The 63,710-nt window shown below is 46.7% G+C and overlaps 1 long non-coding RNA gene across 1 annotated transcript; it reads left to right on the top strand.

The window, feature by feature from the left end:
* The first annotated feature begins 2,984 nt into the window (after positions 1-2,984).
* LOC138667296 (uncharacterized) lies at positions 2,985-16,543 on the top strand. The gene is made up of 3 exons (XR_011318695.1): positions 2,985-3,199; positions 4,424-4,542; positions 16,163-16,543. It is a non-coding gene; the product is annotated as an uncharacterized lncRNA (long non-coding RNA).
* Positions 16,544-63,710: the final 47,167 nt, after the last annotated feature.

Genomic DNA, 63,710 nt, shown 5'->3' with positions numbered 1-63,710 from the left:
CAGGGTCTGCCTATGGGGGTGCTCACTTATACTACAGGGTCTGCCTATGGGGGTGCTGCTTTATACTACAGGGTCTGCCTATGGGCTGCTGCCTTATACTACAGAGTCTGCCTATGAATGCTGCCTTGTGCTATAGAGTCTGCCTATGGGAGCTGCCTTGTGCTATTGACTCTGCCTATGGGAGGTGCATTATACAATATACAGTCCGCCTATGGGGAGTGCATTATACTATATGGAGGCTTACGGGGTGTGCATTATGCTACATTTAGGATGATCTGGTGCAGATGGTGATTGCTGAAATATGAGAAGTTAAATGTGTCTTTGTTGTATTCTCTGCAGACGAGTCCTGACTGGAGAAGTTGTTATGTCGGTCTGGGCCAGATGGAAAAGACGGGAAAAGTGAACAATTCCATCAGAAAGAACGTCAGAGGTAAGTCATTATCTGTAACTGTGCTGTGATCACTTATATGTTCTGCAGGGCTGGTATCTACCACTGACCATATGGTGGTAATATCCATGTTGGTCTTTATATAGAGATTATTTTCAGTAATAGCGGGGTCCTCTGCTGAGGTTCTCCTCCACTATTAAGATGAGTCACCCAGTTGTAATCAAGGTTGCCTGGTTAGGGGCCCACTCAGAAGCTTCGCCCCCTCTGAACCAAAACCCTAGCTACGCCCCTGATATAATCACAGTTCAAAATAGATACCAAGAGGAATGAGGGCCCTGCTCGCAAGCTTACAAACTATGAGGAAAAAGGGAGACACGAGAGGTGGATGGTAACAATTGATTTCGTTGTTTGGACCAGCCACCTGAGCGTGCTCAGGAAAACCCGAGCAACGACTATACTCGCTCATCACTAATAGTTAGGTTAATGCGTTGAGGCGGTAGGCCAGTCTGAACAAATGAGTTTTTGGGGCACGCTTAAAACTGTGGGTATTGGGGATTAATCGTATTAACCTGGGTAGTGCATTCCAAAGAATTGGCGCAGCACGTGAAAAGTCTTGGAGACGGGAATGGGAGGTTCTGATTATTGAGGATGCTAACCTCAGGTCATTAGCAGAAAGGAGGGCACGGGTAGGGTGGTAGACTGAGACCAGAGAAGAGATGTAGGGCGGTGCTGAGCCATGGAGTGCTTTGTGGATGAGGGTAGTAGTTTTGTACTGGATTCAGAAGTGGATGGGTAACCAGTGTAATGACTGGCACAAGGTAGAGGCATCGGTGTAACGGTTGGTGAGGAATATGATCCTGACAGCAGCATTCAGGACAGATTGGAGCGGGGAGAGTTTGGTAAGAGGGAGGCCGATTAATTGAGAGTTACAATAGTCCAGACGAGAATGAATAAGAGAAACAGTGAGATGTTTTGCAGAGTCGAAAGTAAGAAAAGGGCGAATTCTAGAAATGTTTTTGAGGTGCAGATAACAAGAGTGAGCCAGTGATCGGATGTGGGGGGTGAAAGAAAGCTCAGAATCAAGTATGACCCCAAGGCAGCGGGCTTGTTTCTTGGGGGTAATGGTGGAACCACACACGGAGATGGCACCATTAAGGTACCGTCACATTAAGCGACGCTGCAGCGATCTAGACAATGCAGTGTCGCTGTGTGGTCGCTGGAGAACTGTCACACAGACAGCTCTCCAGCGACCAACGATGCCGAAGTCCCCGGGTAACCAGGGTAAACATCGGGTTACTAAGCGCAGGGCCGCGCTTAGTAACCCGATGTTTACCCTGGTTACCAGTGTAAATGTAAGAAAAAAAAACACTACATACTTACATTCCAGTGTCTGTCGCATCCCCCGGCGTCCGCTTCCCTGCACTGTGTAAGCGCCGGCCGTAAAGCAGAAAGGTGACGTCACCGCTGTGCTCTGCTTTACGACCAGCCGGCGCTGACACAGTGCAGGGAAGCAGAACGCCGGGGGAAGCGACAGACACCGGAATGTAAGTATGTAGTGTTTGTTTTTTTTTACATTTACACTGGTAACCAGGGTAAACATCGGGTTACTAAGCACGGCCCTGCGCTTAGTAACCCGATGTTTACCCTGGTTACCAGTGAAGACATCGCTGAATCGGCGTCACACGCCGATTCAGCGATATCAGCGGGTGATTCAGCGACGAAATAAAGTTCTGGACTTCTAGCTCCGACCAACGATGTCACAGCAGGATCCTGATCGCTGCTGCGTGTCAAACACAACGATATTACTATCCAGGACGCTGCAATGTCATGGATCGCTATCGTTATCGTTGTTAAGTTGTTCAGTGTGAAGGTACCTTAAGTCTAAGTTCACACTGGGCATTTTTGCTGCCTTTTTTTAATACTAATTTTCAGCTGCTTTTTACAATACCAGCAAAGCCTATGAGATTTCAGAAATCTCATGCAGACACATTGTTTTTGTTTTTTTCATCAGTATTATGTGCTTTGCATGGTTTTTTGGACATAGAGCATGTCACTTCCAGTGGTTTGCACCCATTGACTTGAATGGGTGGTGAAAAAACGCACCAAAAACACAAGTATCATGTTTTGCTGCATTTTTTTGCGCAAAACCTGATTCTATGGTATAGGACTTTTTTTTCAACACTAAACTTTATCAGCATGCACAAGAGACAAATCTAGCATGCCAAACCTGCCGCAAAAAAAAAAAAGCATAAGGAACGCCGCAAGAAAAACCCATTTTTTTCTGCAGCTTTTTTCCTGCCAAGAGATCAGGTTTTGCTGCAGAAAAAAAAAATGCTGATAAAAACACCTTGTGTGAACTTACCCTTAATAGTGACATTAAAAAATGAAAAAAAAAAAAAAAAATCGCCAATTCTTCAAAAATACGTTAAACATATAAAATTAATTTACACCATTGGTCATTTTCTTATGACACATTCTCTTTAAGACCCCATGTTATATGTATTTTTTCTGCCAGTTACATTAAGGAAAAAAAAACCACTTCTCTTTATCATTTGCAACAGTGTAGCACCCAGCACTTTCTCTTTTGCACACAGGTGACATTGTGTCCAATTATTGAAAAACAAAGAAGCCGCAGTCAGGACTGACTCATACTACAGTGGGCCTGACAGTGTCACACAGAACGCTGCCAGCACCGGGCTCCGTCACACATAATTATTACACTTATGTGAAAATCTAAAGCAAATCCAACATTTTACATCAAGATGAATAGTTCTGTCAGGGAGCGGGGGAACTGCACAACCGAAACAGCAGGTAAATGCTTAAAGGGGTCGTCCCCTGTGGATAATGTGGATAACTAGATCCCTAAAGGGGGATATTCTGCTGATCAGCTGATTGCCGGAGGTTCTGTAGCTGAATTTGCATCAAGAGGAATGTCGTATTATATATTATTATCTGATGGCGGGCATTTATGACGATCCCTTTATGGCCACTATCGCTGTTGCTGCTGCATGTTTATATATGATTTTTAATGTCGGTGTGAGTGTATCTGGACTAGTTCAGGACCACCAGGGTTGCCAACCAGCTTTTGTCTTTTCTGGACTCCAGAGCCAAAAATAACATTAACCCCAAATTTTTCAGCATGTTTTCCTCAATATCTGATATGAAATCAGAATATGGTAAACCTTTCCAGTTTTAGGTCAGTTAGGATTACCATAATTATTAATATTTGCCAAATGCCAGGATAATAATAGAGGGGAAAATATTTTAAGGCATTTTTATTACTTACTGCAAAGTCAAAAGTTTATACACATTTCATTAGTATTTGGTACCATTGCCGCTAAAAAGAATGACTTGGGTCAGATGTTTGGGATGTCCTTCCACAAGCTTCTCACAAATGTTGGTCGGAATTTGGGCCCATTCCTCCTGACAAAACTGGTGTAACTGATCCAGGTTTGTAGGTCGCCTTGCTCGCACCGGCCTTTTCAGCTTTGCCCATACATTTCCAATAGGATTGAGATCAGGGCTTTGTGATGGCCGATCCAAAACATTGACTTTCTTATCCTTAAGCCACTTTATTACCAGTTTGGCAGTATCAGAGGCGTAGCTAGTTTTTCAGCTCGGGGGGGGGGGGGGGGGGGGGGGGCGGTATGGGGTTTATGGGGGAGGAAACATCTGAGTGGGCCCCAACCCCTGATTACAACTACGGTGGCACACTCTAATCGTGGATATAGAAGAATAATCTCTGTAAATGATCCTGCTGTAACTAAAAAAATCTCCACAAAGACCAACATGGATATTACAGCCAGCACATATAATCCTTTTCTGGTATGCACTGACTTTCCCCAGCTTTCCCTGGCTCCTGAATGTCTCTGTATATTGCATTGATTTTCTATAGTATGCACTGACTTTCCCCAGCTCTCCTGAATATATTGCATTGATTTCTATGACTTAATTCTAGAATGCATTTGGCTACTCATCACTGCTACAATATTATCATCTGTACCATCTAATCAAGCTGTTCTTCTCTTCCCACAGGTATGCACTGACTTTCCCCAGCTCTTCCTGGCTCCTGAATGTCTCTGTATATTGCATTGATTTTCTATGCTTTCCCTGGCATCTGAGTGTCTTGGAGCAGCACATATAATCCTTTTCTGGTATGCTTTCTCACCTATCATCTTGTTTCCATCACCTGTTTCATGTCTCTCATTATTCTGGCATCTCTTTGAGTGGTCAGTCCAACCCCTCTCTCTCTTTATGACCTTTGCATAATCTCTAAATCTGGTCTCCCATACCCAGCCACCTCCTCATTCCCACCTGATTGCCCTTAGCTAGGGATATATTCACATGCAGGTGTCTGCTCCATTCATCTTTTTTTTAAATTACATATTTTTAATTACTTTGAATTAGACTGAATTGGACTGGAGTTGACTGGAAGGTAACAGAATACCAAACCACTACAATGTTTCGGTTTCTTTTCTCTTTCACCCCCATACTACTTTCCTTCTTACAATCTCCTGCAATCCCTCCACCCAGCAAAGAACTAGTCATTTCTTCCTCCATCCTCCCCAGCCATCTCACCTTCTCCTCAGAACTGTTCCTCCACATACAATCCTTTTTCTCCAGACACACACAGCCGCATCATGTCCTATCCTGCTCCTACCTTCTAACGCTCTGTCTGCTACTCCTCATCACTGGTGATGTATCCCCAAATCCTGGCCCTCCTCAACACATCCCCACACTCATTTTTAACCCCTGGCCACAATCCTCTGCACGTTTCCCAACCATGATAACCTCATACCCATTCATCCAGCCCCAGGCCCCCTACCTGGAGCACTATGGAACGCACGCTCTGTCTGCAACAAACTGCCATTTATCCATGACCTCTTCATCACCAACAAACTCTCCATCCTTGGCATCACGGAAACCTGGCTCATCCCCTCTCATTCAGCCTCTCCAGCCACACTTTCCTCTAAGGTGGTTTCCACCTCTCTCACACCCCTCGCCCCAGCACCAAACGTGGTGGAGGAGTTGGCTTGCTCCTGTCCGACACCTGCTCCTTTACTCCAATCCTGCTACCACCCTCTGCGAATCTTCCCTCGTTTGAGGCCTCACTCAATAGTCCTGAGGCCACTCACAAAGATGGCCACATGCTGGACTTCATCTTCACCCACCTCTGCTCTCTACCCTTACTAATCTCACTAACTCACCCCTCCCCCTTCTGACTCACCCTCGCAGAAATCTCAAACACCTCAATTTACAATCACTCTCTGAGTCCCTTCTCCCTCTTACAGACATAGCCTCCCTTCACAACACAGATGCTACTGCCACGCTTTATAACACCACAATAACAGCTACACTTGATTCGGCCGCCCCGCTCATGCATAGCAAAACTTGTACACCCAACAGGCAGCCCTGTCCAACCAGCCTGACCAAAGAACTGAAACAGGCTTCCAGGATCGCTGAGCGGAGATGGAAGCGATCCCGATCTGCCGACCACTTCACTGCATAAAAGCAGTCCCTCGCCATCTTCAAGTCCAAGCTCACTGCCGCAAAACAAACTTCTCATCTCTCATATCCTCCCTGTCTCACAACCCTAAACAGCTTTTCAACACTTTCAATTCTCTACTCTGTCCCCCCGCACCCCCTCCCTCCCCTCTCATTTCTGCTGAAGACTTTGCCTCTTTCTTTAAACAGATCGATACAATCAGACAAAGCTTTGGCCCACAGCGCCCATTGTCCCTCTTAGCTGCTCAACCCTGTTCCTCCAAAACCAGCTTCTCCACCACGGCAGAAGATCAGCTCTCCACCCTCCTGTCAAGATCACATCTCACCACTTGCACGCTTGACCAGCTTCCATCCCACCTCATCCCTAACCTTGCCGCGGTCTTCATCCCAACCCTAACACACCTCTTCAACCTCTCTCTCACAACAGGTGTCATCCTTCAAACATGCCAAGATCACACCCATCCTCAAAAAGCCCTCCCTCGACCCATCCTCTGTGTCTAGCTATCACCCAATTTCTTCTCCCGTATGCCTCAAAATTACTGGAACAATATGTCCATCTTGAACTGTCCTCCCACCTCACCTTCTGCTCCCTCTTTGACCGGTTACAATCAGGCTTCTGACCCCATCACTCAACTGAAACTGCCCTAACTAAAGTCACCAATGACCTACTAACTGCCAAGAGCAAGCGACACTACTCTGTCCTCCTTCTTCCTGGTCCTGTCTTCTGCCTTTGACACTGTGGACCACTCCCTTCTGCTACAGATCCTCTCATCTCTTGGCATCACAGACTTGGCCCTATCCTGGATATCGTTATATCTGACAGACCGAACATTCAGTGTCTCCCTCCTCCACACCACCTCCTCACTCCGCCCCTTGTCTGTCGGTGTTCCTCAAGGCTCTGTTCTAGGACCCCTACTCTTCTCCATCTACAACTTCGGCCTAGGACAGCTCATAGAATCCCACAGTATGCAGTATCATCTCTACGCCGATGACACGCTGATCTACCTATACGGACCTGACCTCACCTCCTTACCAAAATCCCACACTGTCTGTCTGCTATCTCAGCCTTCTTTTCTGCTCACTTTCTAAAACTGAACATGGACAAAACAGAATTCATCATCTTTCCCCATCTCACTCTACCCCTCCACCAGACCTATCTATCAATGTCAATGGCTGCTCACTTTCCCCAGTCCCATACGCCCGGTGCCTCGGGGTGATCCTCGACTCTGCCCTCTCTTTCAAGACACATATCCAAGCCATTGCCTCCTCCTGTCGTCTCAAACTCAAAAATATCTCCCAGATCCGCGCATTCCTTGATTGCGACACCACAAAAACACTAGTGCATGCCATCATCATCTCACGCCTTGACTACTGCAACCTCCTACTCTCTGACCTCCCCTCTGGCACCATGCCAATCCATCCTACACTCTGCTGTCCGACTAATCTACCTGTCTCCCCGCTATTCCCAAGCCTCTCCCCTATGCCAGGCCCTTCACTGGCTTCCTATCACCCAGAGACTCCAATTCAAAACCCTGGCAGTGACATATAAAGCCATCCACAACCTGTTTCCTCCATACATCTGTGACATGGTCTCCCAATACTTACCTACACGCAAACTCCAATCCTCTCAAGACCTCCTTCTCTACTCCCCTCTCATCTCTTCTTCCCACAACAGCATCCAAGACTTCTCCCGTGCTTCCCCCATACTCTGGAACTCTCTACCACAACACATCAGACTCTTGCCTACCATAGAAACCTTCAAAAAGAACATGAAGACCCACCTCTTCTGACAAGCCTACAGCTTGCAGTGATCCTCAACCTACTGAACCGCTGCACAACCAGCTCTACCCTCTCCTAGTGTATCCTCACTCATCCCCTGCAGACTGTGAGCCCTCGCGGGCAGGGTCCTCCCTCCTTATGTACTCTGTGTGCCTTGTTTTTTGCTCATGTTTAGTTGTATTTGCCTATATTTGCCCCCTTTTCACATGTACAGTCATGGCCAAAAGTATTGACACCCCTGCAATTCTGTCAGATAATACTCATTTTCTTCCTGAAAATGATTGCAAACACAAATTATTTGGTATTATCTTCATTTAATTTCTTAAATGAAAAAACACAAAAAGAATTGTCCTAAAGCCAAACTGGATATAATTCCACACCAAACATAAAAAAGGGGGTGGACAAAAGTATTGGCACTGTGCGAAAAATCATGTGATGCTTCTCTAATTTGTGTAATTAACAGCACCTGTAACTTACCTGTGGCACCTAACAGGTGTTGGCAATAACTAAATCACACTTGCAGCCAGTTGACATGGATTAAAGTTGACTCAACCTCTCTCCTGTGTCCTTGTGTGTACCACATTGAGCATGGAGAAAAGAAAGAAGACCAAAGAACTGTCTGAGGACTTGAGAAACCAAATTGTGAGGAAGCATGAGCAATCTCAAGGCTACAAGTCCATCTCCAAAGACCTGAATGTTCCTGTGTCTACCGTGCGCAGTGTCATCAAGAAGTTTAAAGCCCATGGCACTGTGGCTAACCTCCCTAGATGTGGATGGAAAAGAAAAATTAACAAGAGATTCCAACGCAAGATTGTGCGGATGTTGGATAAAGAACCTCGACTAACATCCAAACAAGTTCAAGCTGCCCTGCAGTCCGAGGGTACAACAGTGTCAACCTGTACTATCCGTCGGCGTCTGAATGAAAAGGGACTGTATGGTAGGAGACCCAGGAAGACCCCACTTCTTACCCCGAGACATAAAAAAGCCAGGCTGGAGTTTGCCAAAACTTACCTGAAAAAGCCTAAAGCGTTTTGGAAGAATGTTCTCTGGTCAGATGAGACAAAAGTAGAGCTTTTTGGGCAAAGGCATCAACATAGAGTTTACAGGAGAAAAAAAGAGGCTTTGTTTTGGGGTTGCTTTGCTGCCTCTGGCACTGGACTGCTTGACCGTGTGCATGGCATTATGAAGTCTGAAGACTACCAACAAATTTTGCAGCATAATGTAGGGCCCAGTGTGAGAAAGCTGGATCTCCCTCAGAGGTCATGGGTCTTCCAGCAGGACAATGACCCAAAACACACATCAAAAAGCACTAGAAAATGGTTTGCGAGAAAACACTGTAGACTTCTAAGGTGGCCAGCAATCAGTCCAGACCTGAATCCCATAGAACACCTGTGGAGAGATGTAAAAATGGCAGTTTGGAGAAGGCACCCTTCAAATATCAGGGACCTGGAGCAGTTTGCCAAAGAAGAATGGTCTAAAATTCCAGCAGAGCATTGTAAGAAACTCATTGATGGTTACTGTGAGCGGTTGGTCGCAGTTATTTTGGCTAAAGGTTGTGCAACCAAGTATTAGGCTGAGGGTGCCAATACTTTTGTCTGGCCCTTTTTTGGAGTTTTGTGTGAAATAATCAATGTTTTGCTTTTTGCTTCATTCTCTTTTGTGTTTTTTCATTTAAGACAAATTAAATGAAGATAATAATACCAAATAATACGTGTTTGCAATCATTTTCAGGAAGAAAATGAGTATTATCTGACAGAATTGTAGGGGTGTCAATATTTTTGGCCATGGAATAAATGGTGCTATAAAAATGTACAATAATAATAATAATAATAGTAATAATAATAAATACCGCCATATGGTCTTCGGTAGATACCAGTCCTACAGAACATATAACAGATCACAGTACAGTTATAGATGGTGACTTACCGCTGATGTTCTTTCTGATGGAGTCGTCACTTTTCCCATTTTTTCTATCTGGCCCAGACCGACACAACTTTTCCAGCCACGACTCGTCTGCAGAGAATACAACAAAGACACGTTTCACTTCTCACATCTCCTGCACCTTCTCCATTTATCCACAAACTCCTCATCCTGCTGATACCCCAATACTGAGCGCTGCTGCCGTATGTGTCCCTATTACTACACCTGATACCCCAATACTGAGCGCTGCTGCCGTAAGTGTCCCTATTACTACACCTGATACCCCAATACTGAGCCGCTGGTGCCGTATGTGTCCCTATTACTGCACCTGATACCCCAATACTGAGCCGCTGCTGCCGTAAGTGTCCCTATTACTACACCTGATACCCCAATACTGAGCCGCTGGTGCCGTAAGTGTCCCTATTACTACACCTGATACCCCAATACTGGGCCGCTGCTGCCATATGTGTCCTTATTACTGCACATGATACCCCAATACTGAGCCGCTGCTGCTGTATGTGTCCCTATTACTGCCGCTGATACACCAATACTGAGCCGCTGCTGCCATATGTGTCCTTATTACTGCACCTAATACCCCAATACTGAGCCGCCGCTGTCGTATGTGTCCCTATTACTGAACCTGATACCCCAATACTGAGCCACTGCCGCAATATGTGACCCTATTACAACACCTGATACCCCAATACTGAGCCACTGCTGCCATATGTGTCCCTATTACTGCCCCTGATACCCCAATACTGAGCGCTGCTGCCGTATGTGTCCCTATTACTGCCCCGATAACCCAATACTGAGCCGCTGCTGCCGTATGTGTCACTATTACTGCACCTGATACCCCAATACTGAGCAGCTGCTGCCGTATGTGTCCCTATTACTGCCCCTGATACCCCAATACTGAGCCGCTGCTGCCGTATGTGTCCCTATTACTGCACCTGATACCCCAATACTTAGCCACTGCTGCCGTATGTGTCCCTATTACTGCCGCTGATACCCCAATACTGAGCCGCTGCTGCCGTATGTGTCCTTATTACTGCACCTAATACCCCAATACTGAGCCGCTGCTGCCGTATGTGTCCCTATTACTGCCCCTGATACCCCAATACTGAGCCGCTGCTGCCGTATGTGACCCTATTACTGCTCCTGATACCCCAATACTGAGCCGCTGCTGCTGTATGTGACCCTAATACTGCACCTGATACTCCAATACTTAGCCGCTGCTGCCGTATGTGTCCCTATTACTGCCGCTGATACCCCAATACTGAGCCGCTGCTGCCGTATGTGTCCTTATTACTGCACCTAATACCCCAATACTGAGCCGCTGCTGCCATATGTGTCCTTATTACTGCACCTAATACCCCAATACTGAGCCGCTGCTGCCGTATGTGACCCTATTACTGCCGCTGATACCCCAATAGTGAGCCGCTGCTGCCGTATGTGTCCCTATTACTGCCGCTGATACCCCAATACTGAGCCGCTGCTGCCGTATGTGACCCTATTACTGCCCCTGATACCCCAATACTGAGCAGCTGCTGCCGTATGTGTCCCTATTACTGCACCTGGTACCCCAATACGGAGCCGCTGCTGCCGTATGTGTCCCTATTACTGCATCTGCTGTGTGGAACACAAGCAATGCTCCTCATACAGCATCACTGTGCCCCTACATTGTAAGGCTATATTCACACTTTGCGGTTTTTACCACGGAACCGCCGCGATTTTGATGCTGCGGGTCCGCAGCAGTTTCCATAGCGTTTACAGTAACATGTAAACCCTATGGAAACCGCAAACAGCTGTGCACATGCTGCGGGAAAAACCGCGCGGGAACGCAGCGGTTTACAACCCGCAGCATGTCACTTCTTTGTGCAGAATCGCTGCGAATCTGCACCCATAGGAATACATTGAACCGCTTACTTCCCGCATGGGGCTGTGCCCACGTTGCGGGAAGTAAGCGGATAATGTGCGGTTCCTACCCGGGGTGGAGGAGAGGAGACTCTCCTCCAGGCCCTGGGAACCATATTTGGGGTTAAAAAATAAAAAATCATGTTATACTCACCCTCTGAAGTCTTCAGCGCTGCACGCGGCCGTCCGGTCAGAGTTGCTGTGCGACCAGGACCTGCGGTGACGTCGCGGTCACATGACCGTGACGTCACGAAGGGTCCTTCTCGCACAGCATCTTTGGAACCGGACCGCCGGGTGCAGCGTCGAGGAGATCGGGACGTCAGAGGGTGAGTATAACCAATTTTTATTATTTTTAACATTACTATTGATACTGCATATTGCTGCATATGCAGCATCAATAGTATAGGCGGAAACTCGCAGCGGAAAACGCGGAACAAACCGCGATAAATCTGCAGGGATAACCGCAGTTGTTTTGCCCTGCAGATTTATCAAATCCGCTGCGGGAGAACCCGCAGAAGGACAACGCAAAGTGTGAACATAGCCTAAAATGTCTCCTTTGTGTCCTCACGGCCCTTGCATTATCTCCCATACTGTATATTGAACCCCGCATTAGCTCCCACACTGTATAATGACCCCCCCACAATAGCTCCTACTCCTTAGATTTGGGCCTCTGTCTGTCCCTTTCTGTGGGCTGCTATTTGCACAGCTCTGATATGTATGACAAAGAGCTAAATAGAAGAAAATAGAAACATATAGTGTGGTGTGTATAGAGGCCAGTGTATGGGTATAGCTCCCTGAATGGACAAGACACCAAAGAGGGAAACAGAATGGAGGGAACCAGAAGTAAGAGAGGGAGGTAGAATATTACCAATCTAAAGAAAAAAGTGTGCCCTTTGGCTTGTCTGTTCATCTTTTTCCCTTCTCGCCTTTGGGGGTCTTTTTGTCTACACTCAGTATATTTTCAGGGGTCTGCACCCATATGTAACTTTCTATATGCACATACTGGCTGTTTCTATTTTCTTCTGTCTGGCTATTTATCATATACATTCAGCCTCAACTTTTTTTTTTTAATAAAAGGTTTCATAATGGGGTTTACATGTTTACCATCTTAGATTTACTGATATGAGATCATAGAAACACTGCTCTGATAGGACGCTGACCACGGCTATAGGACTGCATCACATTATATATATACATATATAATGTGATGCAGTCCTATTAGATATATATATATATATATATATATATATATATATATACAGCGCCCCAGAGTCCTGGCCGTTGCAGTAATGTCGTTCTTCCACCAGGGGGAGTGATGTTACGTCTGATGGCACCAAAGGAGTTCGCCTTGCCAGGTATCACAGCCACACACACACTTCACACGCCAGCCACCAGGGGGAGCTAAGGGTTCTATCTATTAGGCCACTCCTCACATAGGGTAAAACTGGTGGGTTGGTTAGGAAGTCAGTCAGAGTAAGAGTCAGTTCAGGAGAGGAGAGTTCCTGGCTGGGGACTGACGAGGAAAGGTCTCCCGGTCGAGCTGGCTGGGGTGATCCCTGGTCAGATCCAGACTGAATTCTGAGGAGGAGGGAAAGAAGGACAAGGAGCTGCGGCAGCATCCTAAGAAAGGACGAGAAAGGAAATGTGCTGTAGTGAGTGAGCACAGAAGTCACAGCAACAGGAGTGAAACATCAGTGGGAGACCAGCTAGAAGCAGGCTGCCTCCATCTGAAGAGCAGGCTGTCCGACCTAAACACCTAAGCAGACACAGTGGCAATTGTGGAGGAGGTGCGTCTCTAGGGTCCCTATGAAATAGCCTCATGCCACCACCGTCATACGGGTTTGTCCTATCCATCTGGGGAACAGAGACAAGTAACAACAGTGAGGACCTTATGGTAGCTTATGCAAGTAGGGACCTACTACGTTACTGTGCGCAAGGGGAAGGCTACTGATTTCCACCTGGATAAGAGGACTCTGGAATTGCCATCAGACCGACCGAACCCTGCCTACCCTGTCATCCGGCACTCTGGACTGTGGATGCTGAAGCCTTCAGTAAAGGTAAAGAGACTGCACACATTGTGTCCTCGTTATTCGCCGCGCCTTACATCCTCCACCATCATCATCTACACTTCTGGGAAGCCCTGGGGATACACTTCACCTGTGGGAAGGTATACCATCTAGCTGCCATAACATCACCCCAGCGGACCCCTAAGCAGCGTTGGTCACTCCGACCAAATACCAGAGCTGGCGTCACGAACACTACCATTATCTACGAACTCTGCCTTTTATTGGGCGCCCCTCATAGGGCCACGGTCCAGGTCGGGCCACCGTGACATCCTCGCTGAGGGAACTGAAGGACCCGGTACCGAGTACACCATTGCCCTTACGTGGGGGCGATCCATATATATATATATACATACAGTACAGACCAAAAGTTTGGACACACCTTCTCATTTAAAGATTTTTCTGTATTTTCATGACTATGAAAATTGTACATTCACACTGAAGGCATCAAAACTATGAATTAACACATGTGGAATTATATACTTAACAAAAAAAGTGTGAAACAACTGAAAATATGTCATATTCTAGGTTCTTAAAAGTAGCCACCTTTTGCTTTGATGACTGCTTTGCACACTCTTGGCATTCTCTTGATGAGCTTCAAGAGGTAGTCTCCGGGTATGGTTTTCCCTTCACAGGTGTGCCCTGTCAGGTTTATTAAGTGGGATTTCTTGCCTTATAAATGGGGTTGGGACCATCAGTTGTGTTGAGCAGAAGTCTGGCGGATACACAGCTGATAGTCCTACTGAATAGACTGTTAGAATTTGTATTATGGCAAGAATAAAACAGCTAAGTAAAGAAAAACGAGTGGCCACCATTACTTTAAGAAATGAAGGTCAGTCAGTCCGAAAAATTTGGAAAACTTTGAAAGTGTCCCCAAGTGCAGTTGCAAAAACCATCAAGCGCTACAAAGAAACTGGCTCACATGAGGACCGCCCCAGGAAAGGAAGACCAAGAGTCACCTCTGCTTCTGAGGATAAGTTTATCCGAGTCACCAGTCTCAGAAATCGCAGGTTAACAGCAGCTCAGATTAGAGACAAGGTCAATGCCACACAGAGTTCTAGCAGCAGACACATCTCTACAACAACTGTTAAGAGGAGACTTTGTGCAGCAGGGCTTCATGGTAAAATAGCTGCTAGGAAACCACTGCTAAGGACAGGCAACAAGCAGAATAGACTTGTTTGGGCTAAAGAACATAAGGAATGGACATTAGACTAGTGGAAATCTGTGCTTTGGTCTGATGAGTCCAAATTTGAGATCTTTGGTTCCAACCACCGTGTCTTTGTGCGGTGCAGAAAGGTGAACGGATGGACTCTACATGCCTGGTTCCCACCGTGAAGCATGGAGGAGGAGGTGTGATGGTGTGGGGGTGCTTTGCTGGTGACACTGTTGGGGATTTATTCAAAGTTGAAGGCATACTGAACCAGCATGGCTACCACAGCATCTTGCAGCGGAATGCTATTCCATCCAGTTTGCGTTTATTTGGTCAATCATTTCTTTTTCAACAGGACAATGACCCCAAACACACCTCCAGGGTGTGTAAGGGCTATTTGACCAAGAAGGAGAGTGATGGGGTGCTACGCCAGATGACCTCATCTCCACAGTCACCAGACCTGAACCCAGATGGTTTGGGGTGAGCTGGACCGCAGAGTGAAGGCAAAAGGGCCAACAAGTGCTAAGCATCTCTGGGAACTCCTTCAAGATTGTTGAAAGACCATTTCCGGTGACTACCTCTTGAAGCTCATCAAGAGAATGCTTTAACTTCCTGGCTGATGTCTTGAGATGTTGCCTCAGTATTGCCACATAATCTTATTTTCTCAAGTGCACCAGTCCATCCTGCAGCAAAACAAACCCACAACATGATGCTGCCTCCCCCGCGTTTCACAGTTGGGATGATGTTCTTAGGCTTCCAAGCTTCTCCCTGTCATGGTGTTACCACAACAGAGAGGAGTCAGAAGACCGCCATGCCTGATTGCTCGTACTCCTGCACTGAAAAGAAGCACTTCACCTTCTTTTTAAATGGTGTTAATTTCTTTTGGCAGAACATGGGTTAATCCACCATGTTGGTGGCTCTGGGAGTCTGAGCTCTCAGCTGAGCTTGGTTAGCCATTCCTATCCCCTTTATAATCTGGGTCCTGATTGAAACACATTGTCAGTGCTAGCATATGCTGCATGGCTTGGAGGAGAGGTGTTTTGGTGGTTATATGCAAAGGTTGATGTGTTACACCCGTTCCGGTTCCTGTACCTTCGCAGAGTCCCCGTCAGGACTCTCGGTCTGTGCTGGCTCCACGCTGTCCGGACAAAGCCTCTGCTTCCCCACCCTCCTCTGCTTTCTGGCATGCAGCGAGCAGGACCTCGGGCTGTGTGCTTAGGTCGCGCGCGTGCTCGCTCCCGGTCTCTTAAAGAGTCAGCGTGCATTTTCCAAAAGGTGCTACTGACCAATGGCGTGTTGATGATTACTATTTCTAGCTCCTCCACATAGGGAGGGTGCCGGAGCAACAAGTATCCTCAGTTGCTAACTTCCAGTTCCTGCTAGCATGTGCTTCTGTTCCTGAAGTCTCTGTCAGTGCTCTGCTTACACTGTTTGTCTCCACAGACTATCTGCTACCCGTTACCTGGTTTTCCTGGATGATCTCCAATCTACTTACTCCAGTTCCATCTCGTCCTGCCATTCAGTCACCTGAACTTTAGGACAACGTCAGTACCACTGGAACCAGCTTCTACCCATACCCTTGGTACCCACCGGTTAGCTCTAAGTCACCCGCTAACTCTGTTTGTCCATCTGTTCCGCTGGGTCAGCTACCACAAGTCCAGGGTCTATCTGGAGGTAGCACCCATGTCCCCCAGGTATCCCATTCTGACCCTGTTTGAGGGATCTTACCTCAGGGGTCTGGGGCTCACGTAGTCACGCCCCCTTCAGAGCCCCTTGGACCGTGGTGCAGAAGTTCCACTTTAAACTTCAATAAACGAATGAGAACTTTACCATCTGTGCCTCCGTTTCCATTCGTTACGTGGTGTATTACTGTGCATGGCAGGTCCCCTCTTACCTGGGTGGGGGAACAGAACACACAGAAGGGCTTATTCAGGAGAAAAGGTAAGGATGGAAGCCCCGACATCTTCACCTTCAGAAGTATCCAGGGGAATAGTGCGAGATAGGGAACCCCCAAGTGTTAGAGACAGGGAAGAAGCACCTGGTCCCGGTCACCTGACAGTTTTGTCCTCCAAACGTAACGATAGTTATTATGTAGTGATGAGCGAGTGAACTCGTTGCTCGAGTTGTCCCAAGCACGCTCGGGTGACCTCTGAGCAGCGTCGGACTGGAGTACCTTGGGCCCACCAGAGAAAAATCATTCTTGGGGCCCACCACGCAGTTTAAAAATACCACCCAGGATAGATCCTATATACCACACCACACGGGAGGGGGGGCAGATCCTCTGTATACTACATCACACTGGAGAGCTGACAGATCCTCTATATACTACATCACACTGGAGAGCTGACATCCTCTATATACTACACCACACGGGAGAGCTGACAGATCCTCTATATACACCACACAGGAGAGCTGACAGATCCTCTATACACTACACCACACATGAGAGCTGACAGATCCTCTATATACTACATCACACTGGAGAGCTGACAGATCCTCTATATACTACACCACACAGGAGAGCTGACAGATCCTCTATATACTACACCACACAGGAGAGCTGACAGATCCTCTATACACTACACCACACAGGAGAGCTGACAGATCCTCTATATACTACATCACACCGGAGAGCTGACAGATCCTCTATATACTACACCACACAGGAGAGCTGACAGATCCTCTATATACTACACCACACAGGAGAGCTGACAGATCCTCTATATACTACACCACACGGGAGAGCTGACAGATCCTCTATATACTACACCACACGGGAGAGCTGACCGATCCTCTATATACTACACCACACAGGAGAGCTGACAGATCCTCTATACACTACACCACACATGAGAGCTGACAGATCCTCTATATACTACACCACACCGGAGAGCTGACAGATCCTCTATACACTACACCACACATGAGAGCTGACAGATCCTCTATATACTACACCACACCGGAGAGCTGACAGATCCTCTATATACTACACCACACCGGAGAGCTGACAGATCCTCTATATACTACACCACACAGGAGAGCTGACAGATCCTCTATATACTACACCACACAGGAGAGCTGACAGATCCTCTATATACTACACCACACGGGAGAGCTGACCGATCCTCTATATACTACACCACACAGGAGAGCTGACAGATCCTCTATACACTACACCACACATGAGAGCTGACAGATCCTCTATATACTACACCACACCGGAGAGCTGACAGATCCTCTATATACTACACCACACAGGAGAGCTGACAGATCCCCTATATACTACACCACACAGGAGAGCTGACAGATCCTCTATATACTACACCACACAGGAGAGCTGACAGATCCTCTATATACTACACCACACCGGAGAGCTGACAGATCCTCTATATACTACACCACACAGGAGAGCTGACAGATCCTCTATATACTACACCACACAGGAGAGCTGACAGATCCTCTATATACTACACCACACAGGCGAGCTGACAGATCCTCTATATACTACACCACACAGGAGAGCTGACATATCCTCTATATACTACACCACACGGGAGAGCTGACAGATCCTCTATATACTACACCACACCGGAGAGCTGACAGATCCTCTATATACTACACCACACGGGAGAGCTGACAGATCCTCTATATACTACACCACACAGGAGAGCTGACAGATCCTCTATATACTACACCACACAGGAGAGCTGACATATCCTCTATATACTACACCACACGGGAGAGCTGACAGATCCTCTATATACTACACCACACCGGAGAGCTGAGAGATCCTCTATATACTACACCACACAGGAGAGCTGACAGATCCTCTATATACTACACCACACAGGAGAGCTGACATATCCTCTATATACTACACCACACGGGAGAGCTGACAGATCCTCTATATACTACACCACACCGGAGAGCTGACAGATCCTCTATATACTACACCACACGGGAGAGCTGACAGATCCTCTATATACTACACCACACAGGAGAGCTGACAGATCCTCTATATACTACACCACACGGGAGAGCTGACAGATCCTCTATATACTACACCACACAGGAGAGCTGACAGATCCTCTATATACTACACCACACAGGAGAGGGGACAGATCCTCTATATACTACACCACACAGGAGAGCTGACAGGTCCTCTGTATACTACACCACACGGGAGAGCTGACAGATCCTCTATATACTACACCACACAGGAGAGCTGACAGATCCTCTATATACTACACCACACGGGAGAGCTGACAGATCCTCTATATACTACACCACACAGGAGACCTGACATATCCTCTATATACTACACCACATAGAACAGCTGACGGATCCTCTATATACTACACTACACTACACAGGAGAGCTGACAGATCCTCTATATAGTACACCACACGGGAGAGCTAACAGATCCTCTATATACTACACCACACAGAACAAATCCTCTATATACTACACCACACAGGAGAGCTGACAGATCCTTTATATACTACATCACACGGGAGAGCTGACAGATCCTCTATATACTACACCACACGGGAGAGCTGACAGATCCTCTATATACTACACCACACAGGAGAGCTGACAGATCCTCTATATACTACACCACACGGGAGAGCTGACAGATCCTCTATATACTACACCACACAGGAGAGCTGACATATCCTCTATATACTACACCACACGGGAGAGCTGACAGATCCTCTATATACTACACCACACCGGAGAGCTGACAGATCCTCTATATACTACACCACACGGGAGAGCTGACAGATCCTCTATATACTACACCACACAGGAGAGCTGACAGATCCTCTATATACTACACCACACAGGAGAGCTGACATATCCTCTATATACTACACCACACGGGAGAGCTGACAGATCCTCTATATACTACACCACACCGGAGAGCTGAGAGATCCTCTATATACTACACCACACGGGAGAGCTGACAGATCCTCTATATACTACACCACACAGGAGAGCTGACATATCCTCTATATACTACACCACACGGGAGAGCTGACAGATCCTCTATATACTACACCACACCGGAGAGCTGACAGATCCTCTATATACTACACCACACGGGAGAGCTGACAGATCCTCTATATACTACACCACACAGGAGAGCTGACAGATCCTCTATATACTACACCACACGGGAGAGCTGACAGATCCTCTATATAATACACCACACAGGAGAGCTGACAGATCCTCTATATACTACACCACACAGGAGAGGGGACAGATCCTCTATATACTACACCACACAGGAGAGCTGACAGGTCCTCTGTATACTACACCACACGGGAGAGCTGACAGATCCTCTATATACTACACCACACAGGAGAGCTGACAGATCCTCTATATACTACACCACACGGGAGAGCTGACAGATCCTCTATATACTACACCACACAGGAGACCTGACATATCCTCTATATACTACACCACATAGAACAGCTGTCGGATCTTCTATATACTACACTACACTACACAGGAGAGCTGACAGATCCTCTATATAGTACACCACACGGGAGAGCTAACAGATCCTCTATATACTACACCACACAGAACAAATCCTCTATATACTACACCACACAGGAGAGCTGACAGATCCTTTATATACTACATCACACGGGAGAGCTGACAGATCCTCTATATACTACACCACACAGGAGAGCTGACAGATGCTCTATATACTACACCACACGGGAGAGCTGACAGATCCTCTATATACTACACCACACAGGAGAGCTGACAGATCCTCTATATACTACACCACACGGGAGAGCTGACAGATCCTCTATATACTACACCACACAGGAGAGCTGACATATCCTCTATATACTACACCACACGGGAGAGCTGACAGATCCTCTATATACTACACCACACCGGAGAGCTGACAGATCCTCTATATACTACACCACACGGGAGAGCTGACAGATCCTCTATATACTACACCACACAGGAGAGCTGACAGATCCTCTATATACTACACCACACGGGAGAGCTGACAGATCCTCTATATAATACACCACACAGGAGAGCTGACAGATCCTCTATATACTACACCACACAGGAGAGGGGACAGATCCTCTATATACTACACCACACGGGAGAGCTGAGAGATCCTCTATATACTACACCACACAGGAGAGCTGACAGATCCTCTATATACTACACCACACGGGAGAGCTGACAGATCCTCTATATACTACACCACACAGGAGAGCTGACAGATCCTCTATATACTACACCACACAGGAGAGCTGACATATCCTCTATATACTACACCACACGGGAGAGCTGACAGATCCTCTATATACTACACCACACCGGAGAGCTGACAGATCCTCTATATACTACACCACACGGGAGAGCTGACAGATCCTCTATATACTACACCACAGGAGAGCTGACAGATCCTCTATATACTACACCACACGGGAGAGCTGACAGATCCTCTATATACTACACCACACAGGAGAGCTGACAGATCCTCTATATACTACACCACACAGGAGAGCTGACAGATATATATATACTACACCACACAGGAGAGCTGACAGATCCTCTGTATACTACACCACACGGGAGAGCTGACAGATCCTCTATATACTACACCACACAGGAGAGCTGACAGATCCTCTATATACTACACCACATGGGAGAGCTGACAGATCCTCTATATACTACACCACACAGGAGACCTGATATATCCTCTATATACTACACCACACAGGAGAGCTGACAGATCCTCTATATACTACATCACATTGGAGAGCTGACAGATCCTCTATATACTACACCACACGGGAGAGCTGACAGATCCTCTATATACTACACCACACAGGAGAGCTGACAGATCCTCTATATACTACACCACACAGGAGAGCTGACAGATATATATATACTACACCACACAGGAGAGCTGACAGATCCTCTGTATACTACACCACACGGGAGAGCTGACAGATCCTCTATATGCTACACCACACAGGAGAGCTGACAGATCCTCTATATACTACACCACATGGGAGAGCTGACAGATCCTCTATATACTACACCACACAGGAGACCTGATATATCCTCTATATACTACACCACACAGGAGAGCTGACAGATCCTCTATATACTACATCACACTGGAGAGCTGACAGATCCTCTATATACTACACCACATAGAACAGCTGACGGATCCTCTATATACTACACTACACTACACAGGAGAGCTGACAGATCCTCTATATAGTACACCACACGGGAGAGCTAACAGATCCTCTATATACTACACCACACAGAACAAATCCTCTATATACTACACCACACAGGAGAGCTGACAGATCCTTTATATACTACATCACACGGGAGAGCTGACAGATCCTCTATATACTACACCACACGGGAGAGCTGACAGATCCTCTATATACTACACCACACAGGAGAGCTGACAGATCCTCTATATATTACACCACACAGGAGAGCTGACAGATCCTCTATATACTACACCACACAGGAGAACTGACAGATCCTCTATATACTACACCACACAGGAGAGCTGACAGATCCTCTATATACTACACCACACAGGAGAGCTGACAGATCCTCTATATACTACACCACACAGGAGAGCTGACAGATCCTCTATATACTACACCACACAGGAGAACTGACAGATCCTCTATATACTACACCACACAGGAGAGCTGACAGATCCTCTATATATTACACCACACAGGAGAGCTGACAGATCCTCTATATACTACACCACACGGGAGAGCTGACGGATCCTCTATATACTACACCACACAGGAGAGCTGACAGATCCTCTATATACTACACCACAGAGGAGAGCTGACCGATCCTCTATATTCTACACCACACGGGAGAGCTGACAGATCCTCTACATACTACACCACACAGGAGAGCTGACAGATCCTCTATATACTACACCACACGGGAGAGCTGACAGATCCTCTATATACTACACCACACGGGAGAGCTGACAGATCCTCTATATACTACACCACAGAGGAGAGCTGACCGATCCTCTATATACTACACCACACAGGAGAGCTGACAGATCCTCTATATACTACACCACACAGGAGAGCTGACAGATCCTCTATATACTACACCACACAGGAGAACTGACAGATCCTCTATATACTACACCACACAGGAGAGCTGACAGATCCTCTATATATTACACCACACAGGAGAGCTGACAGATCCTCTATATACTACACCACACGGGAGAGCTGACGGATCCTCTATATACTACACCACACAGGAGAGCTGACAGATCCTCTATATACTACACCACAGAGGAGAGCTGACCGATCCTCTATATATTACACCACACGGGAGAGCTGACAGATCCTCTATATACTACACCACAGAGGAGAGCTGATCGATCCTCTATATACTACACCACACAGGAGAGCTGACAGATCCTCTATATACTACACCACACAGGAGAGCTGACAGATCCTCTATATACTACACCACACGGGAGAGCTGACAGATTCTTTACATACTACACCACACAGGAGAGCTGACAGATCCTCTATATACTACACCACACAGGAGAGCTGACAGATCCTCTCTATACTACACCACACGGGAGAGCTGACAGATTCTCTACATACTACACCACACAGGAGAGCTGACAGATCCTCTATATACTACACCACACAGGAGAGCTGACAGATCCTCTATATACTACACCACACCGGAGAGCTGACAGATCCTCTATATACTACACCACACAGGAGAGCTGACAGATCCTCTATATACTACACCACACAGGAGAACTGACAGATCCTCTATATACTACACCACACAGGAGAGCTGACAGATCCTCTATATATTACACCACACAGGAGAGCTGACAAATCCTCTATATACTACACCACACGAGAGAGCTGACGGATCCTCTATATACTACACCACACAGGAGAGCTGACAGATCCTCTATATACTACACCACAGAGGAGAGCTGACCGATCCTCTATATTCTACACCACACGGGAGAGCTGACAGATCCTCTACATACTACACCACACAGGAGAGCTGACAGATCCTCTATATACTACACCACACGGGAGAGCTGACAGATCCTCTATATACTACACCACACGGGAGAGCTGACAGATCCTCTATATACTACACCACAGAGGAGAGCTGACCGATCCTCTATATACTACACCACACAGGAGAGCTGACATATCCTCTATATACTACACCACACGGGAGAGCTGACAGATCCTCTATATACTACACCACACAGGAGAGCTGACAGATCCTCTATATACTACACCACACGGGAGAGCTGACAGATTCTCTACATACTACACCACACAGGAGAGCTGACAGATCCTCTATATACTACACCACACAGGAGAGCTGACAGATCCTCTATATACTACACCACACCGGAGAGCTGACAGATCCTCTATATACTACACCACACAGGAGAGGGGACAGATCCTCTATATACTACACCACACAGGAGAGCTGACAGATCCTCTATATACTACACCACACAGGAGAGGGGACAGATCCTCTATATACTACACCACACAGGAGAGCTGACAGATCCTCTATATACTACACCACACAGGAGAGGGGACAGATCCTCTATATACTACACCACACAGGAGAGCTGACAGATCCTCTATATACTACACTACACACAGTAATGTAGGTCCACTGTGTGTAGTAAAATACTTACCGGTGGCCATATTCCACTGCAATGAAGACACAAGCAATGACACAGCGGCAGAAGACGGCGACTGCTGCGTATTTTATTACACACGGAAGCTTTCTGTTGGGGGCGAGACATTGTTTTTGTTAGTACGATTTTGGGATGGATGTTATGTTTTCATCATTTGTTATAGCTTTTTTTGTGGAATTGTGGTGAACAGAAAAAAGGACATTTGGCATTTGTTTCTTTTTACGGTGTTTTCTGATCAAGTTAATTGTTTTTATAGTTTTATCGATCGGACTTTTCTAAACCCAGCAATACCAAATATTTGTTGTTTTTTATTTTTAAAATATATTTATTTTCAATGGGATAAAAAGGGTGATTTGAACTTTTAAGAATTTTTTTATTTTCTTTTTACCTTTCACTGGTACAGTTAGCCCCCTTAGGCTATGTGCACACGTTGCGGATTCTCTGCGGATCTGCAGCATTTTTTGAGGTGCAGAAACGCTGCAGATCCGCAATTGATTTACAGTACAATGTAAATCAATGAGAAAAAAAATGCTGTGTGGAAAATCCGCTGCGGAAACGCTGCAGTTTAAAAGAAGTAGCATGTCAGCTCTTTTTTGTGAAACTGCAGCGTTTTTGTACCCATTCCATTATAGAAAACCGCAGGGGTAAAAAGCACAGCAAATCCGGAAGAAAACCGCAGCAAAAACGCACAAAAACCGCTGCGGAATTGCACAAAAAAATGCGACAAATCCGCAGGTGCGTTTTCTGCCAGGAGAGGCTGAATACGTACCATATATTCCTAAGCCTAATCCGCAACGTGTGCACATAGCCTTCGAGGACATGAAGATGCGATCATCCGATCACATGTGCTATTATATACAGTGATGCCACAGCATCCCTGCATATAGAAGAAATTATGGTCTCCTTTAAAGCTCGGCTACAGGAAGAAGACCCCTGGCTGTCATTAAAACCCATCGGCGACCCACGATCACCTCATGGGCACCAATGGGTGAGAGAATGATACGCACGCATGCTGGCACGTGTTATATGCTGCAGTCAGAGATTGACACTGGCATTTAACACGCTCCATACATGTAAGGCTGATGTCGTAAGGGTGTTAATCACCTGAGGACCCCCTTCACCACTGTGTCACCCAATATCCTATGGGCCCCCTCCCCCACTGTGTCACCCAGTATCCTATGGGCCCCCTCCCCCACTGTTTCACCTCTAATTTCCTATGGACCCCCTCCCCCACTGTGTCACCCAATATCCTCCTCCCCCACTGTTTCACCTCTATTTTCCTGTGGGCCTGCTCAGAGAGTGAAAGGGAAGCCACAGTAAGACGATGCAGATTTTGCTGCGGATCCGCAGCGCTTCCGCAGCTGCGGGTCAGCAGCAGTTTCCCATGCGTTTACAGTACAATGTACACCTATGGGAAACAGAAAACGCTGTGCCCATGCTGTGGAAAAAAACGCAGCGGTTTACATTCCGCAGCATGTCACTTCTTTCTGCGTTTTCCGCAGCGGTTTTACAACTGCTCTTACGGAAAACCGCAGTTGTAAAACTGCAGTGGAAAATGCAGAAAAACCGCAGTGAATCCGCAGCGGTTTTCCACTGCGGATTTATCAAATCCGCTGCAGAAAAATCCGCAGTGGACCCAGAATACGTGTGCACATACCCTAAAATAGAGGTAGGGGAGGGGGCCCACAAGAAAATTAGAATATCACTGTGGGCCCCCTCCCCTGTGTCACCTATAGGATGCATGGGGCCCCCTCCCCTAACGGCCTCTGTGGCCGGAGATCTACTCAGGGTGCAGGCATCATATAGTTATGTGCTTACAGTCACACTGACTGCAGCCATCAGACTCCCTCTGCTCCACTGCTGCTTGGGTAGGACTGCTGACCAATCACAGCACAGCTCCTTGCCTGAGCTGTGCTGTGAGCTCACACAAAGAAAACTAACGCTGATTGGCTGAATTGCAGCCAATCAGAGTTTACACTGCTGCCCAGGGAATTTTTGAAGAGGAGCCGTGGAGCACAGGAAACAGGTGACTGCGGGTCAGCTGTGTGTGTGCTGTCTGCTCTCACCCTCACAGTCAGCTGTTCCTCTGACTGCTGGCTGTATTGAGGGTCAGCACTCTGCACACACCGCTCTCCTGGCAGAGGAATGGCAGCGGCAGCAGGTGATGTGAAGGAGCTGCTCCTGCACTTCCCATCACCTGTGCAGTCTGCCAGCTGCTGCGGTGCCGTCTATACAATGCGGTGCCGGCTGGGTTTACACTATGAGCATGATGCAGGGGCCGAGCAGGCACAAATGAAGGAGGCAGGAGCTGGGGGCGGGGCCCACCGGAGGATTGTCCGGTGTCCCGGTGCCCCAGTCCGACCCTGCCTCTGAGTATTTGTTAGTGTTCGGAGATTTAGTTTCCATCACGGCAGCTGAATGATTTACAGCTACTAGCCGGCCTAAGTACATGTGGGGGTTGCCTGGTTGCTAGGGAATCCCCACATGTAATCAAGCTGTCTAGTAGCTGTAAATCATTCAGCTGCCGTGATGAAAACGAAATCTCTGAACACTACAAATACTCGGAGGTCACCCGAGCGTGCTCAGGAAAACCCGAGCAACGTGTACACTCGCTCATCACTATTATTATGCCCAAAAAGTTCAATTTTAGTTTATTGAAAAGTAAGATCTTTGTTCCTGTGTGCATCTGCCAACATTAATATGGCTTTTTATGTTTCTTTTGGAGCAATGGCTTATTCATGGCAGAGTAGCCTTTCAGCCCATGTTGATACAGTAGTAGTTTCACTGTGGATATTGACACAATCTTACCAGTTTCCACTAACATCTTCACAAGGTCTTTTGCTTTTGTACTTGGGTTGATATGCACATGTATGACTAAAGCGCGTTCATCTCTGGGACACAGAACCTGTCTCCTTCCTGAGCGGTTTGAAGTGTCCCTCCTTCCTGCTGCTGAATCTCCACCCGTCTGCTTGAGTGACAGCTCCTCAGTATCCCTCCCACATCTGAATCTCTACCCAACAGTCTGATTGACAGCTCCTCAGTGTCCCTCCTCCCTGCTGCTGAGATCTGACAACGCTCAGTGCAAGCTGCATCTGTCAGACTGAATATATGTGGGTGCACAAGCTTTCTCTATAGTTCTAGCAGCTAGCTCCACAGCTGCTGGAGCATCCCAGGTTCCTCACATTAGCAGATATAACAGATTTGTGCAGGGTAATCCCTTCTTTGTGTAAGACACTTCTACGGCACTCTATTACCTACCGTGCTGTGACACCTTCATAAATAAATCAGCATTTAGCATATTCTTTACATGTACTTGCAATCTTCAGATGTTGGCACCCAACACATTATCACATGATAAAGTGAGAAGATTGTTATTAGTGTAAATGTGCTAGTCTGGTGCTTTCTACAGTATTAACTGATATCAGTGGTACATTGTCCTTGTTTGATCTGTACAGTATATGCTGTCTTGTCTTTCCTATTCGTATGAACTAATTTAAAGTCATCTTTTTATTTGTTTTATTGAATTCTCATTCATGAATTCATGGTGGATTATGGATTCATTGTTCCTATTGTTGTAAAGTCAACATATACAGGACACGTGTATTCAATCGAAAACCATAAATTAACATAAATAACATCTATACTATTTCAAAATAAATATTCTAATATTTATATATCCCCAACTCGGGACCCAACTTCTTGTCAGCATCAGGGATCAGAACTTTGGAAACATATCGGCTCGGATCATTCTACGAAGATCATAAGGCAGGTGGGACCTGAGGGTGTTAGAAGAATAGTAGGTCCTAGGAGATGCTCAACATCCCTTCCAACACTTTGGTACATTTTTGAGCAAATCCTCTACTTTTGTACACAAAATGTCACAATATAGCAGTAGCACTGTAGCCTAGATTACCCCTGAAAGTGGAGGTGTTGGGGTCTCGTGCCTTGCTATCCTACTATATGAATGCCTATCTGTTTCCTCCCCCACCCAGGGAGGAATGTGACAGAAGTGTACATAATACCACAAACCAGACAGACAGGGGAAAACAGACAGGGATATAGGAAAGTCACAATCATACAAATACACTCACCAAACAACACCGTGGGAAACAAGGAAAGAGTACGTGGGACAAACCAAATTGGAAGAGGATAACACACACATGTCAAATCCACGCAGAAATCTCCTGAAAACTATTCCAAGCACCTGTCCCTGACTCTGTACTCTCCTTCAACCCCAAACCAGGAAGTGGAAAGCTATCACTGGCAAAGAAAGAAGCAAAGAGGAGTGTTCTTAAACCTGAGGAACCTAAGCAACCAAGAACAGCTGTGCTCTGCTTTACGGTCAGCCGGCGCTGACACAGTGCAGGGAAGCTGACGCTGGGGGACAGACACCGGAATGTAAATAAGTACTGTTTGTATTTTTTTACTTTTACAACGGTAACCAGGGTAAACATCGGGTTACTAAGCGCGGCCCTGCGCTTAGTAACCCGATGTTTACCCTGGTTACCAGTGAACATATCGCTGGATCGGCGTCACACACGCCAATTCAGCGATGACAGCGGGTGATCAGCGACCAAATAAAGGTCCTGATCATTCCCCAATGACCAACGATCTCCCAGCAGGGGCCTGATCGTTGGTCGCGGTCACGCCTAACGATTTCGTTAACGATATCGTTGCTACGTCACAAAAAGCAATGATATCGTTAATGAAATCGTTATGTGTGAAGGTACCTTAAGAATATCTGAGGTGGCTTTACTACCAGGATATCCAGCCAGGACCGAATTGTGATGTTCACTCAAAATTCTAAGACCGAGGTTCACGCAGACAAACAATTTACCTGAAGGACAGGCAGCAGGGGCGTCACCGTGAACCTCTAAGACCTCCTTCTTCAGATCAGAACATATAGTAGTAATAGCTATTCCTTCCTATAATATGGGAACCTGCTCGCAATTACTTCCCCCCACCAGAAAACAACGAAACTGTGCATCCGCCTTAATGTTCTTATCCCCCAGCCTATAAGTCACAAGAAAGTTGAATCTGGTGAAAAACAATGGCCATCTTGCTTGTCTAAGTACAATGACCGGATAAACTACCCCCTCCAAAAAATGATGCTATTCCTCAGAGGCCAACTTTTTTTATTGCCAAGAGTTCCCTATTAGCAATGCCATAGTTCTGCTCAATGAACGACAATTTATTGGAGAAGTATGCACATGGGCAACATTTACTAAGAGATGAACCCTGTAACAATGCAGCCTCAACTCCCACCTCCAATACATCAAACTCCACAATCAACAGCTGTGTGACGTCAGGCTGTATAAGGATTGGAGCAGAAGCTAAACATCTCTTTACAGTAGCAAATGCCTCATACACTTTCCTGGTCATATCCATCAGTAGTTTGGCCAGTACTGAAAAGTCCTTGATGAACTTACTGTAGTAATTAGTGAAACCCAAAAACCGTTGAAAAGCTTTTAAGTTTTCAGGATGATCCCGAACCACTACAGCCTGGACTTTTGCAGAATGTGTGTGAAAACTGATGGACGATAATAAATACCCCAGAAAAGGGATCTCCTGAAACAAAAACATACATTTCTCCAATTTGACATATAATTTATTTTCCCGGAGTATTTGTAAAACATGCCTGACATGTAGTTAATGTGACTTGAGGTTCGGCGAATAAATCAATACATCATCCAAACTATCACAAATCTACCTACCAGAGGACGGAAAATGTTGTTAACAAAGTGCTGAACAACAGCGGGAGCTATTGCTTAGCCCAAAAGGCATAACAAGGTTTTCGTAGTGTCCCTCTGGTGTATTAAAAGCAGTCTTAAACTCATCCCCGTCCTTAATATGGAGGAGATTATAGGGTCCCCTAAGGTCCAGTTTGCGAAACCACTTAAGGTACCGTTACACTAAACGACTTACCAACGATCACGACCAGCGATACGACCTGGCCGTGATCGTTGGTAAGTCGTTGTGTGGTCGCTGGGGAGCTGTCACACAGACAGCTCTCTCCAGCGACCAACGATCCGGGGAAAGACTTCGGCATCGTTGAAACTGTCTTCAACGATGCCGAAGTCCCCGGGTAACCAGGGTAAACATCGGGTTACTAAGTGCAGGGCCGCGCTTAGTAACCCGATATTTACCCTGGTTACCATTGTAAAAGTAAAAAAACAAACACTACATACTTACATTCCGGTGTCTGTCGCGTCCCCCGGCGTCAGCTTCCCTGCACTGTGTAAGCGCCGGCCGTAAAGCAGAGTGGTGACGTCACCGCTGTGCTCTGCTTTACGGCCGGCGCTGACACAGTACAGGAAAGCTGACGGCGGGGGATGTGACAGACATCGGAATGTAAGTATGTAGTGTTTTATTTGTTGAACTTTTACAATGGTAACCAGGGTAAATATCGGGTTACTAAGCGCAGCCCTGCACTTAGTAACCCGATGTTTACCCTGGTTACAAGTGAACACATCGCTGGATCGGCGTCACACACACCGATCCAGCAATGACAGCGGGTGATCAGCGACCAAAAAAAGGTCCTGATCATTCCCCACGACCAACGATCTCCCAGCAGGGGCCTGATCGTTGGTCGCTGTCACACATAAGGAGATCGTTAGCGACATCGTTGCTACGTCACAAAAAAGCATGACGTTGCAATGATAACGTTAACGATATCGTTATGTGTGAAGGTACCTTTATAAAGGCACAGATGATTGGCCTCGGGGAGACCAAAACATCCAACACCGCGGAGACACCATCACGTGTTTCTCAACGCAGTGATTCCAGACTGCGTTGAGAAACGTGATGGTGTCTCCGCGGTGTTGGATGTTTTGGTCTCCCCGAGGCCAATCATCTGTGCCTTTATAGCCTTTTACTAGGCACTGCTCCTAATAGCCAGATTCCTACTCCACACTGAGGAGGGGCAAAAGCCCCGAAACAGCTGTCTGTGGATGGATACCATGCTTGGCATAGGTGGCTTTCCTTCATAGGATGCTGCCCTTCCCGTGGTTGTTCCTTCCCGGGGAAAGGCCTGGCTATTCAATTGTTGCGTCGAGAAACACGTGATGGTGTCTCCGCAGCTTCTTTACATGCATCTGAAGGTACCTTTAGTCCTGACGATTGGATTAAAGTGATATGGAATGAAAGGGAGAAGGTGCTGCTGTTGAACAGTGATCCGATTTAGTTCCCAGAAATCCAAGCAAGGGCGTAACCCCTAATCTTTTTTCCTAACAAAAAAAACTCTGCTGCAACAGGAGATAAGGAGCAGGGCTGCCATCAGGGCATTACTGCCCTGACTGGCGTATGGGGCCCGATGACCAGAGGGGACCTTGTTATGACCTGGTGGTCAGGACAATAATGGACCTGGTGGTTAAGAGCACACGGAATGACCTGATAGTTTCTGATAATAAGGGACGAGCTCTGGGACGTGGGAACTCTGCTGACCGCAATCCCTAATCCTATCAAACACACTAGAAATAGCCGTGGATTGCGCTTAACGCTCCCTATGCAACTCGGCACAGCCTAAGGAACTAGCTAGCCCTGAAGATAGGAAAATAAAGCCTACCTTGCCTCAGAGAAATTCCCCAAAGGAAAAGGCAGCCCCCCACATATAATGACTGTGAGTAAAGATGAAAATACAAACACAGAGATTAAATAGATTTAGCAAAGTGAGGCCCGACTTACTGAACAGACCGAGGATAGGAAAGGTTACTTTGCGGTCAGCACAAAAACCTACAAAAAGACCACGCAGAGGGCGCGAAAAGACCCTCCGCACCGACTCACGGTGCGGAGGCGCTCCCTCTGCGTCCCAGAGCTTCCAGCAAGCAAGACAACAATAAAAATAGCGAGCTGAACAGAAAAATAGCAAACCAAAGAAATACAAGCTGGAACTTAGCTTCTGCTGGGAAGACAGGTCACAAGAACGATCCAGGAGTGAACTAGACCAATACTGGAACATTGACAGGTGGCATGGAGCAAAGATCTAAGTGGAGTTAAATAGAGCAGCCAGCTAACGAATTAACCTCGTCACCTGAGGAAGGAAACTCAGAAACACCCACCAGAGGAAGTCCATGGACAGAACCAGCCGAAGTACCATTCATGACCACAGGAGGGAGCCCGACAACAGAATTCACAACAGTACCCCCCCCCTTGAGGAGGGGTCACCGAACCCTCACCAGAGCCCCCAGGCCGACCAGGATGAGCCAAATGAAAGGCATGAACCAGATCGGCAGCATGAACATCAGAGGCAAAAACCCAGGAATTATCTTCCTGACCATAACCCTTCCACTTGACCAGGTACTGGAGTTTCCGTCTCGAAACACGAGAATCTAAAATCTTCTCCACCACATACTCCAACTCCCCCTCAACCAACACCGGGGCAGGAGGATCAACGGATGGAACCACGGGCGCCACGTATCTCCGCAACAACGACCTATGGAACACATTATGGATGGCAAAAGAAGCAGGAAGGGCCAAACGAAATGACACAGGATTGATAACCTCAGAAATCTTGTACGGACCAATGAAACGAGGCTTAAACTTAGGAGAGGAAACCTTCATAGGAACATAACGAGACGACAACCAAACCAAATCCCCAACACGAAGTCGGGGACCCACACAGCCCCGGCGGTTAGCGAAACGTTGAGCCTTCTCCTGGGACAATGTCAAATTGTCCACCACATGAGTCCAAATCTGCTGCAACCTGTCCACCACAGTATCTACACCAGGACAGTCCGAAGACTCAACCTGCCCTGAAGAGAAACGAGGATGGAAACCAGAATTGCAGAAAAACGGCGAAACCAAAGTAGCCGAGCTGGCCCGATTATTAAGGGCGAACTCAGCCAACGGCAAAAAGGACACCCAATCATCCTGATCAGCAGAAACAAAGCATCTCAGATATGTTTCCAAAGTTTGATTAGTTCGTTCGGTTTGGCCATTTGTCTGAGGATGGAAAGCCGAGGAGAAAGACAAATCAATGCCCATCCTAGCACAAAAGGATCGCCAAAACCTCGAAACAAACTGGGAACCTCTGTCAGAAACGATGTTCTCCGGGATACCATGTAAACGAACCACATGCTGGAAAAATAATGGCACCAAATCAGAGGAGGAAGGCAATTTAGACAAAGGTACCAAATGGACCATCTTAGAAAAGCGATCACAAACCACCCAAATGACCGACATCTTTTGAGAGACGGGGAGATCCGAAATAAAATCCATAGAAATATGCGTCCAGGGCCTCTTCGGGACCGGCAAGGGCAAAAGCAACCCACTGGCACGAGAACAGCAGGGCTTAGCCCGAGCACAAGTCCCACAGGACTGCACAAAAGAACGCACATCCCGTGACAAAGACGGCCACCAGAAGGATCTAGCCACCAAATCTCTGGTACCAAAGATTCCAGGATGCCCAGCCAACACTGAACAATGAATCTCAGAGATAACTCTACTAGTCCATCTATCAGGGACAAACAGTTTCTCCGCTGGGCAACGGTCAGGTCTATCAGCCTGAAATTTTTGCAGCACCCGCCGCAAATCAGGGGAGATGGCAGACAAAATTACCCCCTCTTTGAGAATACCTGCCGGCTCAGGAACACCTGGAGAGTCAGGCACAAAACTCCTTGACAGGGCATCAGCCTTCACATTCTTAGAGCCCGGAAGGTACGAAACCACAAAATCAAAACGGGAGAAAAATAACGACCATCGAGCCTGTCTCGGATTCAACCGTTTGGCAGACTCAAGATAAGTCAAATTCTTGTGATCTGTCAAGACCACCACGCGATGCTTGGCTCCTTCCAGCCAATGACGCCACTCCTCGAATGCCCACTTCATGGCCAACAACTCACGATTACCAACATCATAGTTACGCTCAGCAGGCGAAAACTTTCTAGAAAAGAAAGCACATGGCTTCATCACCGAGCCATCAGAACTTTTTTGCGACAAAACAGCCCCTGCTCCAATCTCAGAAGCATCAACCTCAAGCTGAAAAGGAAGCGAAATATCTGGCTGGCACAACACAGGGGCAGAAGAAAAACGACGCTTCAACTCCTGAAAAGCCTCTACAGCTGCAGAAGACCAATTGACCACATCAGCACCCTTCTTGGTCAAATCAGTCAACGGTTTAGCAACAGTAGAAAAATTAGCGATGAAGCGCCGATAAAAATTAGCAAAGCCCAGGAACTTTTGCAGGCTCTTCACAGATGTCGGCTGAGTCCAATCGTAAATGGCCTGGACTTTAACAGGGTCCATCTCGATAGTAGAAGGGGAAAAAATGAACCCCAAAAATGAAACCTTCTGAACTCCAAAGAGACACTTTGACCCCTTCACAAACAAGGAATTCGCACGAAGGACCTGGAACACCATTCTGACCTGCTTCACATGAGACTCCCAATCATCCAAAAAGACCAAAATATCATCCAAATACACAATCAAGAATTTATCCAGGTACTCTCGGAAGATATCATGCATAAAGGACTGAAATACTGATGGAGCATTGGAAAGCCCGAATGGCATAACCAGGTACTCAAAATGGCCCTCGGGCGTATTAAATGCTGTTTTCCATTCATCGCCTTGTTTAATACGCACAAGATTATACGCCCCTCGAAGATCTATCTTGGTGAACCAACTAGCCCCTTTAATACGAGCAAATAAATCAGACAACAACGGCAAAGGATACTGAAATTTGACTGTAATTTTATTAAGAAGGCGGTAATCAATACAAGGTCTCAAAGAACCATCCTTCTTGGCCACAAAAAAGAACCCTGCTCCTAACGGTGATGACGACGGGCGAATATGGCCTTTCTCCAAGGATTCCTTTATATAACTCCGCATAGCGGCGTGTTCTGGCACAGATAAATTGAACAATCGGCCCTTAGGAAACTTACTACCAGGAATCAAATTAATTGCACAATCGCAATCCCTATGAGGAGGTAGGGCACTGGCTTTGGGCTCATCAAATACATCCCGATAATCCGACAAAAACTCTGGAACTTCAGAAGGAGTGGAAGACGAAATAGACAAAAATGGAACATCACCATGTACCCCCTGGCAACCCCAGCTGGACACAGACATAGATTTCCAGTCCAATACTGGATTATGAACCTGTAGCCATGGCAACCCCAAAACGACCACATCATGCAGATTATGCAACACCAGAAAGCAGATATCCTCCTGATGTGCAGGAGCCATGCACATGGTCAATTGGGTCCAGTAGTGAGGCTTATTCTTGGCCAAAGGCGTAGCATCAATTCCTCTCAATGGAATAGGATACATCAAATTCAGGGCAGCGCCTGAATCCACAAATGCCATAACAGAATAGGATGACAAAGAGCAAATCAGAGTAACAGACAATAGAAATTTAGACTGTACCGTACCAATGGTGGCAGACCTAGCGAATCGCTTAGTTCGCTTAGGACAATCGGAGATAGCATGAGTGGAATCACCACAGTAAAAACATAGCCCATTCCGACGTCTGTGTTCTTGCCGTTCAGCTCTGGTCAAAGTCCTATCACATTGCATAGGCTCAGGCTCATGCTCAGATAGTACCGCCAAATGGTGCACAGCTTTACGCTCACGCAAGCGTCGATCGATCTGAATGGCCAAGGACATAGACTCATTCAGACCAGCAGGCATGGGAAACCCCACCATGACATCCTTAAGGGCTTCAGAGAGACCCTTTCTGAAGATTGCTGCCAGGGCACATTCATTCCACTGTATGAGCACAGACCACTTTCTAAACTTCTGACAATATATCTCCGCTTCATCCTGACCCTGACACAGAGCCAGCAAGATTTTCTCTGCCTGATCCAGTGAATTAGGTTCATCATAAAGCAATCCATGCGCCAGGAAAAACGCATCAACATCACGCTATGCCGGATCTCCTGGCGCAAGGGAAAATGCCCAGTCTTGAGGGTCACCACGTAACAAAGAAATAATGATTTTTACTTGTTGAACAGGGTCACCTGAGGAGCGAGGTTTCAAGGCAAGAAACAATTTACAATTATTTTTGAAATTCAAGAACTTAGATCTATCACCAAAAAACAAATCAGGAATTGGAATCCTAGGCTCTGACATCGGATTCTGAACCACAAAATCTTGAATGTTTTGTACCCTTGTAGTGAGATTATCCATCCAAGAGGACAGACCTTGAATGTCCATGTTTACACCAGTGTCCTGAACCACCCAGAGGTAAAGGGGAAGAGAGAGACAAAACACACTGCAAAGAAAAAAAAATGGTCTCAGAACTTCTCTTATCCCTCTATTGAGATGCATTAGTACTTTGGGCCACCTGTACTGTTATGACCTGGTGGTCAGGACAATAATGGACCTGGTGGTTAAGAGCACACGGAATGACCTGATAGTTTCTGATAATAAGGGACGAGCTCTGGGATGTGGGAACTCTGCTGACCGCAATCCCTAATCCTATCAAACACACTAGAAATAGCCGTGGATTGCGCCTAACGCTCCCTATGCAACTCGGCACAGCCTAAGGAACTAGCTAGCCCTGAAGATAGAAAAATAAAGCCTACCTTGCCTCAGAGAAATTCCCCAAAGGAAAAGGCAGCCCCCCACATAAAATGACTGTGAGTAAAGATGAAAATACAATCACAGAGATGAAATAGATTTAGCAAAGTGAGGCCCGACTTACTGAACAGACCGAGGATAGGAAAGGTTACTTTGCGGTCAGCACAAAAACCTACAAAAAGACCACGCAGAGGGCGCAAAAAGACCCTCCGCACCGACTCACGGTGCGGAGGCGCTCCCTCTGCGTCCCAGAGCTTCCAGCAAGCAAGACAACAATAAAAATAGCGAGCTGAACAGAAAAATAGCAAACCAAAGAAATACAAGCTGGAACTTAGCTTCTGCTGGGAAGACAGGTCACAAGAACGATCCAGGAGTGAACTAGACCAATACTGGAACATTGACAGGTGGCATGGAGCAAAGATCTAAGTGGAGTTAAATAGAGCAGCCAGCTAACGAATTAACCTCGTCATCTGAGGAAGGAAACTCAGAAACACCCACCAGAGGAAGTCCATGGACAGAACCAGCCGAAGTACCATTCATGACCACAGGAGGGAGCCCGACAACAGAATTCACAACAGTACCCCCCCCCCTTGAGGAGGGGTCACCGAACCCTCACCAGAGCCCCCAGGCCGACCAGGATGAGCCAAATGAAAGGCATGAACCAGATCGGCAGCATGAACATCAGAGGCAAAAACCCAGGAATTATCTTCCTGACCATAACCCTTCCACTTGACCAGGTACTGGAGTTTCCGTCTCGAAACACGAGAATCTAAAATCTTCTCCACCACATACTCCAACTCCCCCTCAACCAACACCGGGGCAGGAGGATCAACGGATGGAACCACGGGCGCCACGTATCTCCGCAACAACGACCTATGGAACACATTATGGATGGCAAAAGAAGCAGGAAGGGCCAAACGAAATGACACAGGATTGATAACCTCAGAAATCTTGTACGGACCAATGAAACGAGGCTTAAACTTAGGAGAGGAAACCTTCATAGGAACATAACGAGACGACAACCAAACCAAATCCCCAACACGAAGTCGGGGACCCACACAGCCCCGGCGGTTAGCGAAACGTTGAGCCTTCTCCTGGGACAATGTCAAATTGTCCACCACATGAGTCCAAATCTGCTGCAACCTGTCCACCACAGTATCTACACCAGGACAGTCCGAAGACTCAACCTGCCCTGAAGAGAAACGAGGATGGAAACCAGAATTGCAGAAAAACGGCGAAACCAAAGTAGCCGAGCTGGCCCGATTATTAAGGGCGAACTCAGCCAACGGCAAAAAGGACACCCAATCATCCTGATCAGCAGAAACAAAGCATCTCAGATATGTTTCCAAAGTTTGATTAGTTCGTTCGGTTTGGCCATTTGTCTGAGGATGGAAAGCCGAGGAGAAAGACAAATCAATGCCCATCCTAGCACAAAAGGATCGCCAAAACCTCGAAACAAACTGGGAACCTCTGTCAGAAACGATGTTCTCCGGGATACCATGTAAACGAACCACATGCTGGAAAAATAATGGCACCAAATCAGAGGAGGAAGGCAATTTAGACAAAGGTACCAAATGGACCATCTTAGAAAAGCGATCACAAACCACCCAAATGACCGACATCTTTTGAGAGACGGGGAGATCCGAAATAAAATCCATAGAAATATGCGTCCAGGGCCTCTTCGGGACCGGCAAGGGCAAAAGCAACCCACTGGCACGAGAACAGCAGGGCTTAGCCCGAGCACAAGTCCCACAGGACTGCACAAAAGAACGCACATCCCGTGACAAAGACGGCCACCAGAAGGATCTAGCCACCAAATCTCTGGTACCAAAGATTCCAGGATGCCCAGCCAACACTGAACAATGAATCTCAGAGATAACTCTACTAGTCCATCTATCAGGGACAAACAGTTTCTCCGCTGGGCAACGGTCAGGTCTATCAGCCTGAAATTTTTGCAGCACCCGCCGCAAATCAGGGGAGATGGCAGACAAAATTACCCCCTCTTTGAGAATACCTGCCGGCTCAGGAACACCTGGAGAGTCAGGCACAAAACTCCTTGACAGGGCATCAGCCTTCACATTCTTAGAGCCCGGAAGGTACGAAACCACAAAATCAAAACGGGAGAAAAATAACGACCATCGAGCCTGTCTCGGATTCAACCGTTTGGCAGACTCAAGATAAGTCAAATTCTTGTGATCTGTCAAGACCACCACGCGATGCTTGGCTCCTTCCAGCCAATGACGCCACTCCTCGAATGCCCACTTCATGGCCAACAACTCACGATTACCAACATCATAGTTACGCTCAGCAGGCGAAAACTTTCTAGAAAAGAAAGCACATGGCTTCATCACCGAGCCATCAGAACTTTTTTGCGACAAAACAGCCCCTGCTCCAATCTCAGAAGCATCAACCTCAAGCTGAAAAGGAAGCGAAATATCTGGCTGGCACAACACAGGGGCAGAAGAAAAACGACGCTTCAACTCCTGAAAAGCCTCTACAGCTGCAGAAGACCAATTGACCACATCAGCACCCTTCTTGGTCAAATCAGTCAACGGTTTAGCAACAGTAGAAAAATTAGCGATGAAGCGCCGATAAAAATTAGCAAAGCCCAGGAACTTTTGCAGGCTCTTCACAGATGTCGGCTGAGTCCAATCGTAAATGGCCTGGACTTTAACAGGGTCCATCTCGATAGTAGAAGGGGAAAAAATGAACCCCAAAAATGAAACCTTCTGAACTCCAAAGAGACACTTTGACCCCTTCACAAACAAGGAATTCGCACGAAGGACCTGGAACACCATTCTGACCTGCTTCACATGAGACTCCCAATCATCCAAAAAGACCAAAATATCATCCAAATACACAATCAAGAATTTATCCAGGTACTCTCGGAAGATATCATGCATAAAGGACTGAAATACTGATGGAGCATTGGAAAGCCCGAATGGCATAACCAGGTACTCAAAATGGCCCTCGGGCGTATTAAATGCTGTTTTCCATTCATCGCCTTGTTTAATACGCACAAGATTATACGCCCCTCGAAGATCTATCTTGGTGAACCAACTAGCCCCTTTAATACGAGCAAATAAATCAGACAACAACGGCAAAGGATACTGAAATTTGACTGTAATTTTATTAAGAAGGCGGTAATCAATACAAGGTCTCAAAGAACCATCCTTCTTGGCCACAAAAAAGAACCCTGCTCCTAACGGTGATGACGACGGGCGAATATGGCCTTTCTCCAAGGATTCCTTTATATAACTCCGCATAGCGGCGTGTTCTGGCACAGATAAATTGAACAATCGGCCCTTAGGAAACTTACTACCAGGAATCAAATTAATTGCACAATCGCAATCCCTATGAGGAGGTAGGGCACTGGCTTTGGGCTCATCAAATACATCCCGATAATCCGACAAAAACTCTGGAACTTCAGAAGGAGTGGAAGACGAAATAGACAAAAATGGAACATCACCATGTACCCCCTGGCAACCCCAGCTGGACACAGACATAGATTTCCAGTCCAATACTGGATTATGAACCTGTAGCCATGGCAACCCCAAAACGACCACATCATGCAGATTATGCAACACCAGAAAGCAGATATCCTCCTGATGTGCAGGAGCCATGCACATGGTCAATTGGGTCCAGTAGTGAGGCTTATTCTTGGCCAAAGGCGTAGCATCAATTCCTCTCAATGGAATAGGATACATCAAATTCAGGGCAGCGCCTGAATCCACAAATGCCATAACAGAATAGGATGACAAAGAGCAAATCAGAGTAACAGACAATAGAAATTTAGACTGTACCGTACCAATGGTGGCAGACCTAGCGAATCGCTTAGTTCGCTTAGGACAATCGGAGATAGCATGAGTGGAATCACCACAGTAAAAACATAGCCCATTCCGACGTCTGTGTTCTTGCCGTTCAGCTCTGGTCAAAGTCCTATCACATTGCATAGGCTCAGGCTCATGCTCAGATAGTACCGCCAAATGGTGCACAGCTTTACGCTCACGCAAGCGTCGATCGATCTGAATGGCCAAGGACATAGACTCATTCAGACCAGCAGGCATGGGAAACCCCACCATGACATCCTTAAGGGCTTCAGAGAGACCCTTTCTGAAGATTGCTGCCAGGGCACATTCATTCCACTGTATGAGCACAGACCACTTTCTAAACTTCTGACAATATATCTCCGCTTCATCCTGACCCTGACACAGAGCCAGCAAGATTTTCTCTGCCTGATCCAGTGAATTAGGTTCATCATAAAGCAATCCATGCGCCAGGAAAAACGCATCAACATCACGCTATGCCGGATCTCCTGGCGCAAGGGAAAATGCCCAGTCTTGAGGGTCACCACGTAACAAAGAAATAATGATTTTTACTTGTTGAACAGGGTCACCTGAGGAGCGAGGTTTCAAGGCAAGAAACAATTTACAATTATTTTTGAAATTCAAGAACTTAGATCTATCACCAAAAAACAAATCAGGAATTGGAATCCTAGGCTCTGACATCGGATTCTGAACCACAAAATCTTGAATGTTTTGTACCCTTGTAGTGAGATTATCCATCCAAGAGGACAGACCTTGAATGTCCATGTTTACACCAGTGTCCTGAACCACCCAGAGGTAAAGGGGAAGAGAGAGACAAAACACACTGCAAAGAAAAAAAAATGGTCTCAGAACTTCTCTTATCCCTCTATTGAGATGCATTAGTACTTTGGGCCACCTGTACTGTTATGACCTGGTGGTCAGGACAATAATGGACCTGGTGGTTAAGAGCACACGGAATGACCTGATAGTTTCTGATAATAAGGGACGAGCTCTGGGATGTGGGAACTCTGCTGACCGCAATCCCTAATCCTATCAAACACACTAGAAATAGCCGTGGATTGCGCCTAACGCTCCCTATGCAACTCGGCACAGCCTAAGGAACTAGCTAGCCCTGAAGATAGAAAAATAAAGCCTACCTTGCCTCAGAGAAATTCCCCAAAGGAAAAGGCAGCCCCCCACATAAAATGACTGTGAGTAAAGATGAAAATACAATCACAGAGATGAAATAGATTTAGCAAAGTGAGGCCCGACTTACTGAACAGACCGAGGATAGGAAAGGTTACTTTGCGGTCAGCACAAAAACCTACAAAAAGACCACGCAGAGGGCGCAAAAAGACCCTCCGCACCGACTCACGGTGCGGAGGCGCTCCCTCTGCGTCCCAGAGCTTCCAGCAAGCAAGACAACAATAAAAATAGCGAGCTGAACAGAAAAATAGCAAACCAAAGAAATACAAGCTGGAACTTAGCTTCTGCTGGGAAGACAGGTCACAAGAACGATCCAGGAGTGAACTAGACCAATACTGGAACATTGACAGGTGGCATGGAGCAAAGATCTAAGTGGAGTTAAATAGAGCAGCCAGCTAACGAATTAACCTCGTCATCTGAGGAAGGAAACTCAGAAACACCCACCAGAGGAAGTCCATGGACAGAACCAGCCGAAGTACCATTCATGACCACAGGAGGGAGCCCGACAACAGAATTCACAACAGTACCCCCCCCCCTTGAGGAGGGGTCACCGAACCCTCACCAGAGCCCCCAGGCCGACCAGGATGAGCCAAATGAAAGGCATGAACCAGATCGGCAGCATGAACATCAGAGGCAAAAACCCAGGAATTATCTTCCTGACCATAACCCTTCCACTTGACCAGGTACTGGAGTTTCCGTCTCGAAACACGAGAATCTAAAATCTTCTCCACCACATACTCCAACTCCCCCTCAACCAACACCGGGGCAGGAGGATCAACGGATGGAACCACGGGCGCCACGTATCTCCGCAACAACGACCTATGGAACACATTATGGATGGCAAAAGAAGCAGGAAGGGCCAAACGAAATGACACAGGATTGATAACCTCAGAAATCTTGTACGGACCAATGAAACGAGGCTTAAACTTAGGAGAGGAAACCTTCATAGGAACATAACGAGACGACAACCAAACCAAATCCCCAACACGAAGTCGGGGACCCACACAGCCCCGGCGGTTAGCGAAACGTTGAGCCTTCTCCTGGGACAATGTCAAATTGTCCACCACATGAGTCCAAATCTGCTGCAACCTGTCCACCACAGTATCTACACCAGGACAGTCCGAAGACTCAACCTGCCCTGAAGAGAAACGAGGATGGAAACCAGAATTGCAGAAAAACGGCGAAACCAAAGTAGCCGAGCTGGCCCGATTATTAAGGGCGAACTCAGCCAACGGCAAAAAGGACACCCAATCATCCTGATCAGCAGAAACAAAGCATCTCAGATATGTTTCCAAAGTTTGATTAGTTCGTTCGGTTTGGCCATTTGTCTGAGGATGGAAAGCCGAGGAGAAAGACAAATCAATGCCCATCCTAGCACAAAAGGATCGCCAAAACCTCGAAACAAACTGGGAACCTCTGTCAGAAACGATGTTCTCCGGGATACCATGTAAACGAACCACATGCTGGAAAAATAATGGCACCAAATCAGAGGAGGAAGGCAATTTAGACAAAGGTACCAAATGGACCATCTTAGAAAAGCGATCACAAACCACCCAAATGACCGACATCTTTTGAGAGACGGGGAGATCCGAAATAAAATCCATAGAAATATGCGTCCAGGGCCTCTTCGGGACCGGCAAGGGCAAAAGCAACCCACTGGCACGAGAACAGCAGGGCTTAGCCCGAGCACAAGTCCCACAGGACTGCACAAAAGAACGCACATCCCGTGACAAAGACGGCCACCAGAAGGATCTAGCCACCAAATCTCTGGTACCAAAGATTCCAGGATGCCCAGCCAACACTGAACAATGAATCTCAGAGATAACTCTACTAGTCCATCTATCAGGGACAAACAGTTTCTCCGCTGGGCAACGGTCAGGTCTATCAGCCTGAAATTTTTGCAGCACCCGCCGCAAATCAGGGGAGATGGCAGACAAAATTACCCCCTCTTTGAGAATACCTGCCGGCTCAGGAACACCTGGAGAGTCAGGCACAAAACTCCTTGACAGGGCATCAGCCTTCACATTCTTAGAGCCCGGAAGGTACGAAACCACAAAATCAAAACGGGAGAAAAATAACGACCATCGAGCCTGTCTCGGATTCAACCGTTTGGCAGACTCAAGATAAGTCAAATTCTTGTGATCTGTCAAGACCACCACGCGATGCTTGGCTCCTTCCAGCCAATGACGCCACTCCTCGAATGCCCACTTCATGGCCAACAACTCACGATTACCAACATCATAGTTACGCTCAGCAGGCGAAAACTTTCTAGAAAAGAAAGCACATGGCTTCATCACCGAGCCATCAGAACTTTTTTGCGACAAAACAGCCCCTGCTCCAATCTCAGAAGCATCAACCTCAAGCTGAAAAGGAAGCGAAATATCTGGCTGGCACAACACAGGGGCAGAAGAAAAACGACGCTTCAACTCCTGAAAAGCCTCTACAGCTGCAGAAGACCAATTGACCACATCAGCACCCTTCTTGGTCAAATCAGTCAACGGTTTAGCAACAGTAGAAAAATTAGCGATGAAGCGCCGATAAAAATTAGCAAAGCCCAGGAACTTTTGCAGGCTCTTCACAGATGTCGGCTGAGTCCAATCGTAAATGGCCTGGACTTTAACAGGGTCCATCTCGATAGTAGAAGGGGAAAAAATGAACCCCAAAAATGAAACCTTCTGAACTCCAAAGAGACACTTTGACCCCTTCACAAACAAGGAATTCGCACGAAGGACCTGGAACACCATTCTGACCTGCTTCACATGAGACTCCCAATCATCCAAAAAGACCAAAATATCATCCAAATACACAATCAAGAATTTATCCAGGTACTCTCGGAAGATATCATGCATAAAGGACTGAAATACTGATGGAGCATTGGAAAGCCCGAATGGCATAACCAGGTACTCAAAATGGCCCTCGGGCGTATTAAATGCTGTTTTCCATTCATCGCCTTGTTTAATACGCACAAGATTATACGCCCCTCGAAGATCTATCTTGGTGAACCAACTAGCCCCTTTAATACGAGCAAATAAATCAGACAACAACGGCAAAGGATACTGAAATTTGACTGTAATTTTATTAAGAAGGCGGTAATCAATACAAGGTCTCAAAGAACCATCCTTCTTGGCCACAAAAAAGAACCCTGCTCCTAACGGTGATGACGACGGGCGAATATGGCCTTTCTCCAAGGATTCCTTTATATAACTCCGCATAGCGGCGTGTTCTGGCACAGATAAATTGAACAATCGGCCCTTAGGAAACTTACTACCAGGAATCAAATTAATTGCACAATCGCAATCCCTATGAGGAGGTAGGGCACTGGCTTTGGGCTCATCAAATACATCCCGATAATCCGACAAAAACTCTGGAACTTCAGAAGGAGTGGAAGACGAAATAGACAAAAATGGAACATCACCATGTACCCCCTGGCAACCCCAGCTGGACACAGACATAGATTTCCAGTCCAATACTGGATTATGAACCTGTAGCCATGGCAACCCCAAAACGACCACATCATGCAGATTATGCAACACCAGAAAGCAGATATCCTCCTGATGTGCAGGAGCCATGCACATGGTCAATTGGGTCCAGTAGTGAGGCTTATTCTTGGCCAAAGGCGTAGCATCAATTCCTCTCAATGGAATAGGATACATCAAATTCAGGGCAGCGCCTGAATCCACAAATGCCATAACAGAATAGGATGACAAAGAGCAAATCAGAGTAACAGACAATAGAAATTTAGACTGTACCGTACCAATGGTGGCAGACCTAGCGAATCGCTTAGTTCGCTTAGGACAATCGGAGATAGCATGAGTGGAATCACCACAGTAAAAACATAGCCCATTCCGACGTCTGTGTTCTTGCCGTTCAGCTCTGGTCAAAGTCCTATCACATTGCATAGGCTCAGGCTCATGCTCAGATAGTACCGCCAAATGGTGCACAGCTTTACGCTCACGCAAGCGTCGATCGATCTGAATGGCCAAGGACATAGACTCATTCAGACCAGCAGGCATGGGAAACCCCACCATGACATCCTTAAGGGCTTCAGAGAGACCCTTTCTGAAGATTGCTGCCAGGGCACATTCATTCCACTGTATGAGCACAGACCACTTTCTAAACTTCTGACAATATATCTCCGCTTCATCCTGACCCTGACACAGAGCCAGCAAGATTTTCTCTGCCTGATCCAGTGAATTAGGTTCATCATAAAGCAATCCATGCGCCAGGAAAAACGCATCAACATCACGCTATGCCGGATCTCCTGGCGCAAGGGAAAATGCCCAGTCTTGAGGGTCACCACGTAACAAAGAAATAATGATTTTTACTTGTTGAACAGGGTCACCTGAGGAGCGAGGTTTCAAGGCAAGAAACAATTTACAATTATTTTTGAAATTCAAGAACTTAGATCTATCACCAAAAAACAAATCAGGAATTGGAATCCTAGGCTCTGACATCGGATTCTGAACCACAAAATCTTGAATGTTTTGTACCCTTGTAGTGAGATTATCCATCCAAGAGGACAGACCTTGAATGTCCATGTTTACACCAGTGTCCTGAACCACCCAGAGGTAAAGGGGAAGAGAGAGACAAAACACACTGCAAAGAAAAAAAAATGGTCTCAGAACTTCTCTTATCCCTCTATTGAGATGCATTAGTACTTTGGGCCACCTGTACTGTTATGACCTGGTGGTCAGGACAATAATGGACCTGGTGGTTAAGAGCACACGGAATGACCTGATAGTTTCTGATAATAAGGGACGAGCTCTGGGATGTGGGAACTCTGCTGACCGCAATCCCTAATCCTATCAAACACACTAGAAATAGCCGTGGATTGCGCCTAACGCTCCCTATGCAACTCGGCACAGCCTAAGGAACTAGCTAGCCCTGAAGATAGAAAAATAAAGCCTACCTTGCCTCAGAGAAATTCCCCAAAGGAAAAGGCAGCCCCCCACATAAAATGACTGTGAGTAAAGATGAAAATACAATCACAGAGATGAAATAGATTTAGCAAAGTGAGGCCCGACTTACTGAACAGACCGAGGATAGGAAAGGTTACTTTGCGGTCAGCACAAAAACCTACAAAAAGACCACGCAGAGGGCGCAAAAAGACCCTCCGCACCGACTCACGGTGCGGAGGCGCTCCCTCTGCGTCCCAGAGCTTCCAGCAAGCAAGACAACAATAAAAATAGCGAGCTGGACAGAAAAATAGCAAACCAAAGAAATACAAGCTGGAACTTAGCTTCTGCTGGGAAGACAGGTCACAAGAACGATCCAGGAGTGAACTAGACCAATACTGGAACATTGACAGGTGGCATGGAGCAAAGATCTAAGTGGAGTAAAATAGAGCAGCCAGCTAACGAATTAACCTCGTCATCTGAGGAAGGAAACTCAGAAACACCCACCAGAGGAAGTCCATGGGCAGAACCAGCCGAAGTACCATTCATGACCACAGGAGGGAGCCCGACAACAGAATTCACAACAGGACCTGCATCGGGCCCCATCTCTTCTGGTCATTGAGCCCCAGCTGCGGGATTCTGACGGTGCAGAAACTGAACCTGTACTCTAAAAATAATTGCAACACGCCCAAAGAGGGAAATATGTATGACGATTAAGAGTGCTCAGATACCAGAAATGCGTTGATGAGGGTCATGTGAATTTGTATTGCTGACTGTGTATGTCCTCCAAATTGCTTATGTGAAAAAAAATCACAGTTCGTGGAGCTAGAGCCTCTTCATTTTGTTTTGAGGCTACCTTCACACTTAGCAGGTGTGTGTATAACATTCAGATCAGCCCTTTAGGTCCTTGGGTCATAAGAATACCTTTCAAAGGAGAGTTCGAGATAGGACTACTGATTATAGAGAATTGACGCAAAGTGTATCGAAGTTGCAAATATCCCTAGAAGTTTTTTCTATAAATATTATGTTCTTTTCGCAAATGGTAGAATATATATATTTTTACTTTAAATATTTTTATTGGGCTTTAACAACATTGATATGAAAACCGAATATTCAAATTACTTTTAATCATAACAAAAAAAAGTTGAGAGTTACTATTATTAAGTTATTGTTAAACATTAGAATCTATATATATAATTGTCTAAGGTCCACTCCCGTCTGTATGTCTGTAACGGAAATCCGGCGTCGTTGATTGGTCACGTCCGGCCGGGACCAATCAGCAATATTGGGGTGGGATATAAACACCACTTCACTTTTTACTATTGATGCTGCCTATGCAGCATCAATAGTAAAAATATATAATATTAAAAATAATAATAAAAAAAAAACTTTATATTCTCACCTTCCGCCATCCGAACCAGCCTTTCCTGCTCCTCGCTACGCTCCGGTCCCAAGAATGCATTGAAGCAATGACCCCAGATGACGTAGCTCCAATTGTTAGCGGACACCATGTTGCGTTTGGAGAGCCCCTGTGTGCCTAAACTTTGGAGCTCCCCCACAAGTGACCCCATTTAGTAAACTAGACCCCCCAAGGAACTTATATAGATGCATATTGAGCACTTTAAACCCCCAGGTGCTTCACATAAGTTTATAACGCAGAGCCATGAAAATAAAAAATAATTTTTCTTTCCTCAAAAATGATTTTTTAGCCTGGAATTTCCTATTTTGCAAAGGGTAATAGGAGAAATTGGACCCCAATTGTTGTTGTCCAGTTTGTCCTGAGTATGCTGATACCCCATATGTGGGGGTAAACCACTGTTTGGGCGCACGGCAGGGCTCGGAAGAGAAGGCATGCCATTTGGCTTTTTAAATGGAAAATTAGCTCCAATCATTAGCGGACACCATGTCACGTTTGGAGAGCCCCTGTGTGCCTAAACATTGGAGATCCCCCACAAATTACCCCATTTTGGAAACTAGACCCCCAAAGGAACTAATCTAGATGTGTGATGAGCACTTTGAACCCCCAACTGCTTCACAGACGTTTATAACGCAGAGCAGTGAAAATTAAAAAAAAAATTTATTTTCTCAAAAATGATTTTTTAGCCCGCAATTTTTTTCTTTTCCCAAGGGTAACAGGAGAAATTTGACCCCAAAAGTTGTTGTCCAGTTTCTCCTGAGTATGCTGATACCCCATATGTGGGGGTAAACCACTGTTTGGGCACATGCCGGGGCTCGGAAGTGAAGTAGTGACGTTTTGAAATGCAGACTTTGATGGAATGCTGTGTGGGCGTCACGTTGCGTTTGCAGAGACCCTGATGTGGCTAAACAGTAGAAACCCCCCACAAGTGACCCCATTTTGGAAACTAGACCCCCCAAGGAACTTATCTAGATATGTGGTGAGCACTTTGAACCCCCAAGTGCTTCACAGAAGTTTATAACGCAGAGCCGTGAAAATAATAAATATGTTTTCTTTCCTCAAAAATAATTTTTAAGCCCAGAATTTTTTTTTTCCCCAAGGGTTACAGGAGAAATTGGACCCCAAAAGTTGTTGTCCAGTTTCTCCTGAGTACGCTGATAACCCGTGTGTGGGGGTAAACCACTGTTTGGGCACACTTCGGGGCTCAGAAGGGAAGTAGTGACTTTTGAAATGGAGACTTTGATGGAATGCTCTGCGGGCGTCAGCGTCACGTTGCGTTTGCAGAGCCCCTGGTGTGCCTAAACAGTAGAAACCCCCCACAAGTGACCCCATTTTGGAAACTAGACCCCCCAAGAAACTTATCTAGATATGTGGTGAGAGCTTTGAACCCCTAAGTGCTTCACAGATGTTTACAACGCAGAGCCGTGAAAATAAAAAATCATTTTTCTTTCCTCAAAAATGATGTTTAAGCAAGCAATTTTTTATTTTCACAAGGGTAACAGGAGAAATTGGACCCCAGTAATTGTTGCGCAGTTTGTCCTGAGTACACTGATATGTGGGGGTAAACCACTGTTTGGGCACACGTTGGGGCTCGGAAGTGAGGGAGCACCATTTGACTTTTTGAATACAAGATTGGCTGGAATCAATGGTGGCGCCATGTTGCGTTTGGAGACCCCTGATGTGCCTAAACAGTGGAAACCCCTCAATTCTACCTCCAACAATAACCCCAACACACCCCTAACCCTAATCCCAACTGTAGCCATAACCCTAATCACAACCCTAACCCCAACACACCCCTAACCACAACCCTAACCTCAACACAACCCTAACCACAACCCTAATTCCAACCCTAACCCTAAGGCTATGTGCCCACGTTGCGGATTCGTGTGAGATTTTTCCGCACCATTTTTTAAAAATCCGCGGGTAAAAGGCACTGCGTTTTACCTGCAGATTTACTGCGGATTTCCAGTGTTTTTTTGTGCGGATTTCACCTGCGGATTCCTATTGAGGAGCAGGTGTAAAACGCTGCGGAATCCGCACAAAGAATTAACATGCTGCGGAAAATACAACGCAGCGTTTCCGCACTTTGGAACGAATCTGCCGGCCGGCAGATTCGGCGGGCGCCCACCATTTTGGAAGATGTCAGCGCCCATGGAGAAGACGGACGGACCCCGGGAGGATCGGTAAGTATGATGGGGTGCGGGGAGCACGGGGGGGGGGGGGTTGGATCGGAGCATGGGGGGTGGATCTGAGCGGTGGATCGGAGCACGGGGGGTGGATCGGAGCATGGGGGGTGGATTGGAGCACTGGGGGGTGGATCGGAGTGCAGGTGGGTTGGATCGGAGCACGGGGGTGGGATTGGAGCACGGGGGGAGCGGACAAGAGCACGGGGGGAGTGGAGCACAGGACGGAGGGGAACGGGGCAGTGTGCAGGACTGATCGGTGGCGTGGGGGGGCGATCGGTGGGGTGGGGGGGGCACATCAGTGTTTCCAGCCATGGCCGATGATATTGCAGCATCGGCCATGGCTAGATTGTAATATTTTACCAGTTTTCATAGGTGAAATATTACAAATCACTCTGATTGGCAGTTTCACTTTCAACAGCCAATCAGAGCGATTGTAGCCAAGGGGGGTGAAGCCACCCCCCCTGGGCTGTACTACCACTCCCCCTGTCCCTGCAGAATTGGAGTTAACCCTTTCACCCGATCTGCAGGGATGCGATCTTTCCATGACGCCACATAGGCGTCACAGGTCAGATTGGCACCGACTTTCATGACGCCTACGTGGCGTCAAAGGTCGGGAAGGGGTTAACCAAACAATTATGTGTGTGCTAGAGGAGAGTAAAGAAGAAAGGAGGGTGGAAACAGAAAGAATGGCAAGAAAAAGGAGGTGGGGGAAGACAAAAGAAAACACAACTAATTGCAACTAGCACTTCAGAGGACACCACATCTACCACAACATTCTATTTTAAGTATGATTTTCTGGCAACCAGATTGCAAGGTCATTAGGAGTATGATTTAATGGTATTTTCTAAATACGGCAGGTGAAATAAGTAATTGATTGAAATAAGTATTGATCACGCTAACAATTTTCAAAGCAAATATATTTCTAAAGGTGCTATTGACATGAAATTCTCACCAGATGTTGGGAACAACCCATCCCTAAACTACACAGGCAAAAAAATCAAACCATAGATGTCCATAGATTAAGTTACAGTGTGTGTAATAATGAGAAATGACACAGGGAAAAAGTATTGAACACATGAAGAAAGAGAGGCGCAAAAAGCAGGGAAAAGTCCTGACATCAACTGAAATCTATCAGTAATTAGAAAGCAATCCTGCCACTTAGTGAAAAATAATATCAACTGGTTCAACTGATGGTCTATAAAAAAGTATCTCATCACTAAGGTGATACACACAAAAAAAAACATCTCATGGCCCTAACAGTGCTCACTGGAACCTTCAGTACTTTAGAAATTCGTCTGTAACCAATGCCATCAGTATGTTTTGCAATAATAAGGTAGTGAATGTCTTGAGACAGCTCACTGGTTTTACCCATCATGAAAAGTTTTTATGTGGCACCTTGGTAATTAGACACCTTTTTAAAGACCATCAGTTGAATCAGATGATATTATTCTTCATTGCGTCGCAGCAATAGCGTAGCTACAGGGGAGGCAGAGGGTGAGGTCAGCCCATGCCCCACACTCTAAGAGGCCCACCCAGAGCAGAGTTCATTTTAACTGTATTGGCCCTTGCATATTCAGTTAAACCCTCTGGCAGAGCAGGAAGACACAATCTCCCTTCACTGCCACACGGCTACTATGGGCCACACATTAACAGTTGTCATCTAACACTATATCATATACATAGCCAGCAGCTTTTGTTTTGGCCAAAAGATTTTTTAAGCCACCACCATGAAAAGGTACACTCTTCTGACAGGTCCCTACTCTACTCTAACCTATGAAACATTTCTTAAAACATCCAGTACTATTTTTAGGTATGTTTTTATTTATTTTTCTTTAAGGGTATGTGTTGCATACATCTTTTAAAATGACCAATAATCACATACAAGGGACAAATACCGTGACACCATGACCAGACTACATATTACCACCTGTCACGGATCCCTTCTCCGTGGTGTCACTACTTCATCACATGTCTGCTCTCAACACGTGACTTGGGTTGTGCATGTAAGGGTTAATCTATCTCCAAAAAATAAAACATAAGCCAGCTCACCAGTCTTCACTGGTGCTCGGAACTCCGCTGCCGACAAGCGTAGTATTCCATAGGAAAAAAAAATGGATGGCTTTGACAAAGATCGTTTGATCGAAACGTGTTGCCGTGTCTCTGCTGTCCATCGGCACATACTGGAGGGAGAATGTACACCATGTACAATATGTTTTTAAAGGCATCAATAAAATAATTATTTTAAGGAGCTGCAACTCAACCTTTTTTTTTCCTTAATCTATCTCCCCACTCTAAGTCCAGCATTCAACCTCTGTCCTATGCTGTAATGGGTGCATAAATCACACACCGACCTGTTATGGATCTGGTGGTTAGGAGCACCCGGAACGACCTGATGGTTAAACTCACACAGGACAAGCTCTGGGAAGTGGGAGCTCTGCTGACCGCAACCTCTAATCCTATCACACACACTAGAAATAGCCGTGGAGCGTACCTAACATGACCTAGACGCCTCTTCACAGCCCAAGAGCTAACTAGCCCTAAGATAGAAAATAAAGCCTACCTTGCCTCAGAGAAATTCCCCAAAGGAAAAGGCAGCCCCCCACATATATTGACTGTGAGTTAAGATGAAAGTCACAAACACAGAAATGAAACAGGTTTCAGCAAAGGGAGGCCAGACTTACTAAACAGACTGAGGATAGGAAAGGTATCTTTGCGGTCAGCACAAAAAACTACAAAAGACCACGCAGAGTGTGCAAAAAGACCTCCGCACTGACTCACGGTGCGGAGGTGCCACCCTGCATCCCAGAGCTTCCAGCTAGCAAGACAAAATCATGATAGCCAACTGGACAAGGAAACAAAGAACAAATAATTAACTTGCAGGGACTTAGCTTCTGCTGGAGTAGACAGGTCACCGGAAAGATCCAAGAGCGAACTGAACCAGTACAAGAACATTGCCAGCTGGCATGGAGTAACGATCTGAGTGGAGTTAAATAGAACAGCCAGCCAAAGAATAAACTACGTCACCTGTGGAAGGAACCTCAGAAGCAGCAGCTCCACTCACAGCCACCAGAGGGAGTCCATGGACAGAACTCGCCGAAGTACCATTCATGACCACAGGAGGGAGTTCGAAAACAGAATTCACAACAGTACCCCCCCTTGAGGAGGTGTCACCGAACCCTCACCAGAGCACCCAGGCCGATCAGGACGAGCCAAATGAAAGGCACGAACTAGATCGGCAGCATGAACATCAGAGGCAAAAACCCAGGAATTATCGTCCTGACCATAACCCTTCCACTTGACCAGGTACTGGAGTTTCCATCTCGAAATACGAGAATCCAAAATCTTCTCCACCACATACTCCAACTCCCCCTCGACCAACACCGGGGCAGGAGGATCAACGGAGGGAACCATAGGCGCCACGTATCTCCGCAATAACGACCTATGGAACACATTATGGATGGCAAAAGAAGCTGGAAGGTCCAAACGAAATGACACAGGATTAAGAACTTCAGAAATCTTATACGGACCAATGAAACGAGGCTTAAACTTAGGAGAGGAAACCTTCATAGGAACATGACGAGATGACAACCAAACCAAATCCATAACACGAAGTCGGGGACCAACACAGCGCCGGCGGTTAGCGAAACGTTGAGCCTTCTCCTGGGACAATGTCAAATTGTCCACCACAAGAGTCCAAATCTGCTGCAACCTGTCTACCACCGTATCCACACCAGGACAGTCCGAAGGCTCAACCTGCCCTGAAGAGAAACGAGGATGGAAACCAGAATTACAGAAAAAAGGTGAAACCAAAGTAGCCGAGCTGGCCCGATTATTAAGGGCGAACTCAGCCAAAGGCAAGAAGGACACCCAATCATCCTGATCAGCAGAAACAAAGCATCTCAGATATGTCTCCAAAGTCTGATTAGTTCGTCCAGTTTGGCCATTTGTCTGAGGATGGAAAGCAGAAGAAAAAGACAAATCAATGCCCATCTTAGCACAAAAGGACCGCCAAAACCTCGAAACAAACTGAGAACCTCTGTCATAAACGATATTCTCTGGAATGCCATGTAAACGAACCACATGCTGGAAGAACAATGGCACCAAATCAGAGGAGGAAGGCAATTTAGACAAGGGTACCAAATGGACCATCTTAGAGAAGCGATCACAAACCACCCAAATGACCGACATCCTTTGAGAGACAGGGAGATCTGAAATAAAATCCATGGAAATATGCGTCCAGGGCCTCTTCGGGACCGGCAAGGGCAAAAGCAACCCACTGGCACGAGAACAGCAGGGCTTAGCCCTAGCACAAGTCCCACAGGACTGCACAAAAGAACGCACATCCCGTGACAAAGAAGGCCACCAAAAGGATCTAGCCACCAAATCTCTGGTACCAAAGATTCCAGGATGACCCGCCAACACCGAACAATGAACCTCAGAGATAACTCTACTAGTCCATCTATCAGGGACAAACAGTTTCTCCGCTGGACAACGGTCAGGTCTATCAGCCTGAAACTTCTGCAGCACGCGCCACAAATCAGGGGAGATGGCAGACAAAATTACCCCCTCTTTGAGAATACCCGCCGGCTCAGGAACACCCGGAGAGTCAGGCACAAAACTCCTTGACAGGGCATCAGCCTTCACATTCTTAGAGCCCGGAAGGTACGAAACCACAAAATCAAAGCGGGAGAAAAACAGCGACCATCGAGCCTGTCTAGGATTCAACCGTTTGGCAGACTCGAGATAAGTCAAATTCTTGTGATCCGTCAAGACCACCACGCGATGCTTGGCTCCTTCAAGCCAATGTCGCCACTCCTCGAATGCCCACTTCATGGCCAACAACTCTTGATTTCCAACATCATAATTGCGCTCAGCAGGCAAGAATTTTCTAGAAAAGAAGGTACATGGTTTCATCACCGAGCCATCAGAACTTTTTTGTGACAAAACAACCCCTGCTCCAATCTCAGAAGCATCAACCTCAACCTGAAACGGGAGCGAAACATCTGGCTGGCACAACACAGGGGCAGAAGAAAAATGACGCTTCAACTCCTGAAAAGCCTCTACAGCCGCCAAGGACCAATTGACCACATCAGCACCTTTCTTGGTCAAATCAGTCAACGGTTTAGCAACACTAGAAAAATTAGCGATGAAGTGACGGTAAAAATTAGCAAAGCCCAAGAACTTCTGCAGGCTCTTCACAGATGTCGGCTGAGTACAATCATAAATGGCCTGAACTTTAACAGGGTCCATCTCGATAGTAGAAGGGGAAAAAATGAAACCCAAAAATGAAACCTTCTGAACCCCAAAGAGACATTTCGACCCCTTCACAAACAAGGAATTCGCACGAAGGACCTGGAACACCATTCTGACCTGCTTCACATGAGACTCCCAATCGTCCGAAAAGACCAAAATATCATCCAAATATACAATCATGAATCTATCCAGGTACTCTCGGAAGATGTCATGTGTCACGATATGGTATGAAATATCATAAGTAGTTCTCTTGCTAGCCTGCGTGGGCTAAGCCCCCCTTCTTGGAGTGATGCTGCAACAGTTTGCAGCTTCAAATTCCTTCCCTTTCACTCAGCCAACAGCTGCTTTGCCAATGTAGATGGGGAGGAAGAGTTTATTACCTCTAGCTCAGAGAGCCGAAGTATTTACGACCGGCATTCTTGCAGTGGAAAGTGACAGGCTAGAACTGGATTCTAACTTTCCAGAAATGCATGGAAGTCCTTTGTCTTGTTTTGTTGAGATATTACACAACCCGTTTACGTAAAAAAAACACGAAAATATATATTCTTTGCACCCCTCGGTGGATCTATTCACCACGTAAAACCTGAGCTTCTAGCTCCATCTGGTAAAGAAGTAAGGTTTTCTCTGTAAATATGTATCCCAGATAGGACATATTTGATCTCATTAGAATGCTCACGTTAATCCGAGATGAATGCTAGGTTTGTTATGACTCTGACATGTTTTGTAGTGAAGTTATAGAAATCAGAGAAAATAGTTTAAAGTTTACCCAGAATGTAGAGAGAGGAGGGTCTGGATAAGCCAGCCTTTCTATGATGTCACAGCCTTAAAGTTTTAAGTTTGTGGCAGGCTCCCCAGCTCAGTCTTCTGCTTGATTTCTTCTTCTGGACTTCTTGTCTTCTGAAGCCAGCAGCACGTCCAAATGAGCTGGGACGTATGGTTGCCTGCCATGCTTTGAACATGTGAGTGTTATCTTTTCTCCTTTATTCCCTTTATGTTATAATTACCCGTGTACATATTTGCAATTGTCTCATTTGTAACATCTTTATAAAATATTTTTGATAAAGCACTGCCTAATTTTTATGGAATATAATATTTAATATTAGTTCGTTCTCCTGTTCTAAACCATACCCTAAGTCTTACCCTAAGTCTTCTGAAGGGTAATATGCTACTGTTACTGTTGTGTTGGGTTAGCTTCGGACCCGTTTAATCGAAGCTGGTGGCAGTGATACCGATACCGTGCAGACTTTTGGGTTATGCTGAAGCGACTGCGGCGTTGATAATTATTGTTCCTGCCTGAGTGGGAGTAGTTATCGCGTCGCTGCAGCATGCCCAATAGCCAGTACATAGCAGGCAGCCTTTCTGGCGACTAATTACCCAGGGTGCAGTACCTAATCTTACCTGAGAGTAAGGGGGGCGCCAGAGAGCTGCAAGTGTTAAGTGGAACTGTAATCGGGATATACATAAATCCCTGCAGTTTGTGGTATATTGAAAGCAGTGGGATACCTAGAATAAGCCCCTGCTGTAAACTAAGAGGTCAATAGCCTTGTGTGTGTTTTCTCATCACATTGTTAGCAGTGGAGGGATGACTAAGATAAGCCCCCCTGCACATGTGATAGCCGTCTGTTGGCCCAAAGCCACCCCGACCCGTGACGTAGGGGTGACGGTCACGGTGTGAATTGTGACAAATTGGTGGCAGCGGTCAGGGGAATCCTGACAATTGGTGGCAAGGCGGTGGGATATCTTAGAGCATTAGTGATTTGGTTTGAGCAATCATTCCTCTCACTAAAAACTGGCAGAAAGTTCTTGCGAGGACTCTGCGCAAATAAGTTTGGAGAACGAACTCAGTGTTTTTTAGTTGTGAGACAATTGCGTACTGGTAATTATCCCCTCCCTTCTCTTCGTTTTTCTATCCTATCTTTTATTTGGCAGCCATGGCTGCGAAAGGGGAAGCCTGGTACAACCAGCAGAAGAAGGACATTCTTGCTGGGATATGCATGTACCATGGCCTGAACCCCCAGGACAAGTCCAAGGCTCAAATGGTTGCTGACCTGGTGCAATTCGAAGCCGACCAAGCCAGGTCACAGAGCCCAGAGGCCGCAGAAGCCAGCACCAGCGGACATGGTGCTGCAGCAGAGGTCCAACCACTGAATGCTGGCCCTGTTAGCAATCCGGGCGAATTGGACCCCCACCTGCAGGCGGCCTTGAAAGAATTCCCCACTGACGACCATGAGGGACGTCGGCAGCTGATTCAGCAATACCGACAGGAGGCCCATCAAGCCGAAAGAGAGGCCTGAGCTGAGAGAGAGGCCCAGCGAGCCGAGCGGGAGGCTGAGAGAGCCGAGCGCCAAGCCCAGCTAGAACATGTACTGGTGATGCTCCGGCAGGGGGGGGATGCCCTCCACCGCCCAGAGACGTGAGCCCAGCAGCGCTCAGATACCTAAGCCCCGGCCCGATCACTTCCCTGTTATGGAGAAGGACGGAGACTTGGACACGATTCTGCGGGCCTTTGAGAAAGCCTGCAGACAGTACCGGCTGCCTACAGATGAATGGGCACGATACCTGACACCAGGGCTGAGAGGCAAAGCTCTGGAGGCATTTGCTGCCCTCCCTCAAGAACAAGATGGAGACTATGAGGCCATCAAGCAGGCCCTGATAGCAAAGTACCAGCTTACTCCCGAGGTGTACCGTAGAAAGTTCCGGACCCTCCAACGTGGCCCACACGACAGTTACAGTGATGTGGTGCATGGACTGGGGACCTGTTATGAAAGGCAATTCAGTACCACAATGGACATAGCGGTCAGAGCACATACAGTGATCTGACAATAACCCAAAATCATAGAACAAGCTCTGAGACGTGGGAACTCTGCAGACCGCAATCTCTAATCCTCTCCAAACAACACTAGAGGCAGCCGTGGATTGCGCCTAACTCTGCCTATGCAACTCGGCACAGCCTGAGAAACTAACTAGCCTGAAGATAGAAAATAAGCCTACCTTGCCTCAGAGAAATACCCCAAAGGAAAAGGCAGCCCCCCACATATAATGACTGTGAGTTAAGATGAAAAGACAAACGTAGAGATGAAATAGATTCAGCAAAGTGAGGCCCGACTTTCTTAACAGAGCGAGGATAGAAAAGGTAACTTTGCAGTCTACACAAAACCCTAAAGAAAACCACGCAAAGGGGGCAAAAAGACCCTCCGTACCGAACTAACGGCACGGAGGTACACCCTTTGCGTCCCAGAGCTTCCAGCAACAAATTAGACAAGCTGGACAGAAAAAATAGCAAACAAATAGCAAAGAAGAACTTAGCTATGCAGAGCAGCAGGCCACAGGAATGATCCAGGGAAAAGCAAGTCCAACACTGGAACATTGACAGGAAGCCAGGATCAAAGCATTAGGTGGAGTTAAGTAGAGAAGCACCTAACGACCTCACCAGATCACCTGAGGGAGGAAACTCAGAAGCCGCAGTACCACTTCCCTCCACCAACAGAAGCTCACAGAGAGAATCAGCCGAAGAACCACTTGTGACCACAGGAGGGAGCTCTGCCACAGAATTCACAACAGTACCCCCCCCTTGAGGAGGGGTCACCGAACCCTCACCAGAGCCCCCAGGCCGACCAGGATGAGCCACATGAAAGGCACGAACAAGATCGGGAGCATGGACATCAGAGGCAAAAACCCAGGAATTATCTTCCTGAGCATAACCCTTCCATTTAACCAGATACTGGAGTTTCCGTCTAGAAACACGAGAATCCAAAATCTTCTCCACAATATACTCCAATTCCCCCTCCACCAAAACCGGGGCAGGAGGATCAACAGATGGAACCATAGGTGCCACGTATCTCCGCAACAATGACCTATAGAATACGTTATGTATGGAAAAAGAATCTGGAAGGGTCAGACGAAAAGACACAGGATTAAGAACCTCAGAAATCCTATACGGACCAATGAAACGAGGTTTAAACTTAGGAGAGGAAACCTTCATAGGAATATGACGAGAAGATAACCAAACCAGATCCCCAACACGAAGTCGGGGACCCACACGGCGTCTGCGATTAGCGAAACGTTGAGCCTTCTCCTGGGACAAGGTCAAATTGTCCACTACATGAGTCCAAATCTGCTGCAACCTGTCCACCACAGTATCCACACCAGGACAGTCCGAAGACTCAACCTGTCCTGAAGAGAAACGAGGGTGGAACCCAGAATTGCAGAAAAATGGCGAAACCAAGGTAGCCGAGCTGGCCCGATTATTAAGGGCGAACTCAGCCAAAGGCAAAAAGGACACCCAGTCATCCTGATTGGCAGAAACAAAGCATCTCAGATATGTTTCCAAGGTCTGATTGGTTCGTTCGGTCTGGCCATTAGTCTGAGGATGGAAAGCCGAGGAAAAAGACAAGTCAATGCCCATCCTACCACAAAAGGCTCGCCAAAACCTTGAAACAAACTGGGAACCTCTGTCAGAAACGATATTCTCTGGAATGCCATGTAAACGAACCACATGCTGGAAGAACAATGGCACCAAATCAGAGGAGGAAGGCAATTTAGACAAGGGTACCAGATGGACCATCTTAGAAAAGCGATCACAGACCACCCAAATGACTGACATCTTTTGAGAAACGGGAAGATCAGAAATAAAATCCATAGAGATATGTGTCCAAGGCCTCTTCGGGACCGGCAAGGGCAAAAGCAACCCACTGGCACGAGAACAGCAGGGCTTAGCCCGAGCACAAATCCCACAGGACTGCACAAAAGCACGCACATCCCGCGACAGAGACGGCCACCAAAAGGATCTAGCCACTAACTCTCTGGTACCAAAGATTCCAGGATGACCAGCCAACACCGAACAATGAACCTCAGAGATAACTTTATTGGTCCACCTATCAGGGACAAACAGTCTCTCCGCTGGACAACGATCAGGTTTATTAGCCTGAAATTTTTGCAGCACCCGCCGCAAATCAGGGGAGATGGCAGACACAATTACTCCTTCCTTGAGGATACCCGCCGGCTCAGACAAACCCGGAGAGTCGGGCACAAAACTCCTAGACAGAGCATCCGCCTTCACATTTTTAGAGCCCGGAAGGTACGAAATCACAAAGTCAAAACGAGCAAAAAACAGCGACCAACGAGCCTGTCTAGGATTCAACCGCTTAGCAGACTCAAGATAAGTCAAGTTCTTATGATCAGTCAATACCACCACGCGATGCTTAGCTCCTTCAAGCCAATGACGCCACTCCTCGAATGCCCACTTCATGGCCAGCAACTCTCGGTTGCCCACATCATAATTTCGCTCAGCAGGCGAAAACTTCCTGGAAAAAAAAGCGCATGGTTTCATCACTGAGCAATCAGAAGCTCTCTGCGACAACACAGCCCCTGCTCCAATCTCAGAAGCATAAACCTCGACCTGGAACGGAAGAGAAACATCTGGTTGACACAACACAGGGGCAGAAGAAAAACGACGCTTCAACTCCTGAAAAGCTTCCACAGCAGCAGAAGACCAATTGACCAAATCAGCACCCTTCTTGGTCAAATCGGTCAATGGTTTGGCAATACTAGAAAAATTGCAGATGAAGCGACGATAAAAATTAGCAAAGCCCAGGAACTTTTGCAGACTTTTCAGAGATGTCGGCTGAGTCCAATCATGGATGGCTTGGACCTTAACAGGATCCATCTCGATAGTAGAAGGGGAAAAGATGAACCCCAAAAATGAAACCTTCTGCACACCAAAGAGACACTTTGATCCCTTCACAAACAAAGAATTAGCACGCAGGACCTGAAAAACTGTTCTGACCTGCTTCACATGAGACTCCCAATCATCCGAGAAGATCAAAATGTCATCCAAGTACACAATCAGGAATTTATCCAGGTACTCTCGGAAGATGTCATGCATAAAGGACTGAAACACTGATGGAGCATTGGTAAGTCCGAATGGCATCACTAGATACTCAAAATGACCCTCGGGCGTATTAAATGCAGTTTTCCATTCATCTCCTCGTCTGATTCGCACCAGATTATACGCACCACGAAGATCTATCTTGGTGAACCAACTAGCCCCCTTAATCCGAGCAAACAAATCAGATAACAATGGCAAGGGGTACTGAAATTTAACCGTGATCCTATTTAGAAGGCGGTAATCTATACAAGGTCTCAGCGAACCATCCTTCTTGTCTACAAAAAAGAACCCTGCTCCTAATGGTGATGATGACGGGCGAATATGCCCCTTCTCCAGGGATTCCTTCACATAACTGCGCATAGCGGCGTGCTCAGGCACGGATAAATTAAACAGTCGACCTTTTGGGAATTTACTACCAGGAATCAAATTGATAGCACAATCACAATCCCTATGCGGAGGTAGGGCATCGGACTTGGGCTCATCAAATACATCCCGGTAATCAGACAAGAACTCTGGAACCTCAGAAGGGGTGGATGATGAAATTGACAGAAATGGAACATCACCATGTACCCCCTGACAACCCCAGCTGGACACCGACATGGATTTCCAATCTAATACTGGATTATGGGCTTGTAGCCATGGCAACCCCAACACGACCACATCATGAAGATTATGCAACACCAGAAAGCGAATAACCTCCTGATGTGCAGGAGCCATGCACATGGTCAGCTGGGTCCAGTATTGAGGCTTATTCTTGGCCAAAGGCGTGGCATCAATTCCTCTCAATGGAATAGGACACTGCAAGGGCTCTAAGAGAAACCCACAACGCTTAGCATACTCCAAGTCCATCAAATTCAGGGCAGCGCCTGAATCCACAAATGCCATGACAGAATACGATGACAAAGAACAGATCAAGGTAACGGACAGAAGAAATTTTGACTGTACCGTACCAATGGTGGCAGACCTAGCGAACCGCTTAGTGCGCTTAGGACAATCAGAGATAGCATGAGTGGAATCACCACAGTAGAAACACAACCCATTCAGACGTCTGTGTTCTTGCCGTTCAACTCTGGTCAACTGTCATGATCCCAATGGCAGGGGATCACAAAAAGGACAAGCACAGATACAAACAAGCTCTAGGGCGATGGAACCTGAGCTGACCGCGACCCTGAACCTAACACACAAATAAAAGTAGCCGGGGAACGTGCCTACGATGATCCTAGACGTCTCGCTCCAGCCGAAGATCTAACTTCCCCTATCAGAAGAAACACAGACCTCTCTTGCCTCCAGAGAAATACCCCACAGCAAATAGCAGCCCCCCACATATAATGACGGTGAAATGAGAGGAAAGCACATACGTAGTATGAAAACAGTTTCAGCAAAATGAGGCCCGCTAAAGCTAGATAGCAGAGGATACAAAAGTGAACTGCGCGGTCAGCGAAAAACCCTTCAAAAAACCATCCTGAAATTACTTGAACTCATGTGCCAACTCATGGCACATGAAAAGCAATTTCAGCCCACTAGAGCAACCAGCAGCAGAGAATCACATATCTGCAGGCTGGACTAAAAACCAAATTAAGCAAAACACCAAACAGGAAAATCCAAACTTAGCTTGTCCAGAAGGTTCTAGGAGCAGGGAGCAGAGGTAACAAGACACACTGGATACATTGATAACCGGCGAGGAAATGCCAGCAAAGCCAGGTTAAATAGGAAACTCCCATATGCTGATGGAACAGGTGGAACCCAGAAACCCAGGAAAGACAAGTCACCCAGTACCATCAGTAACCACCAGAGGGAGCCCAAAAACAGAACTCACAACAGTACCCCCCCCTTGAGGAGGGGTCACCGAACCCTCACGAGAACCACCAGGGCGACCAGGATGAGCCCTATGAAAAGCGCGAACCAAATCCTCAGCATGAACATCCGAGGCAACCACCCAAGAATTATCCTCCTGACCATAACCCTTCCACTTGACCAAATACTGGAGTTTCCGTCTGGAAACACGAGAATCCAAGATCTTCTCCACAACATACTCCAATTCTCCCTCCACCAGCACTGGAGC

The sequence above is a fragment of the Ranitomeya imitator genome, chromosome 2, assembly GCF_032444005.1.
Source record: "Ranitomeya imitator isolate aRanImi1 chromosome 2, aRanImi1.pri, whole genome shotgun sequence".
Taxonomy (NCBI): Eukaryota; Metazoa; Chordata; class Amphibia; order Anura; family Dendrobatidae; genus Ranitomeya; species Ranitomeya imitator.
Note: the sequence above shows the minus strand (reverse complement) of the source record. Positions and strands in the feature narration are given on the sequence as shown.